At 36.4% G+C, this 53,280-nt stretch overlaps 2 pseudogenes; both read right to left on the bottom strand.

Annotated features, from left to right (window-relative positions):
* Positions 1-14,913: 14,913 nt before the first annotated feature.
* Positions 14,914-15,738, bottom strand: LOC737251 (protein CDV3 homolog; annotated as a pseudogene).
* A 22,405-nt stretch (positions 15,739-38,143) lies between these two features.
* On the bottom strand, positions 38,144-39,406 carry LOC100610898 (protein RCC2-like; annotated as a pseudogene).
* Positions 39,407-53,280: the final 13,874 nt, after the last annotated feature.

Genomic DNA, 53,280 nt, shown 5'->3' with positions numbered 1-53,280 from the left:
CAAGAGGATTTAACAATCCTAAACATATATGCATCCAACACCAGAGTACTCAGATATATAAAGAAAATGTTATTAGGTTTAAATGGAGAAATAGGATTCCATACAATAATAGCTGGGGACTTCAACACTCCAATCTCAGCATTAGATATATCATTGAGACTGAAAATTAAAAGAGAAACATTGGATTTATATATTTAGATCAAATGGACCTAACAGGCATTTATATAACATTTCATCCAATAGCTACAGAATACACAATTTTTTCATTGGCACATGGAACATTCTCCAGGATAGACTATATGTCAGAACACATAAATCTCAAAAAATTTAAAAAAATCAAAATTATATCAAATATCTTCTTGGGCCATGGTGAAATAAAACTAGAAATAAATAATAAGAGACACTTTAGAAACTGTAGAAATACATGAAAATTAAACATGCTTCTAAGTGACCTTTGGGTCAAGGAAGATATTAAGAAGGAAATCACAAAAGTTCTTGAAACAAATGAAAATCAAAACATAACATACCCCTGGGAGCAGTGGCTCATGCCTGTAAATCCCAGCACTTTGGGAGGCCAGCCGGGGTGGGCAGATCACATGAGGCCAGGAGTTTGAGACCAGCCTGGCCAACATGGCGAAACCCTGTCTCTACTAAAATTACAAAAATTAGCCAGGCATGGTGCTGTGTGCCTGTAATCCCAGCTACTAGGGTGGCGGAGGCACAAGAATCGCTTGAACCCAGGAGGCAGAGGTTGCAGTGAGCCAAGATCGTATCACTGCACTCCAGCCTGGGTGACACGGTGTCTAAAAAAAAAAAAAAAAACATGATGGACAAAATCTAACAATACATTAAGGGACTAGAATAGCAAGAAAAAACCAAACCAAAAATTAACAGAAGGAAGTAAATGCTAAAGATCAGTGTAGAACTAAATGAAATTGAGACTGAAAAAATACAAGAGATCAAAAAGATAAAAAGTTGTGTTTTTGAGAAAACAAACAAAACTGACAATCTTTGAGCTAGACTAAGAAAAAATAGAAAAGAACCAAATAAATAAAATCAAAGACAAGAAATAAGACATTATAACTGGTACCACAGAATTAAAAAAAGATCACTAAAGACTATTGTGAGTAACTAAACTATGCATCAACTTCTAGGTTTGACATTATAAATGGTACCACAGAATTAAAAAAAGATCACTAAAGACTATTGTGAGTAACTACGCATCAACTAATTGGAAAACCTAGAAGAAACAGATAAATTTCTGAACATTTATCTATTTCTATACAACTACCTAGATTGAATCAGGAAGAAATAGAAAGCCTGAAAAGACCAAGAACAAATAATGAGATCAAAGAACTTAAAAAAAAAATTCCTGACAGAGAAAAGAGGACTGGATGACTTTACTGCCAAATACTACCAAACTTTCAAAGAATAACTAACATCAGTTTTCCTCAAATTATTCTAAAAAAAAATAGAGGAGAGTGTTTCCTCAGACATTCTGTGAGCCCAGCATTAGACTAATATCAAAACCAGACAAAGATACAACACAAAAAGAAAACTGCATATCAATATCTCTGATAAACCTAGACAAAAAAATTCACAAAAATTCTCAACAAAATAATAGCAAACCAAATCCAACAGCATATTTAAAAAACATACAGCATGATTAAGTGGGATTAATCCCAGGGATACAAGTACCGTTCAACATATGTAAATCAATAAACATGATATATCATAGTACTAGGAATCCTAGCCAGAGCAGTCAGGCAAGAGAAAGAAATAAAAGGCATCCAAATTGGAAAACAGGAAGTCAAATGGTCACTCTTTGCTGATTATATAATATTCTTTTAGACTCACCTAAGGACTCCACCAAAAAAAAAAAGTTAGATCTGATAAATTCAGTAGCATTTTTATACACCAACAATGAACTGGTTGAGAAAGAAATCAAGAAGGTAATCACATTTACAATAGCCACCAAAAAAAAAAAATGCCTAGGAATAAATTTAACCATGGACATAAAAGATTTCTGCAAAGAAAACTACAAATACTAATGGAAGAAATTGAAGAGGACTGAAACAAACGGAAAGACATCCCATTTTGACATTCATTTTTTTGATCCATGAGCGTGGGAAAGACATCTCATGCACATGAATCAAAAGAATTAGTATTGTTAAAATGACCATACTGCTCAAACCAATTTTCAGATTCAATGCAACCCCTATCAAAATACCATGTCATTTTTCATGGAATTAGAAAAATCAATCCCCAAATGTAAATGGAACCAAAATGAGCCCAAATAGCCAAAGCAATTTTGAGCAAATAAAACTAAACTGGAAATACCACACTATCTGACTCCAAAATATTTTAAATGGCTATAGCAACCAAAACAGCATGGTATATCTATCTATCTATATCTATCTATCTATAACTATCTATCTCTATAGATATCTAGATAGATATCTATAGATATAGATATAGATAGATATCTAGATAGGTATCTATAGATATAGATATAGATAGATATCTAGATGATAGATATCTATAGATAGATAGATATAGATAGATAGATTTTTTTTTTTTTTGAGACAGAGTCTCGCTCTTGTCACCCAGGCTGGAATGCAATGGCACAATCTCAGCTCACTGCAACCTCCGTCTCCCAGGTTCAAGTGATTCTCCTATCTCAGCCTCCTAAGTAGCTGGAATTACAGTTGCCTGCCACCACTCCTGGCTAATTATTGTACTTTTAGTAGAGATGAGGTTTTACCACATTGGCCAGCCTGGTCTCGAACTCCTGACCTCGTGATCCACCTGCTTTGCCTCCCAAAGTGCTGGGATTACAGGCGTGAGCCATTGTGCCCGGCCAACAGCATGATATTAACATAAAAATAGATATATAGACAAATGGAAAAAAAATAGAAATAAATTCATGTATTTATACCAAATTGATTTTTGCAAAGACACCAAAAAAAAAATGCACTGCGGAAATGACACAGTTTTAAATAAATAGTGCTGGAAAAATTAGATTTCCACATGCAGAAGAATGAAATTTGACCCCTATCTCTCACCATTTATAAACATCAACCTAAGATAAAGACTTAAACATAAGACCTGTAAGTATAAAACTACTAGAAGAAAACATAGGAAAAACAATAAAACAATCCAGGGTATTGGTTTGGACAAAGATTTCATGAATAAGACCTACATATAAGGCCTGCATTAAGCTAAAAAGCTTCTGCTTAGCAAAGGAAATAATCATCAGAGTGAGAAGACAATCAGTCAAATGGGAGAAAACATTTGCATACCATTCTTCCAACAATGTACTAATATAAAAAAAAACGTGAAACTTAACAGTAAAAAAGCAAATAATCTCATTTAAAAGTAGGCAAAGGATATAAACAGACATTTCTCCAAAAAAGTTGTATAAATGGGCAACAGATATATGAAAAAATGCTCAATATTACTAATCATCAGAGAAACAAATCAAAATCATGATGAAATATAATCTTACTGCAGTTAGAATGGCTATTACTAAAAAGACAAAAATAACAGACACTGATGAGGATGTGGAAAAAATATCTCTCTTGTATACTATGGGTGGGAATACAAACTGGTCCAACCATTATGTAAAACACTATGGAGATTTCCCCAAAAATGTAAAATAGAATTATCATACAATCCAGCAATCCCACTACTGGAATTTACCCAAAGGAAAATAAATCAGTATATCAAAGGATAAATGCACTACCATGTTTATTATTGGCTTATCATTAGCAGCACTATTCACAATGGCAATGATGAAATCAACCATTATGTCCATCAATGCAAGAATGAATAAAGAAAATGTAGAATATATACACCATGGAATACTATTTGGCCATAAAAAAGAATAAAATTATGTCATTTGCAGCAACGTGGATGGAACTGGACGTCATTATATTAAGTTAAATAAGCCAGGCACAAAAAGGCAAGAAAAATAAAATACTGCATGTTATCACTTTTAGTAGGAGATAAAGTACTTGATCTCATGGAGATGGAGAATAGAATGATAGATACCAGAGGCTGGAAAGGTGGTGTGGATAAGAGGGGGATGAAGAGAGATTGTTTAATGAGTACAACATACAGTTAGAGAGAAGAAATAAGTTCTAAAAATTGATGGCAGACTAGAGTGGCTATAGTTAGTAACAATATATTGTATATTTCAAAGCAGGTAAAAGAGAGGACTTAAAATGTAACCAACATACTTAAATAATAAATACTCATAGTGAGGGATACTACAAATACCCTAACTTGATCATCACACATTCTATGCTTGTAAATACTCCCACATAACCCATAAATATGTAAAATATTATGTATTAAAACAACAAAAAAGTCTTCCAAAGCAGTAAAACAAATTACAGGTTAAGTTTGGATCAGAAGCAGAAAATTCAGGGTCGATGGCATCAATTGGCCATAGCTTGATAAACTGTGGATTCCATAGAAAACCTGATTATGATAAGGCCTACAAAGCTGTAATCTGCAATATTTATTCTCTGCCTCTCACAGCTCCAGTCTCTAAAAGAGCTGATACACACATTTAAAATTTGATATATTAAGTTTAAGAATGTTGGCAAAATTTAAATATGTTTAACTATGATACTGATGATTCTATGTGAATATTTCAGGTAGTGCTTAACCAATATTTTAAGCTGATTTTTAGGGAGAAACATTGTACGGCAATATGATCTTCCAATTCTAGGTTTCCTATGGATGAAGCATTGGCAGAATTCTGACATTTGAGTTTCTAAAAATTATTTTCAACTAATGGCTTCTTGGATTATGGATATAAAGTTTAGCAGCTGCCAAATTGGTTCTAGACATCTGCTGACTTTCTGTGCTCATTAGTGGAATAAACAACTCTCTTATAGATAATCGTATAGAATATATAACCAGGAAGATTTTTCAGCAAGTTTCTTAATGCTTCAGAAATATATGTCTTCATTATTTAAGCCAAATATTTTAGAATTTGACTTTTAATAACATCTAAAATTAGTATAATTACCTTTATATTTGGCCCTGATTTCTAAAAGTGGGATATAAATAATATATTAACTCTCTATATATTAGCTCTAATATATTAACTCTAATATATTAACACATAGAAAAGTTAATATTATAAAGAATTAGTTATATAGACAGAGCTTGTGAAAGCATTAAGGGAATTTTAGAAGCTTGGGTGATTTTTTTACTCTGGGTTTACCATTGTTCTGAGTTCTAGGAAAGGAGCTTGACTTTGATAAGTTTAGTAAAAAATAAACCCCTCAGAATCATAAAATACAATAGTTTCTCTTGATTCTTTAGGTTGTGTGGTCTAACAGTGATTTCTTATTAATATTGCTGGGGTAGGGCAAGCTTAACTTATAAAGATAATGATTGAGATTACTTGTTCTTCTAATAGAGGTAAAAAAAAGAATGGAGCCTTTATAATACACTTGAAAAATTCTGTACCACAAGATTGGATGCCTCAGAGATGAAGAAAACGATGATGATTCATGAATGGTGACATTAGGATCAGATGAGGGGAGGATTAACAACAGACTGCATTAGGAGGCATTGGGATGCATGAGGGAGAAGGTATTAAAATAAATCTCACTGAGTTAGGAAAGTGACTACTGTCAATGTTAGTTCTTTAATTTTCATAGAGAAAAGTAAACATTCATCGTTGGGTAATCAAGCAAAAGTTGAACAGAATGGTCCTGCAAATTGTGAAGTCTTGAAGGTTAAATTGTCAATAAATTTCAAAATGCTTTGGACTAAAGTTAAAATCTATCACGTCACTCAGTATTTTTTTTTTCAAAATTTGTCCAGGTTAATACCAGTGCTATGCTGTTTATCCTTACAAAGCTATACCATATAGTCTTAAATACTGTGCTTAACTATATTTCGTACTTCAGGTATTCCTTTGTTATGAGGTAGAAATGTACAATAAGCAGAGTGATTTCCAGGAGATTATAGAATTCTCGTCAGGGCATGGTTATTATTAAAGGTGACAATGATATTTGCTATTCAAAGTCAGCAAATATATATCTTTCACTCCACAAACTTAGGTGCAGGACATATAATATTTTTAAAAACTCAATTTTGATTTCAGGTTTCTATTTTGTCAGAAATATTATCTTCTTTTTAATTTCAACAATGTCCTCACTCTTCTCCAGGGTTATGGCTCGCTTGTAATAAGATTTTGTTATTGTTGGTGATGGTGGAGGTGATGTTAGGGATATTTAATCTCAGTGTTGTGATCAGAGAGATCTGGTCTCAATGTTGTCTGTTAACACTAGCTTCAGCAGCGACATATTTCATCTTGTGTTCAATTGTCTATTCATTCGCATCACAACCAATCCATCCTTTATTCTTTATAAAGGTATGATGACTCTCTAAGCTATGTCCCTATTACTCCTAGTTGCATGGAACTCATTTGGCTACTCCAAGTCCACTCTGGGACATGAAAAACTTTATGAATGTCTAAGAAAATGTATCTGTTGCATCTGCTGGGTCCTTTCAATTCGGCTAGGTCTCCAGTCAGACTACAGGTGAGATAGCTACATAGCTTTGTGTAGCTTTTGCATTATCCAAAAGTGCTCAGTTAAGAGAGTGGATGAAATTCACTGAAATTCACCCTGAGCAGTCTGCTTGCCAAGCCTTTCTGGCACAGGGGAAGATGTTCCTTTTACTTTGTAGAAAAGCATTGTGTTTACCCTAAGATAGCTGCCTTCATATTCCTAGAGAAAGCAGTTTTCTAATTCACACGAAGTTGACATGTGGTAGCAGTGGCCCTGCATTCAGGTTTCCTTTGCCCTTGCAACTCAAACCATCTGAGAGACTTGATGCTTCCCATCCTTTAACCCTATTACTAAGCCTTGGGAGCTATCCACAAAACTGGGCCTTTTTCAGTACCCTATTTGCTTTTAGAAGCTTATCATTTTCCCCATGTTATTTTTGCCACATTCTAAGAGACTATTTTTTCTGGAAAAGTAAGAAAAATAATAGATATAATAACATTTTATACTCCTACTATTTATTATATATGGGTATAAATCTCTAGGATCTGAGGACATTTTCTCCATGAGGTTTGAGACACAAAACCAAAATCAGGCTAATTTTTATTTTTATGTCATATTAATTTCCAAGGAAGTAAGTAGAGATAGGGTAATGTATGAGGGGTGGAGTTGGTATACATATAGTCAACAAAGAATTAAACAAGGGAATCAACAGTTTATACAAGTATTCTAACATATTTTCTTACTATAAAAGTAAATACACTGTTACCTGGTTGTTTTGGAGACTCAATGGGCTCTCCCTGGGTTGCTTTTTCAGTATAAATGTTTCATATATTATATTCTCATAAATAAATATGTGTGTATCTCTCTCTCTCTCTCTCTCTCTCTCTCTATATATATATATATATATATATATATGCATTATTTATTTTCTTATTAAAGATAAGGTCTCACTCTGTCTCCCAAACTGGAGGGCTGGAGAGTAATGATGTGATCACAACTATCTGCACATTGACATTTCAAGCGCAGGTGTTCCTCCCACATCAATCTCCCGATTAGTTGAACTACAGGCATAAACAACCACACATGGTTACTTTTTGCTTTTTTGTAGAGATGGGGTTTTATTTACCATGTTGCCTGGGCTGGTCTTGAATTCCTGGGCTCAAGTGCTCCGCCTGCCTTGGTCTCCCTAAGTGCTGAGATTACAGGCCTGAGCCACCGTGTCTGGCCTTGCCTGTATTTTATTTCAAAATTCAGAATGTATATTTTATGGCCGGTATTTTTTCTCTTAATATAACACGGGCACATATTTAGGTCAGGAGATACTGGGAAATAGCATCTTTAATGATTTCACATTATTCTAAGACACGGATATAAACTCATTTAATTAACCTTTTGCCTTTTGAAGAACATTTGTATAAGTTCTTAATTTTTATTCACCAATAATCTTATGGCGAACATTCATATAAAGTAGATCTTAGTAAATTTAACTTTTCATAAGAAAAGAACTTGGGTTGTGCGGTTCCTAAGACCTTCCTTATTGAGAATACATGTATGTTGCTGAACAAGAAGGCCAACAGGCATATAAAAGACGTTCAACATCATTAATCCTCAAGGAAATGCAAATGAAAAACACATTGAGATATCATCTCATTACAGTTAAAATGGTTATTATCCAAAAGACTGAAAATAACAAATGTTGGCATGGATGTAGAGAAAGGGGAATGCTTGTATCCCAAATCAATTGGTGGAAATGTAAAGTAGTAAAGCCATTATGGAAAAAAATAAACTAAAAACAGAACTACCATATGATCCAGCAATCCCACTCCTGGGTATATATCCAAAATAAAAGAAATTAGCATTAGTATATCTACATGTTTATTGCAGCACTATTCACTGTAGTCAATACATAAAATCAACCTAAGTATCCATTAATGAATGAGTGATTTTAAAATGTGGTATAGATACACAATAAAATATAATTCCTTCATAAAAGAATGAAATATTGTCATTTCCAGCAATGTGGAAGGAACAGGAAATCATTATGTTAAATGAAATAAGACAGGTACAGAAAGACAAATGTCACATATTCTCACTAATGTGTGGAAGCTAGAAATGTGGAACTTACGGAGGTAGACAGTAGAATTACCAGGGGCTGGGAAGGAAAGGGAGGAGAGGGGCTGAAAAGAAGTTGGTAAATGGGTACAAAAATATAGTTAAAATGGGTAAGTTGTAGTATTCCAATGGTAAAGTAGGAAAATTATGGTTAACAGTAATTTATTGTATATTTCAAAATAGCTAGAAGAATTTTAATGTTCCCAACACTAAGAAAAGATCAATGTTTGAAGCAATGGATATCCCAGTTATGCTGGTTTGATCATTATACATTATATACATACATCAAAATGTCACATGTACTCCCAAAATATGTACAGGTATTTTATATCAATAAAAAAATTTTAATAAAAATGTTTTAAAATTGATTGTGGTAATGGTTGTAGAGCTCTGAGTATATATGGAAAACTACTGAATTGCATAATATAAGTGGATACATTGTATGACGTGTTTTATTTCAATAAAACTGTAATATAAAAATAAAAAATGTATATATGTAAAAAAATTATATGATGATGAAAGAAAAAATTGAGTTTGCATTGCATGAGAAGAATTTATTTAACATTGGTTACATTTATGTCATGAAAATACAGTTTTTTTTTATTTTGCACTTTTAAAATTGTACTATATACAGCCATACATGGTGGCTCACGCCTGTAATCCCAGCACTTTGGGAGGCCAAAGTGGGCGGATCACTTGAGGTCAGGAGTTTGAGACTAGCCTGGCCAACATGCCGGAAGCCCATGTCTACTGAAAATACAAAAATTAGCTGGGCACAGTGGTGCACACCTGTAATCCCAGCTGCTTGGGAGGCTGAGGCAGGAGAATCACTTGAGCCCAGGAGACAGAGGTTGCAGTGAGCCGAGATTGCACCACCGCACTCCAGCCTTGGCAACAGAGTGAGACTCCATCTCAAAAAAAAAAAAAAAAAAAACATATATATATATGTACACACTATATACAAATATAGAAGTCTTAATTGTGACTGAAGTAGAATGTAAATTTTGTCATACTTGAAAATGTAAAATAACTTTACAGATAAGAGAGAATGTAAGGTTGAAAAGGCAGAGATAAAATGTGAAAGAAAATGTCAAGGATCAAGATATATTTTCTAGTTGATGGAATTACAAATAATCTTATTATATTATTTAAGTATATCATAGAGAATTATGCATTGAAGGAAATAAAATATTAATCTAATTATGTTTAAAATATGGAAAATGAAACATGAGTGGGAGAAGAGGGTAAGAAATGCATAGTTTAAATGAAAGAAGATATACCACCATCTTTCAGATCAAGGAGAAAATAGATAAAAGCATAAGTTCATGATAAAAAATAGCATTATAAGCATATGTTTCAGAGATGTGGAAATAAACAATAGAAGAACCAAGAAGAGAAACAGTTTAAAATGTTTGATAAAAGACAAGGATAGGAAACAGTGAAATATATTTTTTTTTATTATAAGCTCCTAATATAGCATTTTAAATTTTGTAAGCGAGGGACATTTATTGCAAATGAAAAAATATGATCACAAAGAAAATTCCTCCAGCTCATCACTTTCTTTAAAATAGTACTAAAGAACTACCATTATTGAATTCTAAAGGTGAAATTATATGTATCATCAAGAATTTTGAGTTCAACTATATTATGTCTTCATGGAAAACTCTATTGCCTTGTTTTGAGAAATACCTATTCAAGGCTTTTGCCCATTTGTGAATTTTGTTTGTTTGTTTGTTTTGCTACTGAGTTGTTTGAATTTCTTGCATATTCTGGTTATTGATTCTTTGCTGGATGAATACTTTGAAATATTTTCGTTCATTTTGCAGGTCATCTCCTCACTTTGTTGATCATGTCTTTTGCTTTACAGAAGCGTTTTAGCTCGATATAATCCAGTTTTTCTAGTTTTGCTTTTATTGTCTGTGCTTTTGAGGTATCATTCAAAATATATTTGCCCAGGCCAATGTCGTCAAGCATTTCCTCAGTGTTTTCTTCTAGGACTTTCATAGGTTCAGGTCTTATATTTAAATCATTAATCAATTTTGATTTGATTTTTTTATATAGTGGGAGATAGGGGTATCTCCTATCTCCCACTATATAAAATGGATAGGGATATCTATTCTGCGTATAGATATCCAGGTTTTCTTTATGGAAGAGACAGTCCTTTTCCCAATGTATGTTATTTGTACCTTTGTTGAAATGAGTTGGGTTGGTTATAAATGTGTGGATTTATGTCTGGCATTGGTATATCTGTTTTTTTTTTTGTTTTGTTTTTACCAGTATCATGTCATCTTGGTTACTACAGCTTTGTCACAAAATACTTTTATCTTGACTTCTTTTTCAGATTATTCACTGTTCATGTGTAGAAATACTACTGATATTTATACGTTAAATTTGTATTTTACAGCATACTGAATTCATTTATCAATTCTAACAGTTTTTTTTGTTAGTCTAGGTTTTTCTTAGCAAAAGATCATGATATCTGTGATTGAGGGTAATCTGACTTCTTCCTTTCTAATTTGGATGCCTTTTATTTCTTTCTCTTGCTTAATTGCTCTGGCCAGGACTTTAAGTGTTATGTTGAATAAAAGTGGTGGAAGTGGGGCATCCTTGTCTTATTTCAGATCTTAGAGGAAAACCTTTGGAATTCTCCCTGTTCAGTACAACGCTTGCTATGCGTTTGTCTTATATGGTCTTTATGATGTTGAGGTATGTTTCTTCTATGCTCAGTTTGCTGAGGGTTTTTCTCATAAGGCAATGTTAACTTTTATCAAATGCTTTTTCAGCATCTCTTAAAATAATGTTGTTTTGTTTTGTTTTGTTTCTAAGACAGAGTCTTGCCCATGCCAGAGTGCAGTGGCGTGATCTCGGCTCACTGCAACCTCCGCCTCCCAGGTTCAAGCAACTCTCTTGCCTCAGCCTCCCGAGTAGCTGGGATTACAGGTGCGTGCCACCATGCCCAGCTAATTTTTGTATTATCAGTAGAGGCGGGGTTTTGCCACGTTGGGCAGGCTGGTCTCAAACTCCTGAACTTATGATCTGCCCACCTCGGCCTCCCAAAGTGCTGGGATTACAGGCATAAGCCACTGCATCCAGCCGATCATATGGCTTTTGTTCTTCGTTCTTGTATTAGTCCGTTTTCATCCTGCTGATAAAGATACACCTGAGACTGGGCAATTTACAGAAGAAAGAGATTTAATGGACCTGCAGTTCGATGTGGCTGGGGAGGCTTTGCAATCACGATGGAAGGTGAAAGGTGCATCTCATATGGTGGCAGACAAGAGAAGAGATATTTTTCAGGGAAATCTCTGTGTTTTAAACCATCAGATTTCGTGAGACTTATTCACCGTCACTAGAACAGCACAGGAAAGACCTGCCCCCATGATTCAATCACCTCTAACCAGGTTCTTCCCAAGACACATGGGAATTGCAGGAGTTAAAATTAAAAATGAGATTTGGGTGGTGACACAGCCAAACCAATCTTTTTGCCCATAGCCCCTTCCAAATGTCATGTCCTCAAATTTCAAAACCAATCATGCCTTCCCAACAGTCCCCCAAAGTCTTAACTCATTTCAGCCTTAAGTCAAAAGTCCACAGTCCAAAGTCTCATCTCAGACAAAGTAAGTCCCTTCCACCTATGAGCCTGTAAAATCAAAAGCAAATTAGTTACTTCCACGATACAATGTGGGTACAGGCATTGGGTAAATAACAACCATTCCAAATGAGAGAAACTGGCCAAAACGAATGGGCTACAGGCCCCATGCAAGTCTGAAATCCAGTGGGGCAGTCTAATCTTAAAGCTTCAAAATGATCTTCTTTGACTCCATGTCTCACATTTAGGTCACGTTGATGCAAGAGGTGGGTTCCCATGGTCTTGAGCCGCTCTGCTCTGTGACTTTGCAGCCGGCTGCTTTCAAGGGCTGTCATTGAGTGTCTGCGACTTTTCCAGGCGTGCCCTGCAAGCTGTCAGTGGATCTACAATTCTGGGGTTTGGAGGACAGTGGCTCTCTTCTCACAGCTCCACTAGGGGGCGCCCCAGTAGGGACTCTGTTGGGGGGCTCCAATCTCACATTTCCCTTCTGCACTGTCCTAGCAGAGGTTCTCCAATGAGAGCTCCCCCAACCTGCAGCAAACTTCTGGCTGGACATCCAGGTGTTTCCATACATCCTCCGAAATCTAGGTGGAGGTTTCCAAACCTCAATTCTTGATGTCTGTGCACACACAGGCTCAACACCATGTGGAAGCTGCCAAGGCTCTGAAGTCACAGCCCAAGCTCTATGTTGGCCCCTTTCAGCCATGGGTGGAGTGGCTGGGAAACAGGCACCAAGTTCCTAGGCTGCACAGAGCATGGAGATATGGGCCCAGCCACTTTTTCCCCTATGCCTCCAGGCCTGGGATAGGAGGGGCTGCCATGAAGACCTCTGACATGCCCTGGAGACATTTTCCCTATTGTTTTGGGGATTAACATTCAGTTCCTCATTAGTTATGCAAATTTCTGCAGCTGGCTTGAATTTCTCCTCAAAAATGGGATTTTCTTTTCTATCACATTCTCAGGCTGCAAGTGTTCTGAACTGTTATGCTCTGCTTCCCTTATAAAACTGAATGCCTTTAACAGCACCCATGTCCCCTCTTGAGTACTGCTGCTTAGAAATTTCTTATGCCAGATAGATACCTTCAATCATCTCTGTGAAGTTCAAAGTTCCACAAATGTCTAGTGCAGGGGCAAAATGCTGCCAGTCTCTGTGCTAAAACATATCAAGAGTCACCTTTGCTCCAGTTCCCAACAAATTTCTCATTTCCATCTGACACCATCTCAGCCTGGACTTTATTGTCCATATCACTATCAGTATTTTGGGCAAAGCTATTCAATAAGTCTCTAGGAAGTTCCAAACTTTCCCATATTTTCCTGTCTTCTTTGAGGCCTCCAAACTGTTCCAACCCCTGACTGTTACCTACTTCCAAAATCACTTCCACATTTTTCGGTATTTACAGTAGCATCCCATTCAGCTGGTACCAATTTACTGTATTAGTGCATTTTCATGCTGCTGATAAAGACGTACCTGCAACTTGGCAATTTACAGAATAAAGAGATTTAACGGACTTACAGTTCCACGTGGCTGGGGAGGTCTCACAATCATGGCAGAATGTGAAAGGCACCTCTTACATGGTGGCAGACCAAAGAAGAGAACTTGTGCAGGGAAACTCCTGTTTTAAAAACCATCAGATCTCATGAGACTTACTCACTACCATGAGAACAGTACAGGAAAGACCCACCCCCATGATTCAATCACCTCCCACCAGGTTCCCCCCATGACCCATGGGAATTGTGGGAGTTACAATTCAAGATGAGATTTCGGTAGTGATACGGTTTGGCTGTGTCCCCACCCAAATCTCATGTTAAATTCCCACATGTTGTGGGAGGGACCCAGTGGGAGGTAACTGAATCATATGGGGGCAAGTATTTCCCATGCTGTTCTCATGATGGTGACTGAGTCTCATGAGATCTGATTATTTAAAAAGAGGAGTTCCAAAAACAACAAAAAAGCACTATTCAAATAAAAAGTTAACAACAACAACAACAACAAAAACAAGATTACTCCCTCACCCCTTCCCCCACTTGGTGGACCCCAGTTTATGGTTGAATTTATTTTGTGGTTACCTCAGAATACAACTAAAAGTTTAAATTACAAATCACAGCCCTACACAGATGATCTGAACACATCAGTTCTTTTCAGCGGTGTGTTCCAGGAAGTCTAATATAGCCACAGCCTACTACAGACAGTATTCCATAAGGGTAGGGGACAGGACAGGTTAATTAAGGGCACTTAAGTCTTCATCTTTTACAGTGGATCAGAGCCCAGATGGCTGACTTTTTATGCAGGATCTCTGATAAGAATCCAGAAGAGCTGGTTTCAAGGTTCACACCGACACTTAATAACTGTAACTTTCTTATCAAGAAGTTGTGATCCACATGAAGTCCACAATGAGTGCAGCAAATCTGAGGTAGTCAACCCTTACGAAGGCTCAGTATCTGCACATAAAATGATTTTGAAATGATCACTGGCTACAGGTTTGGTTTTGTATTTGCAGAGCAAATACGAAGGAACACTGTTGAAACTAGTTCACACATTTATATAACAATGAAAATTCCCCTAAATCCAATATGCATAAAGCAGTCATGACACTTTAACTTCCACGGTGAAATAGGGCTGGTCATGAAATCGATTGATCTGCATCAGTGTACGTAGATCCAGCAGAGATCAGATCATAAATGGCTGTTCATGGTGGTTAGCTGTAGTCTAGTTATCTCAGAAGGGTTAGCAAAGCCCATTCCTTCACTGTATTGTGAGTGACTCCTTTTCTGATTTTCAAGCACAGCATACTGGTTGTCTAGCTGAAGTTTAAGGGCCTGGTTTTTTGAAACTTCATCCCTACCTCTATTTTTGTGTCTTATTACTTGAAAGCTCTTCTCCATTTCTTTATCCTTCCGGCTTTCTATGTGCTTGGCAGTTGACTGCAGGGATGGGAACTGTGTATTGCTGTAGATTTCTGGTGGTCCTTGTGGTGTTTTCCTTGTTGTGGTTAACCTGGCCCCAGGAGGCCTACACACACACACACCACTAGTCATTGCCAGTTCTGGGGTTACTGTAACAATTACTGGAGCAAGAGGTGCTTGTACCAAAGCTGTTTTATTCCAGGGACCTGAAGATTTTTCTGTATCACCACCACCTCCGCCTTCTTCCCAGTTATCACCTGGATCTTGTCTCTTCAATATCTTCTTCCTTTTCACTTATTTGCATTGCCTGAACCCCCAGGCCTCTGTAATCAACCTCTTTTTACTCCAAGCCTTTCCATTCTTCACAGCCTTGGTGGTGGCCCCTGGGCCCGCAGCCTCCGCGCTCGCGGTCCTGCCTTCGCCCAGCCAGGTCCCTGCGCCCGCCCCGCCGCCCTCTAGAATGCGGAGGTCCACTGCTCCCGCCGCGCTGCCTGCTGCGCCCGCGGAACTCGCCGCCCGGTTGCTCTGCTCCTTCTTCTTCTTGTCCCGATTGGCAAAGAAGTTGTGCAGGCTCCGCTCCTCTGTCGCGGCCATGGCCTCGGCCTCCCGGACCCGGATGGGTGGAGCCGGCGGCGGGCGCGGCCCGCGGGGCTCCCAGCTCGGGGTCGAGGCCGGCTCTGGCGACGCCTCAGCCGCGCGGGGTCTCCGCGGCGGCGTGCGCGGCGGGGCGGGCCCCCCCCCCCCGCGTTCTGGCTAGCGATTTTTGTTCTACATTAAGGCCTTTTTTACTTTAACTTGAAAGAAGTTCTTTGACAGAGTATGTTGCCTGGTTAAGTAACTTGAAGTATGCGATAGGATTGTGAAATGTCTCTTGAGTATGCCAATCCTGAAGGTGGAACCAAAAAGCCTTTGATGTAAAGGACAGTGGATGCTGGAGGTTCTACATCAGGTGCTGCTAATGCCTCATCTAATTAGGTCTAAATTGTATAGTAAACTGCAGCCGGAAGAATATGCTTTCTGGTGAGGCTAAGGGGTTCACTGATCTATCCTTACAAATTCAGAGCAACATTAACAGAACCTCAGCTAAAACCCATTTAAGTGTCATGGATTGTGCATGATGTTTAAGAATTCCTCATATACTTCTGCCCAAATTTTCAAGGTGTTGGCTGTTCTATAGATGCAGTGATTGTCCCAGCTAGCTTTGTTTTCAACCTTTTGGTGTGTCTTTATGTTCACTTAGAGAGTCAGGGCGAAAGGTGATGTAGCACTTCTGTTTTTAATGATTACAGTTTAAAATACCTATTAATTTTTGGTCCTTTAAAGGGAGTTGAAGAAGCTACGCAGGATTACAAAAGAGTGTCCACCTAGTGAGATAGTCTGGCAGTTTCCTAGTTTTGTATCTTTGGTTCAATAGAAATATCTGAAAGTGGTAACGTGACCACTTGATGTAGAGTCCGCGTTTCTCTATAATAAATCCCTTTGCCAAATGCCTGAGTTGCAGACTTGCTACTGGCAAGAGTGAAGCAAGTGGGTGAGTAAAACTATTTTGATGTGGGAGCATTTTCGGATAGGAGTTTAGTCTTGATGAAAGTGTCTGTGCAGGAATTGGACTCCAAGGAGGGTTACAGTATCTCCTGACGGGACCTGACGCCCACTTCTGGGCAATAATGTTGATATTTGAGGTGGCCGGCACAATGCCTGCTTTCTAATGTGTTTGGGTGAGTAGCTGAGCCAGCCAAGGGGAGGTTGAATGATTAAATCAGAAATGGGATTCTTGGTTAACTGAAGACTTTATTTGGGAGCCAAAAACCTTAAAAAATAGTCTCTTCATTGTTGAACTGCGTATTTTCCATGAAAAGTATGCATTTTTTTCCCAGCAAAATTTTGTTGGCAGTTATGTTACTGAAGAATGAACAGAGATGAATAAGTGGAGGTCTTATGTAAAGGCAATACTATACTCGAAATCTGAAGACTTGCAGCAGATTTAACTTGCAGCAACTTCAACTCTTGGTATAACTTTTTAAAAGATTGTGAAAATATCAAAATGTACATGAATTGAGTTTTAATATCCTGTATGATAGGTGGATGAGGCTGTCCATTGTACCATTTGTTTGAATTCTCAGGCATGGTTTGGCAGTGCAAGAACTCTGTAACATTAATAAATTCAATAAAAAGTAAATGTATGAAAAAAATAGGAGTTCCTCTGCACAAGCTCTATCTCTTTGCCTGCTGCCATCTGTGTAAGATGTGACTTGCTCCTCCTTGCCTTCCACCATGATTGTGAGGCTTCCCCAGCCACGTGGAACTGTAAGTCCAATTAAACCTCTTTCTTTTGTAAATTGCCCAGCTGGCAGTATGTCTTTATGAAAATGGATTAATACAGGTGGGGACACAGCCAAACCATATCAGTTCTGTTAATGAAATGTATGTTTATTGGTATGCATATATTCAACTATCATTGCATCCCTGGGATGAATCCCACTTGTTCATGGTGAATGATTTTTTAAAAATGTATTGGTGAATTTAATTTGCTAGTATTTTGCTGATAATTTTTTTGCACCTATGTTCATCAGGCTATTAGGACCTGTAGTGTTATTTTGTTGTTGATGTTGTTTACTTGTCTGCTTTTGATATCGCAGTCATGCTGGTCTTGTAGAATGAGTTTGGAAGTATTATCTCCTCTTCAATTTTTGGAAGAGTTTGAGTAGAATTGATAATATCTCTTCTATAAGTTTTTAGTATCATCCAGCAGTAAAGCCATCAGGTCCTAGGATTTGCTTTGATTGGAGGCCTTTTATTCCTGTTTCAGTCTTTCATCATCATTACTATTTTTATTTTCATTTTTTTAGACAGGATCTTGCTCTATTGCCCATGCTGGAGTACAGTGGCATAATCATAGTTCACTGCAGCCTTGAATTCCTGGGATTACAAAGTCTTCCTCAGCCTTTGGAGTTGCTGGGATTACAGGCAGGTGCCACCATGCACAGCTAATCTTTTATTTTTTGTAGAGACAGGGCTTTGCTATATTGCCCATGCTGGTCTTGAACGGTTGACCTGAAGCCATCTTCTTGCCTTGGCCTCCCAAGTGTCAGGATTACAGGCATAAGCCACCACACCAGACCCCTATTTCATTCTTATACTCGTTTATGATTTGTTTATATTTTCTGTTTCTTTATGGTTAAATTTTGTGTCCAGAAATTTATCTTCTAGGTTTTCCAATTTGTTGGGGTATAGTTCTGCACATTAGTTTCTAATGATCATTTGTATTTCATTTTTAATGTCTCCTTTCTTGTCTTCAATTTTATTTAGTTGGTTCTTCTCTCTCCTTTTTTATGTTGAGATCAAGAATTGTCATTTTGTTATCTTTTCAAAAAACTAACGCTTTGGTTTGTTATTTTGTGTTATTATTTAAGTTTCAATTTCATGTAGTCCTGCTCTTATTTTTATTACTTCTTTCCTTATGCCAATTTAGGCTTAGTTTGTTCTTGTTTTTCTAGTTCCTTGAGGTGTATGGATAGGTTGTTCATTTGAAGTCTTTCTACTTTTTATGTAGGCATTTATTGCTATAAATTTCCCTCTTAGAACTGTTTTTGCTGTATCCCATAGGTTTGGTATATTGCCATTTCCTTTTCATTTGTCTCAAGGTATTTTTAAATTCCCCGTGTAATTTCTTCATTGATCCATTTACTGTTCAGGAACATGTTGCATAATTTCCATAAATTTGTACAGTTTCCAATGTTCATTTTATTATTGATTTCTAGTTCTATTCCATTGTGGTCAGAAAAGATACTTGACATGATTTAGTCTTTTAAAAAATTGTTGACTTGTTTTGTAACATAACATATGGCTTGTTTTGGAGAATATTCCATGTGCTGATGAGAAAAATGTGTATTCTGGAGCTGTTGGATGAAATATTCTATAAATTTCGGTTATGTTCATTTGGTCTAGAGTGCAGTTTAACTCCAAAATTTGTTGATTTTCTGCCTAGGTGATCTGTTCATTGCTGAAAGTGGGGTGTTGAAGTCCTCTAATATTATTATATTGCAGCCAGTCTATCTCCTTAGGTCTATCAGTATTTATTTTATATATTTGGATGCCCCAGTGTTAGATGCTAATTTATTTACAATTGTTATACCCTCTTACACCATTGTTTCCTTTTTCATTATATAATGGCCTCTTTGTTCTAATTACCATTCCTTATTAAAGTCCATTTTATCTGATATAAGTGTAGCTACTCCTGTTGTTTTTAAAATTTCTATTTGCATGATAAATCTTTTTTAATCTCTTCTGTTTTAGTCTGTGCATATCTTTATAGGTGAAGTGGGCTTCTTGTTGACTGCATATAGCTAAGTCTTTTTTAATCAATTCAGCCACTCCATGTCATTAAATGAGAAAATTTAATATATTTACATTCAAGATTATTATTAATAGGTGAATGTTTACTACTGCTATTTGTTACATGTTTTTTGGTTATTTTGCAGATCCTTTCTTTCTGTCTTACTGTTTTCCTTTGCGGTTAAGTACTTTTCTCTTCTGGTATGATTTGATTTTCCACTATTTATTTTTAGCGTATCTGTTTTAGGTTTTTGCTTTGTGCGTATCATGAGGTTTACATTATCATCTCATTGTTTTATCAAGTTAAACAGATAATAACTCAACTTTAATTGTAAAGAAAAAAATTAAAAATACAAAGTATATACATTGACACCATCTCCCCACTTTGACTTTTTGATGTTTTCATTTGTATCTTTTTATTTTGCCTATCTCTTCTTATTCAATTTTTGTAATTATTTTTGTTTCAATAGTTTTGTATTTTACTCTTAATATTTAAGATGTAAGTGGTTTACTTACCCTATTTACATTATTAAAGTATTCTAAATTTGTCTATTTTCTTTCTTTTACCTGTAAATTTAATTTCTCTAGATTTTGTCCTTGTTGTTACATGTTAGCCTTCTTTTTTTGGGAGGGGGTTGAAGAATTACCTTTGGCATTTTTTATAATACAGGTTTGATGTTGATGTTGTGAAAGGAAAATATCTTGGGGCCCAAAATCACTGAGAAAAACTCAAGTTGGAAACTGCTTAAGGCAAACCTGCCTTCCATTCTTTTCAAATGTATCCCTCTGCTCACTGGGATAGATGCATATCTGATTGCCTCCTTGGAAAGACTAACCTGAAACTCAAAAGAATGCAACTGTTTGTATCTCACCAATCTGTGACCTGGAAGCTCCCTCCCACTTCGAGTCTTCCTGCCTTTGATTCAAGTTGTGCTACCTTTCCAGACCCAACCAATGTACTTCTTCCATATATTGATTAATGTCGCATGTCTCCCTAAAATATACAAAACCAAGTTGTGCCCTGACCACCTTGGGCACATGTCATCAGGACTTCCTGTGGCTGTGTCACAGGCATGTCCTCAACCTTGGTAAAACAAACTTTCTAAATTAACTGAGACTTGTCTCAGATTTTCTGGGTTCACAATGTTTTCCCTCATTAAAAAAAAAATTTGAATAAGTCTTCGTCTCTCCTGTTTGAAAGAAAACTGTGCTAGATACAATATTTTTGGTAGACAGCTTTTTTTTTCTTCAGCATTTTGAACATAGCATCCTAACGTGCAATGTTTCTGCTGAGAAATCTACTGAAAGCCATCTTGAGGCTCTTTTGAATGTGATACGTTTCTTTCTCTGCTTTCAGTATTCTTTTTTGTCTTTGATTTTTGCTAATTGAATTATGATACGCTTTAGAAAATCCCTCTTTGAGTTGAATTTGATTGGTGATCTCTGAGCTTCCTGTATCTGGATGCTGTTATCTTTCTCCAGTTTTTAGAAATTATCCAACATAATTTTTAAAAATATGCTCTCTAGGTCTTTTACTCTCTTGTCTCCTTTGGGGATCTCTATTATGCTGAGGTTAGTTTGCTTGATGGTGTTCCATAATTCTTACAGATCTTTTTCATCCTTTTTAATTCTTTTTTCTTTTTGATCCTCTGATTGGTTAATTTCATTTGTTCTGTTTTCAAGCTGGCTATTTCTTTTCTCTGTTCGATTATGTCTTCTGTCAAAGTTTTCTATTGAGTTTTGTTCAGTTTGGTAATTGCATTGTTTATTAATGCAATTTATGTCTTTAAAAAATTCAGATTTTATCAAATTTGTCATTTTGTTCCTGGGTTGTTCTCCACATTTTTAGATTTTTATTTGTATTTTCTTGTGTTTCTCTGAATTTTTAAAAGAGAATTACTCTGAACTCTGTCAGAAATTGTATGGGTCTTCAACTCTTCTGGGCCTATTGCTGGAGTTTTATCAATTTCTATTGGTGGTGTCATATTTTCCAGAGTTTTCACAATCCTTGTGTTTTTACATTTATGCCACTACATTTGAGAAAACAGCTACATCTTTTAGGTTTTCTAGGCATTTTTTGGTCATCCTAGAACTTTATTACTTAGTGTTGCAACTTAAATGCTAGCCTGTTGTCATAGCTCATTCAGGGGGTGAAGTGGGGGACACTTAGAATGAGTTCTGGAGGTAAAACCCTGCACTAGAGCTAATTGTCTTGTCATTGTTTCCCCATCTGCCTTGCCATTGTTTCCCCCATCACTTACAGTGAATTTTGGAACTTCAACACTGCTCTGGAGCTACATCACTGCCCTGCCATTTTTTTCCCCAGCATCCGAAAGACTTATAATGAACACTGGAAAATAAATGCCATATTAAAACTAAACCACTGCCCTTCCATTGTTTTCTGGTCTGAGGAAGACTTAAGTGGGCACTTGAACTTTATCCCAACTATTTAGTTTTCTACAGACCAAAGGAACACGCCATACAAACCCTTGGGTTTTGTGGAAAATTTGGCCAGGGATTTGAGCTTTCCTGTGGTCTCTTCCACATGGTGTCCCTGCTGATTGAAGTGCAGAGCAGCTGCCAAGATCCACATGCCAGTCACTGCATCCCCAATATACTTCAGGTAGTTCAGCCCTTCTATCGCTTCCAATGATTCTCATGGGATGCAACTAGTGTGGTATTCCTGTGAAAATTCTCATACTAGTAGGAAGATAAACCTCCACCTCCAATTCTCTCGTTTCACCTCAGAAACAATAGATCTAGCAAAATTCTGTTAATGGCATATGCCAACTTGAGGGAGGAAGTAACACAGCCTGAAAGTACAGTTTCTCTTAAGGGTCATTGCTTCTCTTGATTCTGAGCCCAGAAGATTTCTCCATTACTCTCCTGGGTTCATCTGAATTCAGAGTAGTATTCTTGTCGTTGAATCATTTCTAGTTGTGTTTTTGTGGGGAAAATGATGCCAGAGAATCTTCTATTCCAAAATCTTGATGATTTCATTTCAGAAATGTTATTAATTCTTCTTTAAATGTTTGGTAGAGTTCACCAGCAAAGTCATCTGTACTGGGGCTTCTCTTCCTGGGAAGTTTTAAAGTCATTTATTTCGTCTCTTCTTTTGTTATAGCCTATTAAGCTACTTATTTTAACCCTTCTTTTATTATAGCCTATTCAGATTGTTTATTTCTTTTTGTGTCAGTTTATGTAGTTTGTGTCTTTCTAGTAACTTGCTCATTTCATCTATGATAATTAATTTGTTGGCATACAGTAGTTTATATTATTTCCTTATCATGTATTGCATTTCTATAAGCTTGATCCCAATGTCCATCCCTGCCTTAAAAATTTCAATATTATTTCTTTTTTCTTGCCCAATCTAGATAAAGATTTGTTAATTATGTTGATCTTTGAAAATAACGAACTTTTGTTTTTATACTTTTTATATGCAGTTTTCTATTCTCGATTTCATCAATATCTGCTCTAATTTTTATAATTTCCTTCTACCTTATTGTTTCAGATTTAGTTTGCTCTTATTTTTTCAGTGCGTTTAATGGAAAATTTTTTGTTGTTCTTATTTAATAGAAGTGTTTCAGCTGTAATTTTCCTCTCTAAGCACCGTGTTATCCATGTTTCATAAATTTTGATGTGTTGTATAGATTTTTATTCATCTCAGTGCATTTTCTTTTTTCTTTTTTTTTCTTTTTCTTTTTCTTTTTTTTGAGACAGAGTCTCACTCTGTCACCCAGGCTGGAGTGCAGTGGCATGATCTTGGCTCACTGCAACCTCTGCCTCCCAGGTTCAAGCGATTCTCCTGCCTCAGCCTCCTGAGTAGCTGGGATTACTGGCCTCTGCCACCATGCCCGGCTAATTTTTGTATTTTTAGTAAAGATGGGGTTTTGCCATGTTTGCCAGGCTGGTCTCAAGCTCCTGACCTCAGGTCATCTGCCCACCTCGGCCTCCCAAAGTGCTGGGATTACAGGCGTGAGCCACCATGCCCAGCCATCATCTCAGTGCTTTTTCTAAAGACTCTTTTGAATTCATCTTGGACACATTGGTTATTTTGAGTGTGTTTAATTTTGAGATATTTAAAATTTCTCAAATATTTGTCTGTTATTGATTTTTTTTTTACTTAGCCACATTGTGGTTAGACAGCATATTTTATGTGCCTTCAATTCTTTTACACTTATTGAGGCATATTTTATGGCCTAGAATATTGTCTAGCCTGGAAAATGTTCTTTTTACTTGAGAATAATATGTAGTCAGCTTTGGTTGTTATTAGATGTCTGTTAGGTCTAGTTAGCTTATAGAGATTTTCAAATATTCTATTTTCTTCTTGACCAGATGCAGTTTTACTGTTCATTATTTAAAGTGGGGCACTGGAGTCTCCAACAGTCATTGTTGGATCATCTATATCCTCCTACATTACTGTCAGTTTTTGATTCTTGCTTCGTGTATTTTGGGGCTCTGTTATTAGGTACATATATGTTTATCATTGTTATGGATTCCTGATAGATTGATACTGTTGACATTGTGAGATGTCATTTTTTTTTTATTTCTAGTGACACTTTTTGACTTAAAGTCTATTTTGTCTGATATTAGTATAGCCATTTTGGCTTTGTTGTGATTATTGTTTGCATGATACATCTTTCCCAACTTTTTACTTACAACTATTTGTAGCTTTAAATCTAAAATGTCTCTCTTGTAGACAGCATTAGTTGGAACTTTCTTTTTATAGTCCAGTTTGACAATCTCTGAATTTTATTGGATCATTTAATTCCTTCATATTTAAAGTTATTGATATTGTTGCCTTTACATCGAACATTTATTTTACTTAATGATTTCTGTTTATCTTATGTCTTTTTTTGTTTCTCTGTTGTTCTTTTACTGCCTTCTTTGGCATGAATTGAATGTATTCTGGTGTAACATTTGTATTTCCTTAATAATTTTTTGAAATGTTTTAAAGTTTTCTTTAGTTGTTACTGTAGGGCTTACAATATATGTATTAACTTACTAGAATCTACTAGATTTATAACTTAATTCAATTAGATACAGAATCATTATTGTCATATATACTTCTTCCTTTTATACGTTTTATGCTATTATTTTATAAATATGCTATTATTTTATAAATATTATACCCATGTATGTTAAAAATCCATAATACATTGCTATAACTATTACATTGTACCATTTTAAAAAATGGCTGAGGATAATAGGATAAAAAATATTTATTTATAGAATTTGTTAATTTAGTAGTCTTATTCTGGGTCTCTTCATTTGTTCCTGTGCATTCAAATTATAATCTGATATCATTTCCTCACCCTGTTATAGCTTTACTTTCACCTGCCTCCTTTGTGTTATTATTGTCAAATTTATCACATTTCTATGTGTTATAGGCCCCAAAATGCTCATAATGATTTATATAATTGCACTTTAAATCAATAGAGTGAAGAAAGGAGAAGAAATATGCATTAATATCACCTATATAATTACATAATTACTTTTAGAGGTGTTCTTTGTTATTTGGTGTGTGGATTCAAATTCTGTCTGGCATCACTCACTTTGTGAAGCATTTCCTTTAATATTTCTTGAAAAGAATGTTTTCTAGTAATAAAGTCTAAGCTTTTATTGATCTAAATGTCTTATTTTACCTCCATTTTTTGAAAAATACTTTTGCTCTATGTAAGAATTTTAGTTGACTAAAAACAGTCAACTAGCATTTTCATGTCATCCTACTGCCTCTGGCTGCCATTATTTGTGATAAGAAGTCAACTGTTGATCTTATTGTGATTCTCTTGTCTGTATTGAACTGTTTTTCTCTTGCCACTTTCAAGGTTTTACTCTTTGTCTTCCAACATTTTTACTACAATGTTTCTGGATGTGGCTCTATTTGTAGTTTTGGGTGTTGATTCTACTTGGAGTTCATTGTTTTTCCTGGATATATACATTAATGATTTTCATAAAATTTAGGAAGTATTGGTCATTATGTCTTTGAATTTTTTTTCAGCTCTTTTCTACTCACTTTTCTCTCTTTTCTCCTCTGATGCTTTCATTAGGGGTGTGTTGGCACAGTTAATGGTTTTCTACATATCTCTATGGTTCTGTTCATTTTTCTTCATTCTTTTTTTTTTTTTTCCTTTTCTTAATCTCTGTCAATCTGTTCAAGTAGGCAGATAGCCAGACACGAGCAGGAGAAAAATGTCCCTGAGAAAGGAAAAGTCTGGGAAGGCTCATGCCCAAGGGACCACCCAAAATTTGCATATTACTAGCATCTCTAATGCTGGAGTGGGTGGGGACTTAGTCAAATGTGGGTAGGAAGGAGAGGAGGTACCTATGCAGAAAGAAATGATCCAAAACACCTCATTCACTCTGTAGTTAAGATGTCAGAATATTGCCAGCTACATGCTTTTGCTGATAAGAAGGACAAAAGGGACATTCCTAAGAAAAACCTGGCACCATAAGTACAGATTAAGTCAGAGAAGGAAATTCTAAAGAGATCTGCAGGTGCAATAGGTATACATTTAACCACTATACAACCTTCCTGGGGTGGCGATAATGAGCAGGGTCACCATCAGGTAGAATTCATCTTGATCACTGGCCCTTGCATGTGCATTAACCAACAGTAAAGGAGGGTCCCACAAGCCTAGGTGGGGGCAAAGGTAGGGACTTAAGACAGGAACTGGAAAAACTAGACAAAGAAATAAGGCAGAGACTTGAGATGAGTCAGGAATTTGAAGAACACGATAAAACTCCTTGTGCAGACACCCTTGGGGCAGTTTTCCTATAGGATCAGCCTGATCCTCCCTTGAGGCATACCTATTTTTATTATAAGCACTTTACACTATATTTCCTTTCAATAAAGCTATCTTTGTTCTGTCTGTTGGTTGAAATCTTTCTTCCAAGTTAAGACAGGAACTGGGACACCTGCTGTCTCTGGTAACGAATCTATTTGCACATCGGTGATTCTTTTCTTAGAATTCAAATCTATTGTTGACCTTTCTAGTAAATTTTACTTAAATTCTTTTACTTTTCAATGGTGGAATTTTAATTTGACTCCTTTTTAAAATGTCTGTTTCATATGTTTATTCTCTATTTAATGAGACAGTGTCATCATATCCTTTATTCTGTAAGCATGGTTTTCTTTAATTTTTTAACTTAATTTTATTAGCTGCTTTGAAATTTTGTCACCTAACTTTATCTTTCTTCCTTTCTCAGGCAGTTTGTTTTGCCTGTGTTTTTCCTGTATATGAGCCACATGCTTGTCTATGTCTTTTCTTATTTCATAACAAATTTGCTAAAACATGAACATTTTAGATAATATATTTTAGCAGCTCCAGTTACTGATTCCCCTACTTCATGGCTTTTTTTTTAGTAACTTGGCTGCAATATTCATTGAAGTCTTTTTTTGTTCAGTGTGAAATTTCTGATATTACTTATCATAGAGTCCCATCCTTGAGTATGTAGCAAGTCACACTGAGATGACAGTGGTTTTAGCAGTGCTCTCTTTGTTCCTTTCTCTGATCTCTCTGTTAAGCTGTCTGCCTCAGTTGGTATTCACTGTTAGGTGAATTAATTGGTTTTGATTGATTTATCATTTTCAACAATGTCCTGGTGCATATAATTTTCTGAAGTGTGATCCAATTAAATATGGGACACTTTATTGGGGGTAGTTCTGAACACAAAATTTTGGGGTTTGTTTTGACATCGGGAGAAATCTCTGATTCTTTCTTACAACGTAGCTGGCCTACAGTATAGCTTGTTGCTCTCATGGAGCTAGTAGCCTCTTCTTTATTGGTTACTACCACAATATTCTTTGATTTCTACAGTGCCATTAGGCTTGAATTTCCCCCACAGTTTGTTCCAAATAAAGTCAGTTCCCTTGGGGAGACATTTAAGCTCCCATTATTATGGTTAGCCTTTCTCAGACCGCAACCTTAATACCACCTTCTTTGATCCAGCTGGAGGGGGAGACCCTATCCTGTACCAACACCTATTTTGATTCTTCGGTCACCCCGAAGTCTATATCCTCATCCTACTGGGCTTCGGGATAATTTCCCACATCGTAACATACATGCCGCTGCTCTGGAGCTTTGGACAGAGGCAGTGGCTCACTTCTTAAAGAGTGATTTTTAAGACATACTATAAATCAAAAGAGTGGAATATTGACATATATATATAGACAAAGATCAATGGAGCAAAATATAGAGAACAGAAATAGACTCATAACCACATGGTCAATTGAATTTTGTTAAAGGTATCAAGGTAAATTAATGAGAAAAGATAGCTTTGTTCTTTTCAAAAATAATAGTGCTGAACAATGGGAGAATACTTATATGAAAATAAATAAACCTTGTCCTTTATATATAAAAATTAACTCAAAAGATTATAATTGTAAAAATAAAATCTAAATCTATAAAACTAGATATCATAAAGATTAGATGTCTGGGGACACCATAATGATTTTAAAAGTTAAATATTTTTATTGTGGGCACAACAAGCAATAGTATAAAAGAGAAAAAAACTGATAAGTTGGATATCATTACAAAACTCACTTATGAAGTGATGTCCCTGAAATAAATTTGAAATGAAAATTAGAAACAAGTTGATATTGATCATTGTATTAGTTTGTTCTCACACTGCTAATAAAGACACATCCGTGACTGGGTAATTTATGAAGGAAATAAGTTTAATTGACTCACAGTTCTGCATGGCTGGGGAAGCCTCGGGAAACTTACAATCATGGAAGAAGGGGAAGCAAACACGTCCTTCTTCACATGGTGGCTGTAAGGAGAAGTGCTGAGCAAAGGGGAGAAAGCTTCTTATAAAACCATCAGATCTCATGATAACAGATTCACTATCGTAAGAACAGCATGGGGGTAAACATCCCATGATTCACTTACCTCCCACTGGGTCCCTCCCATGACACATGGGGATTATGGGAACTACAATTCCAGATGAGATTTGTGGGGACACAGCCAAACTGTATCATTCTAACCCTGGGCCCTCTCAAACCTCACGTCGTCACATTTGAAAACACAATCATGCCTTTCCAATAGTCCCTCAAAGTCTTAGCTCATTCCAGCATTAACCCAAAAGTCTTAAGTCCAAAGTCTCACCTGAGGCAAGGCAAGTCCCTTCCATCTATGAGCCTGTAAAATCAACAGCAAGTTAGTTACTTTCTAGATACAATGGGGGTACAGACATTGGGTAAATACAACTATTCCAAATGGGAGAAATTGGCCAAAACAAAGGGGTTACAGGCCCCATGCTAGTCTGAAATCCAGTAGGGCAGTCATTAAAACTTAAAGTTCTAAAATGATCTCCTTTGACACCATGTCTCACATCCAAGTAATGCTGATACAAGAGGTAGGCTCCCATGGCCTTGGGCAGCTCCAGTCCTGTGGCTCTGCAGGGTACAGCAGAACCTCTACAGAGGTACAGCTCCCCTCCCACTGCTTTCATTGGCTCACGTTGAGTGTCTGCAGCTTTTCAAGGCTCGTGCTGCAAGCTGTCGGTGGATCTACCATTCTGGGGTCTGGAGGATGGTGGCCCTCTTCTCACAGCTACACTAGTAGTGCCCTAGTGGGGAGTCTGCATGGGGGTTCCAACCCCACATTTCCCTTCTGCACTCCTCTAGCAGCAGCTCTCCATGAGGGCTCAACCCCATAGCAAACTTCTGCCTGGATATTCAGGCATTTCCATACTCCTCTGAAATGTAGGTGGAGTTTTTCCAACCTCAGTTCTTGACTTCTGTGTATCCACAGGCTCAACACCACATGGAAGATGCCAAGGCTTGGGGCTTGCACCCTCTGAGGCAATGGCCTGAGCTGTACCTTGGCCACTTTTAGCTATGGCTAGAGCTAAAACAATTGGGACTCAGGTCACTAGGTCTCAAGGTTGCACAGAACAGGAGGGCCTGGGGCATGGTCCGAGAAACCATTTTTCCTGGCCTGTGATAGGAAGGGCTGCCATGAAGTTCTCTGACATGTCCTAGAGACATTTTCCCCATTGTCTTGGTGATTAACATTTGGCTCCTCATTACTTATGCAAATTTCTACAGCCAGAAAATGTGTTTTTCTTTTCTACTGCATTGTCACGCCGCAAATTTGCCAAACATTTTATGCTCTGTCACCTCTTGAATGATTTATTACTTAGAAACTTCTTCCATCTGATACTCTAAATTATCCCTCTTGAGGTCAAAGTTCCACAGATCTCTAAGGCAGGGGCAAAATGCCAGTCTCTTTGCTAAAGCATAGCAAGAGTCACCTTTGCTCCAGTTCCCAAGAAGTTCCTCTTCTCCATCTGAGACCACCTCAGCCTGGACTTTATTGTCCAGGTCACTATCAGCATTTTGGTCAAAGCCATTCAACAAGTCTCTAGGAAGTTCCAAACTTTCCCACATTTTCCTCTCTTTCGAACCCTGCAAACTGTTCCAACCTCTGCCTGTTACTCAGTTCCAAAGTCACTTTCACATTTTCAGGTATCCTTATAGTAGTTCCTCTTTCCCTTGGTACCAATTTACTGTATCAGTCCATTCTCATGCTGCTAATAAAGACGTTTCTGAGACTGGGTAATTTTTAAAGGAGAGAGGTTTAATTGACTCACAGTTTAGCATGTCTGGGGAGGCCTCAGTAAACTTACAATCATGGTGGGAGGGGAAGAAAACACATCCTTCTTCACATGGCATCAAGAAAGAGAAGTGCTGAGAAAAGGGGGAAAAGCCCTTTATGAAACCATCAGATCTCATGAGAACTCACTCACTATCACGAGACCAGCCTAGAGGTATCTGCCTACATGATTCAATTACCTCCCAAAGGATCCTCTCCCATGACACATGGAAATTATGGGAACTACAATTCAAGATGAGATTTGGGTTGGGATACAGTCAAACCATATCAATCATAAATTGTATCTTCCCAGGGGAAAAGTTCCCTCAATGAAAAAAATCAAATGAAAGGGAGAATAAGAGAATAAAGAAAAGGAAGAAGAAAACAATATAAATAAAGGAAGCCTAATGGTAAAAAAAAAAAAAAGTCTTCAAAGAACCCACTGTTCTTTGAAATCCATCCTCAAGAAATGTCAAGGCAAATCAAAAAGTGAGATAAAATATTTGCAATCATATTTGAAATCATGTATATGTCAAAGGAACTGCATTCATAATATATGAAGAACTCAGTAATAAGAAGACAATACAATAATAAAATGTGAAAAAACATTTGAACAAATGTTTCTAAGAAGATATATGTGTGAATGATAAGCTCCGAATGATATTCAAAATCTTTGAAGTTTATCTAATGTTCTTTTTTTCCCCTAGCTTGGGCTGAGGTTAGAGAGAGATAGTTTTTACTTATTCGGTTTCTACAGTCCCTAGCCATTACCAGCAAATATAAGTAAGGGCTTTTAACACATGCAGTTTGGGGAATAAAAGGAGAAAATAGTAAGGGTTTTCATTATTCCATTCTGTTGAATGTATCCTTTCTCTCTCTTTCAAGCAAATTAGAATTGGCTTCAAAAATGGGGAAATTTGATGATCTTGTTGGAAACAATACCCTTGTGTCTTTAGGCTGGGAGGTTTACTGAAGCATCCAGAGTCATTACAATCCAGGATGAGATTGAAAAATTTCTGTACTCTTAGTGGCTAACTATGAGTATTTTCCATAGATCAAATATGGGCTAAGGAGACAAAAACAACCAGATTTTGTCTTAGATTTTATTTAAAATGACCACCTGGATGGTCTGAGAAATGACTGCTGAAACAAGTTGGAGTTATCAGCTCAAAGTCCAAAGGGATTGTTTGCAAACAGCCAGCGAAGATGTATACCAGATCAAGCACACTTCATATGTAGTAGTCGTATAAATAAAAGGAAAATGGTCAGCTTTAAACATCTGCCACATCCAGGGACAATGTACCCCAGACCTATTCCCATCGACTGAGAATGTTTCTGTGAGCGGCAGCTAACTCCAGATCTTATTTGTGATGTAAACCAAAAAGTGTCTGAGACAAGGCTCAATCAGTTTAGAATTGTGTTTTGCCAGGGTTATGAATCATAACCTGTGGCACAGCCTCAGGAGGTTCTGAGAATATGTGCCCAACGTGGTTGGATTATAGCTTGCTTTTATATGTTTTAGTGAGACATAAAACATCAATCAGTACATGTGAAGTATACATTGGTTTGGTCCAGAAAGGCAGGACAACTCCAAATAGAGGCTTAGAGGTCTTAAGTGGATTCAAAGCTTTTGTGGTTGGCAATTGGATGAAAAAGTTAAGTTATTACCTAAAGACCTGGAATCAATAGAAAGGAGTGTCTAGGTTAAGATAAGGGGTTGTGGAGACCAAAGTTCTTATTATTTTGATGAAGTCTCATAGATGGTCACCCCCAGGGGCAATAGATAGCAAATGTTTCCTGTTAAGACTTTAAAATGTGCTAGACTCTCAGCCAATCTTTTCAGGATCAGAAAGAGACCTGGAAAGGAATGGGATTCTGTAGAATGTAAATTTCCCCCACAAGAGTCAACTTTGCAGAATCATTTTAAAATATGTCAAAGAAACATATTTTGTGGTAAAATATTTTGAATTCCTTAAGGGCCCTGCTGTCTGTCATGTGATGCTATACTATAGCCAGGTTGGAATTTAGTATCTTATTGCTACAAAGAGTCTGTTCTACCAGTCGTAGGATCTCTGTTTTAAAGTTAATGCTGGTTAGTTATGCGCCCGAACTCCCAAAGGGAGGAGAGTTTATGAGCATGTCTGATACCTCCTTCACCTCATGGTCAGAAGTGCTTTCTCAGGTTTAGTTGGGCTCCCTTGGCTGATAAAAGGGTCCATTTAGTGAATTGAGGGTTTAGAATTTTATTTTTGCTTTACAGAGATTTTACCTCCCAGCACAGAGAAAGATCTGGCATCACAAGGATAGTTTTAAAATAAGCGATACTATGAAAATGTTAAAAATAAGCAATACTATGAATATATTATTTTTTCATTGCTTCAAGGACTGTCAGTTTTGGGGCACATTGTTAATGAGCAAATATTAAATCTACCCCCCCTTTTTTTTTTGAGACAGAGTCTCGCTCTGTCACCCAGGCTGGAGTGCAGTGGCGCGATCTTGGCTCACTGCAAGCTCCACCTCCCAGGTTCACGCCATTCTCCTGCCTCAGCCTCCGGAGTAGCTGGGACTACAGGCGCCTGCCACCATGCCCGGCTAATTTTTTTGTATTTTTAGTAGAGACGGGGTTTCACCACGTTAGCCAGGATAAATCTACTTTTAAAAGGACATGATACTAAAATATTGCTCAGACCTAGTAATGTGAATAATAAATAATAATTCAGAGGTTACACCTTAAATAAAATATAAATAAAGCAGAATTGTAAACAATTTGATATTTTGTACTTCTTTTTAGGAAAATTGGGGGAAAATTTTCAAAATTGGTATTTCACATCTCCCATGCGACGATACTTCTTTTTGTTGGCTTCTTAAACTAAAAATCAAGATTATGATAAGAAATGTCCTATTAAACAAATTTTGTATATTGTATTTGCATCTGGACATGGAGTGATATTGCTTACCATGAGGTATCACTTATATCATTTCAACTGAAATCAGAGTGTGAATAATATAAGTACAGTAAACTAGCTGATCAAATTCAAAATTTCATTTAAAATGAAACAAAATACTTATCCATTTACCTTTCAGTAAGATATAGTTTGGTTAAGAAGAACAATGTGTGAGAGAGTGAGAGAGAGCTAATTTAGGTACATCAAAATTCCTGAGATTTAAAAACCTCTTTTTGAACGATTCACCTTCTTACAGCTTAGTATTGCCCTTCTACTTGTCGGTTTAGAATTAGCTGTCAAATTTTTCTGGTTATATGCCAGTCTTTCTTTTCATTTTTAAACAGTTATATTTTAAGTGAAATGTGGAGTAAAAAATGGCTTAGACAAATCTGCACATGAGCTCTTTGCTCTGTTACTAATTAGATGACTTATAGAGTTTTATTGTTTTCTGAGTTTTATTTTCTTTAAAGTGGAAGTGACAAAATCTGCTCTATAACCTGGTTGTTGATCAAATTTAATGAGTTAATAGATATAGCACATAGCACAGACTAGGTGCTCAATAAGTACATTTCCCTCTATCGAACTATCCCTTTTAAGTAAGAAACTGCAATATTCTTATTTATCAATTTTAAAATTAATTTAAGACAATAAATATATGTTACATATCATAGTGAATAAATATTACAACAAATTAATGACTGATGGTACTATCATTTCTAAATTTAATAAATTTGTAACTGTCTTAACGTGTTTTCTAAACACTAAAAAAAACACTTTTTATATGTATTACAATGTTCATATCAGATGCCACTAGAGGGACTTGTATTATCAAAAGTGCCTTTCAGAAGCATCAATTGAAAATGTAGAGGAAAATTTAGTAAAGTGGAAATGCCAGATAGTGATTTCTATATTTAAGATTTCAACATGTTATGAAAAATGAAACTATTTTCTGCATTAATTCATTTCACTTTTAAATACTTTATTTCAGAATAAATAATATTTTCTGTATTATTGAGTAAAATATTTTTCACTTAATTTAAGCCATTTAAAATAATGATTTTTTGGACATGACACCAAAAGCACAAGCAACAAAACTAAAACCAATGAGACTATATCAAACTAAAAATTTTCTGCCCAATAAAAGAAACAACTTAAGAAAATGAAAAGGCAGTCTATGGAATGGGATGAAATATTTTCAAATAATTTATCTCATAAAGGTTCATCAAAATATGTAGGAAACGCATACAACTCAACAGCAAATACCTAAAAAACCGAATTAAATAATGTGCAAATGACTCCAAAAGAAATTTTTCTAATGAAAACATACAGAGGACCAGTAGGCATATGAAAAGCTACTCAACATCACTAATTATCATTGAAGTACAAATTAAAATCACAATGAGATATCAGCTTACATATGTAAGGATGGCTATTATCAGTGCAATGAAAAATAAGTGTTGGTGAGGATGAGGAGAAAAGGGAACGCTTATACATGTTGGTGGGAATGTAAATTAATACAGCTATTATGGAAAGTATCATGGAGGTCCTTCAAAAAACTAAAAATAGAAACACCATATATATGATCTAAGCAATCCCACTATGGGGTACATATCAAAAGGATATGAAATCAGTATGTTAAGAGATGATTTCACTCCCATGTTCATTACAGCATTATTCACAGTGGCCAAGGTGTGGAATCAATCTAAGTGTTCATCAGTGGATAAGTGGATAAAGAAAAAATGGTATATACACACAATGGAATATTCTGCAGCCTTCAAAAAGAAGAAAATCCTACCATTTGGGATTATATGAATGAAGCTGGAAGATGTTATGCTAAGTGAAAAAAGCCAGACACAGAAAGACAAATACCGCCTGATCTCACTTATATGTGGAGTCTAAAAAAGTCATCTTAATAGAAACAGAGAGTAGAAGGGTGAATATAAGGGGCTGGGGGTTTTGGGTTGGAGGTGGGGGTGGTGGAATGGGAAGATGTTATTCAAAGGGAACAAACTTTTGGTCATAAAATAAGTTCTGGAGACCTAATATATAGCATGGTGCCTTTAGTTAATAATGTGTACTTGGAATTTACAAAGATAATAGATGTCAAGTATTCTCATCATACACACATGGAGTTAACAATGTGAGGTGAAGGATGTGTTAATTGGCTTTCTGGTGGTAATCATTTCATAATGTATATACATTTCAAAACATCACATTTTACACCTTAAATTTATGTAATTATTTGTTAATTATACCTCTAAAAAGCTGGAAAAGATAATGTATTAAGAAACAATATTTCAATAGTTTGTGTTTGTATTGTTACGAAAGGAAATCTTTAAAGTGTCAGGTAGCTTTGCCTTATTTTGTCAGTTTTGTGGCATTGCATTGTCAAAATAAACTCTTCACATGTTTGCACAGTTGCTTAAATGAAGACTAAATCAGTAGCTCTCTTAAAATTACATTTAATGCATGGCATTCCCAGTAATACTTTGATCTCAAGTTGTTATCCAATGCAATTGTTTACATATTTATTAAGCATCTACTACATTGAAGGGACTCTGCTCTAGATACAAAGATGAGGAGAGGCACAAGATATGGTCTGTGTTATTATAAAAATTACAATTTCCTACATAAGCATATCACTTGGGATACAAGAAGGAGATGGCACACTCAAATTAGGATAAACTAATGTTTAATTCACAAAGCTGCTTATTAGAAAGTAGTGGGCTAACATAGGGGAATCTCAGAGTGAGTAGCTCAAGATTACAATGAGGAATAAAGGAAGCAACTACAGTAAGTTTTGGTAGAGGCTTATGGAGGGGACTGTCTGGACAGCAGCGGTGACCTCAGGTCAGAGAAGACAGCCAGCCTGAGATGACCTCACAGGGCAGAAACTAGGAGGATAAATACCTTACTTTGCTTTCTTTTCTTTCCTTATCTGCCAGCACTCCCCCTGAGGGAGATCGCTGATGGAAAGTTTCAGTCCAGAGATCAATGAAACCACAGGGACAAAGAGAAAGTGTTAGGCAAGGAAATAAAGACCAAACTGCTGTACAAAACAATATTTTGAATTCTAAGCATAGGTGTAAGTAACTTTATATGAGAGTTTAGATTTTTAAGAAAATCAATTTATTATGTATTTGGAAGAGCTAAGAAAACTTGAAGGAGGAAATGGCATGGCATGTGAGACAGCTGAGTGGTAAGGTATAAATTGTTCAGAATAAACAGAAGTGATGTAAAAAGTGTAGTTTTGTTTGTTGTTGGGAAAATATTTTGGAGTGAGAAAAGAGCTGGGCTTATTACATGTTTTCTACGAAAATATGTGTGTAAGTATTTTACTTTTCAATGTAATTAAAAAGGGAAAAACAAATAATCTTACTATCATGAACTTAATTTTTTTGTTAATTTCTTTTTCAGTTTGTGTTTTTGTGTAGTCACAGACACACAAAAAGAGAAAGGACATTAAAATACGACATAGGGCCCACATGAAGAGTATTTGATTTTCCTTTTAAACTATTTTTGTTTTTTTAAACAACGTTTATTCAAAAGTTTACTCCAAGAAAAAAAAATATATATGCAAATTACAGCATTAAACCCGGCACCTTAGACCAAATCACAACCCTGTCTTCAATTCCCCTTCACTCTAAGCCTCTTTCAAATTCTCTTTCCTGACTAGAAGATCAGTCAAATGCTCGTGGGGTCAGCACCATGCCATATTCCCAGCAGAGCCACTGTATACCTTTCTTTAAGAGTGCATGCCACCCCTCCCCCTACCCCAACTCCTTGTTCTAAAGGATTTAAGACATCAGGAAGTTATTTTGAAATATCAGCCAAAAGGAATGGGGCAGGGGCGAGCCAGTCTTCACTTGAAAGATCCTTTTCCTGCTCCAGTCCTTGGCAAGGGTTATAGAAAAGGCTAGCTGCCAGCTTTCCATGAGTCCACTGGAAGCTCTCAGCCCAGCCCCGCCCAGGGCATCTCCTGCAAAGGCAGGGTGCTTGGTGCTGCCTCCTCAACCTTCTTGGTGACTACACAACAAAGGAGACCTCCAGGGCACAAGAAACACAGATCCCTGAGCCACGTTCTGGGAAAGAGATATGTTCGGGGAAGTCAATTAGGCCTTCACATGGAAGCTTGAGTCGGAGATGGTGGTTTTGTGGTAATTTGGACAAATTAGGTTAGTTTAGCAAAGCTCTGAAGTTGCAGAAGCTTCTCCCATGACTCCTGATTGAACATAGGACAGTAGAGATGAGTACATAGTCAGATTAAGTCTTAGAGAGATGCAGGCTGGTTTCCTGCCACAAGGCCTTGGGACTAGCCCAGACAGATACTGCTAAGTCCCCTTCAAGGGAAGAAGTCACCATAAGGAGGGACTGGGTGGAAAATAGAGAAAAAAGCAACAGCCAAGTCATTTTTGGTATTTTAACATGAAGACAATGACAAGTGGTAACAAAAAAGCAATAAATAACTTGAAAAGACCAATATTTAACTTGCCCATCCACCCAAGTCTCACACTTAAGTTCTATTCTCATCTCCCCCAAAAGCACCACTGAATTAATTACCTTAAAGCAACCAAAGCAACCCAAATTCTCTGGAAACAAGGACCCTCCAGCCAGAGGTGTTTCCTCTCTTAAGCTCAAGTGAGTGGAGGGTTCCGGGAAGGGCACCTTGTAACTAATGCTGCACAGCATACACTGTGCCAAGCTCCAGCACAGGGCACTTGACTGGGATACAGGTAGTGGTCACAGCATCAGTGCTGACAAGCGAGGAAAGGGACTCTTCAGTAATCCCAACTATTTGGTACCAGAGCCAAGCAAAGGAGACCAAAGAGAGCTGAGTGAAGAGCACTACTCCCAGTCTCAGAAACAGGACGGCCAGTACTAGTCAGTGTCTGGGTTGCGGGAAAGAGAGACTGAAGCCTAAAGGCAATAAAGACTGATGCATAAAGTGCTGATCCTTCTTGTAAGGACCAGAGAATGCACTTGACAGCTGGCAAATCTCTAACTGGCAACTGCTGTGACAAGGCTCTGGCTGGACAGGGAACTATAAAGAGTTTGGTTTCTGGTCCCTGCAGGCCAGTTGCCTGAATGTTGGCAACGGGGCCCCAGCTGGTGATGCTCTTATGCAATGATGTTGCTCTTCTCACAAGCCAGACTCCAGATTCTCCAGCCACAGAGGTTCTGCCCTGCTTTGGGGTACATGGTAGACTCACAGGAGGTGTTGGTGGCCCCTCAGATAAACAGACCACCCACTTCACTGTCAGCAAAGAGCACGCGTAACCATCATAACCAGCATAGATCTGGGGGCACCCCACGCCCAGGGAAGTCAAACAGCTTCACCTGGCGAGGGGGAACAGTCTCAACTTTCTGCTCCACATGGCCCAGCCAGCCATAGCCAATGAAGCCCTGAGAAGACTTGCTTCTGGGAATCCAAAACCAGCGTGTAGTTAGTGCCACAGGCTGTGTCTCATTCAACCATTTGGTACAGGCAGAATCTGTCCATCTTCTGTTTTCTGGATGAAGACAGCCAATTGCAGGAGCACCAGTTTTCAGTAATATTCTAATGGCTGCATCGGGATGATGAACTTCCCATCCAATTGTGTCCCAGCTGACCATATTCAGGGCACCCAAAGGAAAAGGGGTTTCCTTTGCAGTCCATTATCACGCTGAATTCAACTCCACAGGTCATTTTGGTAATGGGCTGGCCTTTATACCTTGTCTGTGCCAAGGTGTGGACAGCATCTGTCTGGTTACCACGGCCCAGCTATGCCATCTTGTTCTCCCCAAATGTGAACAAGGAGCTGGTTTCTGTCAAGGTCAGTGTGTGGTTCTGCCCACATGCTGCCGGCAGGATCACTTCATGGCTAAGACCTTTGATGAGTCTGGGAGCTTCCACTCTCTTGGTGTTGTCATGTCCCAGATGCCCCTTCTCTTGTCCACAGCAGCTCCACAGCTTCTCTTCTATGGTGATGAGGAGGCTGTGAGCAGCACACTAACCAGAAACCACTGCCCACACCTGGGCGCTACCAGGTACCCACATATCTGAGGCCCCTCACAAATTCTGACCGAGATTGCCGTAAGCAGCTTTTGCTGTTTAGGTACTTCCTTTCAACCAGTCAAGTCCCAGTTGACTGCCCTTCAAATCAAAAGTTGCCCATTGTACTTCGACCCTTCAAGTTTGATGTGTTCCTTGGTGTACTTAGGCTGAGTGATGACCACAGCCACACTGCCCGCCCTTGCCTGCTGCTGCATGCCTGATCCCGTCCCCACTGAGGGCCCAGTGGAGCTCCAGACCGTCCTCAAGGTCGTTGCTGCTGTCCTTGCCGCTGCTGCTGTTGCAGTGCTTCCGCCGCTTGTGCCTCTTGCTGGAGGTGCCTGCTTCATTTCCTGGGCCCAGCAAGGCAGAGCCGTTGCCCTAGGGAGGCTCCTGACAGATGGCAGCCCCTGCCTTCTTCCTGGATATGGTCATGGCTGGAGGGAGAAATCTAAACTATTTTGTATTAATTTTCTCAAAAGAATACATGTAATTTAAAATGTCAAATAACACTAAAGGCTAACAATGAAAATAAGAGTAAAAACAAACAGCAATGATCTGATCATGCTCTATCATGTTCCATCCCAAAAGCACATTGTCATCACTTAGGAAACTTCTCACAATATTTACCTACATATACTTATGCTATGAAGAAACTATATCTTTTATGTTCAATGCTTGCAAATTACATGAAGGGAATTATATACATGCTGCTTTATGTTTTGATGTCATCTTTCTTTTATTTTTGTATTTTCTGTATCTCTATTTCCTTTTTTCCCCTTAAAATTTTTTTTTACCACCCCTAACATCTTCCACATACTCCAATAAAAACCCCTGTCCTTCCCTCCTTAACTTCTCCCCATCCCATGACCAAGCTCTAATCCATGCTAAAGAATGAAGGTTTGTTCCTTCCTTTTCTTCTTTTGAGTTATGTAACTCTCTACATGTTTGTATGTGTTTATATGGTATATATATATGTGGAATGTTTTGGTCGTGTTTTGATTTTTTTAAAACATGAAGATAATATTTCACACTTTAACCTGTATCTTTCTATTTTCACTCAATAACACCTGATGGAATTACTTCAAATCATTTGGAATAATCATTCTTTTAAATGGCTTAATAATGTTGCATTTTTGAGATATGTCATTGTTTATTTAACCATTCTCTTACTGAAGGACATTCACTTTGCAATTTCTGTCAGTATGAAAATTTCTACTCTCTATGTCTTTACATATATATCCAGATGTACTGCTGGTTTTATAGCTAAATAGTGGTTTACATTTATATAATATATATGGAGTTTGAACAAGATTGTCATTAACCTTTTGGTGAAAAAGTCTACTGCTATCTTGTTTAGGTGTTTACTACACATATTTTCAGTATAATCAACTGTCATTTTGGCATTGTCAATGTAATCATATGTGTTTTCTCTTAATTTGTTGATGAAATAAATCTATTGATAAATTGCCTACCATTTAAAGAGATTTGAATTACTATTTTAAACAGCTCATCTCAGTCACAATTCTTCCTTGCAAATAGCAGATCCACTTCTGAAAAGTTTAAGAAGAAAGAAAATAAATTTATTGTAGTGTATTAGCAATTCAGTAAGTCTCCAGTAGAGTTCAGAGCCTTTCAGATTGAAAAATGCACAAATTTCATCAACATTCTGCTTTCAGGTGTGGGTCCAATGAAGCTGGGCACAGATATGGAAGAAAATAAACAATATTCTGATGACGCTGAACAAAGGGACTTTCTTTCAGGAGTTTAGCCACTTTAGGTTTTATAACTTGAAGTCTCTTTCTCCTTCTCCCACAACAAAGTGAAATTTGTATGCTTACGGCTTCTCTTATGAATCAAAGATTCCTATAGGTGGAAGCCAGGGAGGCCGGTAGGTAAGCTCTGCTTTCCAAATGGAGATTTGAGCTATTGACTGTGCGAAGTTACCAGGATAGAAGACAAGTGTGCCAAAGGTGTTGGCTGCTACTGCTATGACAATTGTCTGTGAGAGTTTTAGAATGATATTATTTTCATAAATTACTATATTCAGTTTACTGATATTTTACTTGATATTTTTCTTGATATTTTTTGACTAACAGATGAGATTAGTAGTTTTATTTTTATACCATTATAATCTAGTTTTGGAATTGGAGTCATACTAGTTTGGGATTAAAGTAATATGGGCTTGTTAAAGTGAAAGTATTGTTCTCATGCATGTAATCCCAGCACTTTGGGAGGCTGAGGTGGGCGGATCAACTGAGCTCAGGAGTTTGAGACCAGCCTGGCCAACATAGTGAAACCCCGTCTCTATTAAAAATACAAAAATTAGCTGGGCATGGTGGTGGGCACCTGTAATCTCAGCGACTTGGGAAGCTGAGGCAGGAGAATCACTTGAACCTAGGACGCAGAGGTTGCAGTGAGCCGAGATTCTGCCATTGCACTCCAGCCTCCTGGATGACAGAGTGAGACTCTGTCTTTAAAAAAAAAAAAAAAAAAAAGTGATATTATCACAGAATCTTTGGGGTGTCGCTTTTCTGGCCACAAACCTCTGTGGCCAGTGGCACCTCTGCCCAAGTTCTTGTCCTGCATCCAGGAAGAATGAGGTATGCAGACAAGTGGAGGGTGAGCAAAATGAAGAGGAGATTTATTGAGTGTTAGGAGTGCTAGGAGGAGACCCACTGTAGTTAGCTCTTCTCTGTAGGCAGGTCATCCTGACGTCTGCAGCTTTCAGCAGAGAGGAGGCCTGGAGAGGGTGGCTCCTCTCTGCTGCTGATCATTCCAATGTCTTCCCAGCTTCTAGCAGGGAGGAGGCCCTGGAGTGGGTTGCTTTTCTCTGTAGCTGGTAGTCCTGACATCTCTGCAGGTCTCTGAAGCTCTCAGCAGGGAGGGTAGCTCCTCTCTGCAGCTGGTCCTCCTGTCATCTGCTGAGCTCTGGCTGAGCCTGGGGCTTTTATGGGCCTCAGATGGGAGGAAGTGCATGCCAATTGGTCCATGGGAGGCAATGGGCTGGTGGCAAAGGCACCACAAGTTCCCACTCTGGTTGTGGGACTGGCAGTCTGCCCCCAGCCTTCAGGCCCTCCTTGGCCTGAAAGTGGGGCCTCACCAGGGACCCTCCCCCTTCTGCCCAGGAATCTGCTTCCTGCTGCCTTTATGGTGCCAAGGTTCACCAGACTTTGCTCCCAGATTAGAGTATGCACTTGAGCAAGCACTTCTGAGCCTGCAAAGGCAGGGTGAGGGAGGCAGTCCTGGCTCCTGTCTGCTCTGTGGAGCAGGAGGCTCAAGTCTGCAGCCATGGTTTGGGCAGCTGCAGCTGGGCCAATGAGGGCAGGGTTCTGCCTGCTCTTGGTCCCCCAGTAGCACAGGGAGGTTTGAATCTGCAGCCACAACTTGGGTGGCTGTAGCTCTGCCCAGAGGGATGGGGGTCCTGCCTGCTCTGTGGAGTGCGAGGCCTGGGTATGTAGCCAGGGTTTGGGTCTGCAGCAGCACCCATCACCTGGGGAGCCGCTTCCACCTCAGATTGGAAGAGGTGGGGCTTCTGCTTGTCCCCAGCTCCCACTGGTTCCATGGAGCGTGCAGCCCTGGCCTCCCTGCTGCAGCTGCTGTGATGGCAGCGGCAGGCCATCTGGAGCCATCACTGCCATCAGTATTTAAAATAACATAGAGATATTTGTTATAGAAGTTTAGAGAGATATCAACAATTCAAACTTTCTTTTTCAAAAGGAAGTTTGAATTTCTGTCTGTGTGTGTTTTGTACTTGAATCTTCTTAAGAATTACTGTTAAATTTTTGTTCAAGTGTCTCTATCTTTTCTACAGTTTTATTTTATTGTCATTATATTTGGAATGATCCTAATGGATTTTTTTTTCCTCTGGATGCTGGACCTTCTTGAGTGTGATGCTGTTTCACAGTAATTTCTGATTTTATTTTTCTATCAAACTTTAGGCTAAAATTTTCAGTGTACTATCTTAATTAAGGGAATAATTTAGGCAGTTTTGAGTACTTCCTCTATTCTTTCAGCCATTAGAGACTTTTTTTATTATATACCCTCATATTTTATTAGAAAGTTCCATATAAAATGATTTTTAACAGATTTGTGGTTTTCTATTGATACACATGTTTGCAAAAATGTTTTCATAGTGAATTTTTATGCCACTCACTTAAATTTAAGCCCTCTTTCTGATATCTGCTCTGCAGAACAAATTCAATGAAAGGGTATATTCTTGACTGGCCTTTAAAAAAAATGTTTTCATTCCTCAGTTTTCACCACTAAGAACTGCAACAGATTCAATAGGATGTTATTATATGTTTAGTCATATTAAGATTCGAATACAAGTACCAGTGCATTGTAAGAAGATGTTATATCTATACTTATGGATAATTTAGAAATAAATTCTATTTATTTCTTTGCCAGAGACAGCAAAAGTTATAAGAAAAAATTATTTGCATGCACAATAGCTGAGCTAACTTGCATTTAATAGTAAGAAGATCAATTAATTCTCAGTGACACAAGTGTTTGTGTGAAGAATGCTCTAGTACAAAACAAATTTGAGATTTAATAGGTTTGATCTTCAAAGACAAGATCAATATAGATCCGAGTCCACCAGTCCTCCTAAGAATACTAATGTATGTCTACTACTATAAACTTTAATATTCCAAAGGAAAGACTAATTTAAGGAATAAATTTAAAAAAATAAAACTACTGGAAAATCAGTCAAAAATATTAAATATGAACTGTTACAGCCAAAAGGAACCTGAAGAGAAAAGACAACGAAATGTAGTGAAGGCATCCTGGATGGGATCCTGGGATAGAAAAAAGACAATAGGTAAAAACTAAGAATACCTGAATAATGCATAGACTTTAATAATAATGTAACAATATTGGTTTCTTAATTGTAATAAATGTACTACACTAATATAAGTTGTTTATAATAGGGAAAGCTGTTACAATTTTTTTTAAAATCTAAAACTGTTCTAAAATTTGAAAATATGAAAAACGAATTGACCAGTTTTGAAACTTCAATAATACAATTTTTCCTCCAATATTTACTGTGATATTAAGTTAAAAACTTTTGGAAATTGGGTTTAGTCTTTTAGGATTTAGAGTTCTACAAGATAAGTTACAATTTCATTGTATTGAATTGTCCAGAATCTGAGAAAATTAGTAGAGAATCATTTTACCATTGCCTTACTAGAAGAAAGTCAATGCCAGTGATTAAAATTATGCAGACATTATAGTTCTGGAAGACATTCTTATGAGAGGACTAACATAACAGATTTATGGAAATATACTTGAATTTAAAGAGATTCCCTTAGAAAATAAATTCAAATATATGAATCCCTCTTTAATACTTGAACTGTTAACAAGCTAAGTGTAAATGAATTTTCTGTATATACTCTCCTGTCTTACAGAGTTCATTATAAAATTTTACTCTAGGGAAATTAAAAATTGTTCACTTAAAAGGCTGAATTAGGATAATAAAGCAAAATAAACATTTGACTATAAATTTTTAGAGGAGTTATAATTCATCAATGAATGCTGAGTTCCTGATACTATTTCTATGTTTGATAGAGCATCTCTAAGATTCACAAGAAACATAACAGTGTATTAAACAAAGTACAACTCTATCCATCAAACATCTAGCTATAGGTTTAAAATATGCTTATCCATTGTTTTCATTGGTTATGTTTTTCGCTTCATTACACTGGCTAATGAGATTTCAAATATCTAATACCTTAGAAAATGTACAGCTAAATCCATTTTAGACATTAAATATGGAAATAGATAGATAAATAATAAATTTCTGTCATATAGAAAGTGTTTACTTGGTGTTAGACATCATGCTAAGTGCCTTATATGCAAGACGTATTTAATCCTTAAAACTCCTGTGAAACAGTGACTATTATTAACCCTCTTTTAGAGGTAAAGGAAGTTGCAGTTTTGGGGATCACAGTAATCAGGAATCATTGATTAACAGTAGGAATCTGTGAGGGGTCCCTAAGGCAAGACAGCATAGAGTCACTTCTCAGATCATAAGGATGTTTATAAGAATTACAGTTACATGTGCATTTACCTCAGGGGCAGACTTTTGACAAATACATTTCAGTGTATGCATTCTGTCATTGACAGAGATATGTGGCTACATCATTGTTCATTCATCTTATTGTGCATTATATCCGTAGAATAAGATATATAAGTACATAATGTACTGAATTATAAATGAACAAATAGTGTACTTTATATTATATAAACATTATTATTATCCATTAAACAGCAGTATTTTATGTACAGATGATTTGATGGAAACTTATTTTGGCTTTCTTGACACAATACTGATATCATCAGTTGAAAAGCAAAAATGTCAGTTAATCAGGTTATCTCAACCTGCAATCTAACAGTAAATTTTACCAAGATTTTCTTTCTTTTCCTCCTCTTCTTCCTCCTCTTTTGCCCCTCCCCTTTCCCTTTGTGTTTTAGTCTTCTTGGGCCGCTATAGCAAAATGCTGTAGACTGGGTGGCTAAAATAACAAATATTTATTTCTCACAGTTCTAGATGTCAGGAATCCTAAGATCAAGACATTGGCAGATTCAGTGTCTGCTGGAGTCTCTTACCTGGCTTGTAGACGGCTGCCTTATCTCTGTGTCCTCATATGGCATAGAGGGAGAGAGAGCACTGGTTTCTTCTTCTTCTCATAACAACACTAGTCTTATCATGGAGGCTCCACCCTCATAACTTCATTTAGGGCTAATTACCCACCCAGAGGCCCCACCTCCAAATACAATCACATTAGAGATTAGGGCTTCAACACACAAATTTTGGGTAACACAAACATTGAGTCCATAACACTCCTCTTTCCTCTTCCTTATTCTTCCTCTTCTTCTCTCAGATCAGTTTTGTTGTTTGGTCCTTATATTCTATAGATGGAGTCTCAGCATGTATCTAACTCCAAATGTAATACTCAGTAGTAAGGCATTATGTAATTAATTGTTTAAATTTATTTCTAAAATTTTTCAAAGTATACTGTATTATAAAAAGTGATATGCTTATTTAGGCTTTAGCATATACATTTATTTCTAATAAAGAATCTCTTTAATGATGTCTCAGGATATACTGACTATACTAAACAATGTAGCCAATAAAATAACACAAAGGTAAAACCAATTCAAATATTTGGACATTTCTGACTATACCAATGTAGCCAATAAAATAACATGAAGTTAAAACAAACTCCAATATTCATCACTTTTGGGAGATGTCATTTTGAAAGATTAAATTTTTTAATGGTCCAGATGCTTTAAGGTTTGCACAAAAGTTTCACAATCAACTTTATATTATTTAATTTAAAATTGACCACCAAATTTAACTTTCAGCTATATTTATTAAATATATATATATTTTGACATTCCAAAAATATTATAAATATAATGCTGAAGGTACCCGTTATGAGGATATTTAATTACTTACAGCAATTATCTTCCAATGGGTTATAGCATTCCTTCAAAAGCATTTGTTATTGAAATGTTTACATTTTTATTCTGCCATAGTGAAATCTAAAACAAGTCAATGAAACAACATTTTAATCTAGGAAATAAGACATTTCATTAAGCATAAAGAATTAATAAATGCTATAGACATTTTATATGGAATATACATTTACTCATGAATAATCATTTTCTAAATACATGATGTTATCAAGACAAATGCAATATTTTACTTAACATTGATATTACACATTGAACCAATTTTGGGATATATATGTTGTTTAAATGTTTTGTCATCTATACTTAATTTTCTATGAAATTAAAATAACTTGTAAAATTTAATATTTCTTAGCATGTAAATAGACTTTTTTTGAACTGAAAGATAGTGAACTAAGCTTGCCATGTTAGCATTTTTTAGGATATAAGTCAACTATTATGTAAGAGTAAAACCTCTTGAAAAAAATAACAGAGTAAAATAATTCTCTACTCAAACCCCTTAGACACAAAATAGCACTAATGTGTTAAAATGAGTTTTCACAATGTGTTCAGAAAAAGTCTGCTTTATAAGACTATATATTTAGAGATATTATTTAACATTAATTAGTGTTATGACCTTGTATAAATCACTGAATTATTCTACTTTATTCTGCTGATTTGTAAAGGGAACCCATTTACTTGAACAACTGCCAATCTCTTTCCAATAACAAAACTCTGAAATTCTAGGTACTGTACTTACTGATAGAAGAGATCAATAGCAGGATAATCAAAAGCAAAGTGCTTGATGAGATAATTTTTTTGTTTTATTCAAACCTTCTATAGTTAACTTTATATTTTATCACAGTTTAATTATGATTTTAAATTTTATGATTAAAATATTTGCTTAGCCATTAATGGAATTCTAACATATAATGGCAATTACAAATTTTAATTGATGTGTTAAGTAAAAATGAATCTTTTCATTTCCCCAAAATGAAAAGTCTTAGGCACATTTAAAGTTGTATGATTTATAATATATTCAATCAAATTATACTTCGGCATGTAATTCATATGATTAAGGTGGCTTTCAGTGTTATTCATAATTTAAGAGTGGAGATTTTATACTTAATTTACATGTGTCATAGTTTATTATCTTTTTCTTTTATTACATACAATAATCAGAAAATATTCTGAACTAGTTTCTTTTCCTCTTCATTTTTTGAAATTGTATAAATATATTAGTTTTTTAAAATTGCTACTAGATAGCTCTTTTGTTGTTGTTTTAGAGCTGAAAACATTGCCCTAACTCTATATCTTGACTCACCTGTATCTTGAGTACAAAGTATTCATATTTACGGTTTAGTAGGAAAATGTTAGCAGATTTATTAAGATTTTTCAGCCAATGGACATTATAGTATTGATGCAATGTGGTGGTTAATAACCGTAGTAAATAGCCACTAGCCCTCCAAAGATGTTTGCATCCTTATGTTTGGATCCTTTCAATATATTAACTTCTGTAGCAAAAAGTACTTTGCAGTTGTGATTTAGTTAAGGACCTTGAGATGTGGAGATTATTCTGGATTATATGGGTGGTCCCAATGTAATCACAAGGGTTATTAAAGTGAGACAGGAGGATTAAAGTATGATGTTGTATTACTCAGAACCAGAGGTTGGAGTGATACACTTTCAAAATGGAGGAAGGGGCTATGAGCCAAAGGATGCAAGGGGCCTCTAGAAGCAGAAAATAGCCTGAAGACTCCAGAAGGAATGTAACTTTGATTTTAGACTTCTGATCTCCAGTAATGTAAAAGAAAACATTTCTATTGTTTTAAAACAATAACTTTATAGTGCTTTGTCACTGTAGCAATAGAAAACTAATACAGTAGCATCTTACGTGTTGTTCCTTGATGTCTGTATTTTATCCCTAGATCTCTTGTCCATGGTTTGGATTCAATCTAATGAAATTACAGTGAAATTAAATGTAATGAATGTAATGAAAACCCAATATTTCTATTATTAAGCATAGTATTGCTATTTGATATTAAAAAACAAAATGAAGTAAACTAGTTACTTCCCTAATATAATTCTGTAAACTACTTTCCCCACATAATAATATATCATGGATATTATGGATAGTAATTTTCTAAATACGTGGTGTTATCAAGACAAATGAAATATTTAACTTAATATAGATGTCTTACACATTGAACCATTTTGGGGCTATATATGTTGTTGAAATGTTTTGTCATGTGTAATTACTTTTCTATGAAATTAAAATAGCTTTTGTAAAATTTAATATTACTTATCCTAGATGTGAAAGCTAAATGCGTTTACTCCTTTTCCATTCCTCATAGTTTCAAGGCCCTGGATTTCATTGAAACCTATTTTTAAGCTTTTCCTGAGTTTGTCTAATTTTTAAAGAAACTTTATTTTAAAGCACTGTTACAATTTCCCAATCATAATAGCATTATCCATTTAGAGTCAATTACATAAATTGCAGAGACATTACCACCATTTCTCCACTATGATTTTAATCTTTTACGATGTCTCAGTTCTGATTTAATTGTTGTTTGGTTATTGTATTTTCATGATTATTCTCCTCAGAACACATTGCTGATAGAGTTTCTGAATCCATGTATTTCTGAAAATGTCATTCCTTTACTCTGATGGGTGAATAGTAACTTGGATCTCTCTCCTTTTGTCTCAGTAGATAATATTTCATTAACTGGCTAAGTTTAATATTATAAAGAAGACAGATATGAGCCAGATTTACTTTCCTTTGAAAATTACTTCCTTATAGAAGCTTATAAGACTTTCTATTTACTGTTGGAATTCAAAGTGTTCACAAGGATATGTCTAAATAAATGACCTTTTTTATTAATCCTCTCTGGGACTCAGGGAACCTTTTCAATCTTCAGGCATACATCTTTCTTCAAACAAAAGAAATTTTCTTTATTTGTCTAAATATTACCTCTCTCTATCACTTTTTAATTTTATTTCAGGATTTCCTTTTATACACATTAAAATTCTCCTGTCTCAGCTTTCAATAGCTCATCTCTTCACTAGCGATTGCCGTCATTTATGCTGTTTCTACATGTTTTGGAATTCTTTCAATCGATCTTCCTGGTCAACTTTTAATCATAACTATTATTTTTAGTTTATGGAAACACTTAAGTTGAAAAGTTTTTTTCTTGTTTTTGTTCCACAAATTGTTTTATACCTGATATACTTGACAGATCATATTTCTTTGTTTATTTATCTCATCTGGCATTTCCATAAGTTCTACTTCTTGTGAAATTGCTCTTCTTTGTTTTCTTCTCTGTTTTTTGCATCTTCTGGTTTTCTTTGATTGCTCTTGCTTTCGAACACAATAATATCCAAGCAATAATAATTCCTGCTAGGACACATTAGACACTACAGGAACTGGGAGTAACTCAGCCCAGCATGGCAGATAACATTAATGTCTCTCCAGGATTTTTAAGCATCTCACTCATGATAGCAAGTCAGTTGGAAACTTTCCCTTGTGACACTCAAAATTCTCCATTAGTTTAATCATATAAGAAAAGTGCAGGCCCTAAAGGTCAAATCAAACCTATTCTAGATTGCTTGAGAGATATCTTGACCTGTGATAGATAGCATTCACCCTATTTCTCGTAAGAACCCATGTTCTTTTGCTTGTTTGCTGTCTCTCTCTTTTAAAAAAAACAGAAAATCTTCTTTCCACTTTTGAGTTTATGTGGTCTGGAAGAAAATGCCCCCACACCAACTTTCATGTGAGGGTGTTTGACTGAATCCATAGTCCTCTGCACATTCTCTTCTAGGTGACTCTATTGATGGACTCAAATAATGATTACCAAGCTGAATATAGTCTGTTGAGGAAGAAGACATTTATAGAAGGAGAAATTTAGTCTCTTTTGAATTTATATTTGAAAGGAAAGATCTACAATGCCTGGAAGTACTCTTTGCACTACACATAGCTTTGTAAATCAGCACAGAGGAGAAAAGAGCGGAAACACAGGCAGAGTTTGTGTTCCTGAGAAGCAGGTTGTCTCCAGCCTTGTACGTAATCTGAATTTTTCAATTATGTGAAAAAATAAATGTATCTCTTTGCTAAGAAGTTTAAAAAGTAATTTTTGAAATATCACAAATAGTGAATTTTTATAATCTGAATAAACTTGCATAACTCAACTGTAGATCAAGAAAGAGAACATTACCATCACCTCAGAAGCTCCTTTCATGCTCCCTTCCAGTCAATCGGTGACATTCAAGGGAAACCACTATCCTGTTGTCTAACAGTATACATTAGTTTTGCCATTTTTATATTATATATGAATGGAATATATGACCTTTTTGTTCTGAATTCTTTAGTTCAACATCTTGTTTTTGCAATCCATTAATGTTGTCCTGTGGTTACAGCTTGTTTTTTCTTATTGATATAATGGATTCTATTTGTAAATATAACACAATTTATCCATTTTTCTGCTGATAAGCTTTTTTTTAGTGAACATATGCATGCATTGCTGTTGGTGTATACCTGAGCATGTAACTACCAGGTCAAAGGGTAGGCATATTTTCAGCTTTAGAGTATGCTGACAATTTTCCATAACATTTATAATAATCCACTCTTATCAGCAATACATGAGAGTTCTATTTCTTCCACATATTTGCCAACACTGGTATTTTCATTACAGACTTTTAAAATGTTCAGTTTTCTGTCACATGTAATCATTTTTTTTTTTTTTTATTAAAAGCCTTCCTGTTTTATTAGCTTTCTTGCCCTGGCTGTTATTTTATGTTACAGAGGAAATTGAGAGGGAAGATAGCTCATTTATGTTAAACTCAAACCTCTACCTTTTTGGGAAAATTGAAGTACTCTATTCTTTTCAAGACAAGCATAGAGAATACATATATATATATATATATATATACACACACACGTATATACATAATATTTAAACAATATACTCAAGTATATGTATATGTGTATATATACACACACAGATGTGTGTATCAAATATACACATATAAACACTAACTCAACTACACATACACACACACACACATATTCACTGTATCTAATACTTTTCTCTCATTCCAAAGTTAAAGTAAATATATAGAGTTTATGTACTTATTTTTATTTTAGTTCTTAACCCAAAGTAATTAATCAAGTTGCAGAGTTACATGGTCAATTGATGAAGTGGGCTTGTTTCATCAGTCACACATTGATCCTGTCCTGTCTTTGATTAGAAATAAATTTAGACTATATACTAATTCTGTTTTCTAAATAAGAAATTAAAAAGAAACAATTATGTCATAATTGTCTGTTTCAGAAGCATGTGATACAAAAATAGTTTTTTCTTTGGGTCTTGAAAATCAATGATATTATTCTAGTGTAATTTTTATTTCTTAAAGTGGCATTAATTATGTAACTATTATAAAATAACATGCGTAGCATTATTGTTAAACATGTAAATGGAAAAGTAAATGTTAAATGTGTTGCCTACAACTGAGGTTAAAGGAATTTTTTGGTAATTCTGTCCCCAGATCACTTTGGGACTCGGAAAACTTTTAAAAGATATTCGCAATAAACAATGAATGTAACATTGAAATGGAATTTCAATGTTACGTTGAAATTCTTGAGTCTTTAGCCTTCTTATCTACTGCTGCAGAACAATTAAAGTTGGAACTGTGCTCAGAAGAAATACTTCCTCAATCATGGTTGTTGCTAAGTGCACATTTGAGATCAACAGATAGAAGAGTTACTAATTATCCCCTAAGGACTTAGATGCCAAGGAGATGCCAAGGACTTTTTCTCCTGGCCTTTTCAAGTACTGCTTATTCCTGTATCTCAGTTATAATATATACCAAGCATCCTTACCATATCTTGGACTTAACTGATTTAATTTGTGGTGTTGATCACTTCCCAGAGATTTTCTAATAAAAGATAAAATTTTATCACATATTATAAGCTTAGAGGTTTTTTTAAATTTTATTATTATTATACTTTAAGTTTTAGGGTACATGTGCACAACGTGCAGGTTTGTTACATATGTATACATGTGTCATGTTGGTGTGCTGCACCCATTAACTCGTCATTTAGCATTAGGTACATCTGCTAATGCTATCCCTCCCCCTTCCCCCCACCCCACAACAGTCCCCGGTGTGTGATGTTCCCCTTCCTGTGTCCATGTGTTCTCATTGTTCAATTCCCACCTATGAGTGAGAACATGTGGTGTTTGGTTTTTTGTCCTTGCGATAGTTTGCTGAGAATGATGGTTTCCAGCTTCATCCATGTCCCTACAAAGGATATGAACTCATCATTTTTTATGGCTGCATAGTATTCCATGGTGTATATGTGCCACATTTTCTTAATCCAGTCTATGCTTGTTGGACATTTAGGTTGGTTCCAAGTCTTTGCTATTATGAATAGTGCCGCAATAAACATACGTGTGCATGTGTCTTTGTAGCAGCATGATTTATAATCCTTTGGGTATATACCCAGTAATGGGATGGCTGGGTCAAATGGTATTTCTAGTTCTAGATCCCTGAGGAATCACCACACTGACTTCCACAATGGTTGAACTAGTTTACAGTCCCACCAACAGTGTAAAAGTGTTGCTATTTCTCCACATCCTCTCCAGCACCTGTCGTTTCCTGACTTTTTAATGATCGCCATTCTAACTGGTGTGAGATGGTACCTCATTGTGGTTTTGATTTGCATTTCTCTGATGGCCAGTGATGATGAGCATTTTTTCATGTGTTTTTTGGC

The sequence above is a fragment of the Pan troglodytes genome, chromosome 2, assembly GCF_028858775.2.
Source record: "Pan troglodytes isolate AG18354 chromosome 2, NHGRI_mPanTro3-v2.0_pri, whole genome shotgun sequence".
Lineage (NCBI taxonomy): Eukaryota > Metazoa > Chordata > Mammalia > Primates > Hominidae > Pan > Pan troglodytes.
Note: the sequence above shows the minus strand (reverse complement) of the source record. Positions and strands in the feature narration are given on the sequence as shown.